The sequence below is a fragment of the Trichosurus vulpecula genome, chromosome 9, assembly GCF_011100635.1.
Source record: "Trichosurus vulpecula isolate mTriVul1 chromosome 9, mTriVul1.pri, whole genome shotgun sequence".
Taxonomy (NCBI): Eukaryota; Metazoa; Chordata; class Mammalia; order Diprotodontia; family Phalangeridae; genus Trichosurus; species Trichosurus vulpecula.
This window is the reverse complement of record NC_050581.1, coordinates 18,133,407-18,205,495: the sequence shown is the minus strand read 5'-3', so window position 1 is coordinate 18,205,495 and position 72,089 is coordinate 18,133,407.

Here is a 72,089-nt window from a genome sequence, read left to right as displayed (position 1 = left end):
GATATCACAAAATTAGAGGAATTGTTGTCTTATATGAGTTGACTAGTTATTTTTGAAGAATCCAGTGTTTTCTGTGTTGTTAGGCACAATGCAAAATGCTGCAGATAAGGAAAGAAGAAGGGAGACAGACTGTGCACATAATCTTTCCATGGCCTAATGGGAAAGAAAATGAATATAAGAAAGTGATGTTTAGGCAAAGGAGTCTTTACTTTAGGAATCCCAGGGATGATGAGTTCTAATATCATATAATTTACTAACAAGCTCTTTCTAGAAGCAATGATACTCTGCATTTTATTGCTTGTCCCAGGGCAGGAAATCGAAAGCCTGAGAGATGGAAGGAAAGATGATGCATGTGTCTGGTTTCAGACAGGTAGAAAAATGGTTTGAATGGATGACTACATAGGATGTGAAGGTGAAGCATGGTCTATGAGACTAGGGTATGAGACTGCCTAGATATGATGGGATAGTTTGTAATCACTTAGTCACCAATCACTGTGATTGGGGCCCAGTCCAGCATTTGCAAAGATGAAAGGATTAACTTCTTCAAGCACTAGAGACATGGACCTGGAAGGTACAGAATAGATAGATGTCCTTTAGGGAAGTTATACACCCAGATGTCATGACTTCTGATTTTCCGTCTAACTTGCTTCTGAGTATCTTATTTTAAAACTTTTATTGTCTTTTGAACCACTGTGCAATATCTTGGCTATACTGTGATCTCTGGGGCAGCTGCCAAATTCTTTTTCATCTGAGATTTTAGCACATCTTCCTTCATACTATAATAGCAGGTTCTGTAATGGATTCTCTGAATTTTTCTCATTCTTCTACGTGTCTTTATGACTCTCTCTGTTGGTTTATCTTCTTAGGAAGTTCATTTTTATTCAGTCATTCTTTCTTGTTTTTCTTTTTTTGGTATTTCAGCCTTTCTCCTGAATTACCAATATCTTATGGCATTTTTTTGATCACTCTTTGGCCCGTTCACCTCTGATGCTTAGACCTATAAAACTACCACCCTCAGTCTCCTTGTTTTGGGGCTTGGCTTCTTAATCTTCCTTCCTTTATATATAGAAGTTGCCTCTCTGTTCTAGTAGACGTAATGCTACCATGTGACCACTCCTTCTCCCCTTACCCATTGGTTCTCTTTTTTTCATGTGGCTGGCCAAGAGTATGCTACTTCTCATGGAGAGTTAATTCTGAGTCATTTCAATGGAAGAACTCAGTTGGTAACTGCAAAATTAATCCCTAATTCAGGAACTTGCAAATTTGAGGTTCCCTCTCACACCAGCACATGAGTGGTCTGGGAGAAGTGATATTGAGGTAACATATTTTAGTCTTCTACTGACCCAGTAATGACATTGGTCCTCCTCAAATTGAAGCATGTACAACAACAGTTATTTGTGAAAGGACAACTGTGTCTTAGAACAAAGTTCTCTCCCACCAGTCTTTCTCCCCAAACAATTACAAAGTGGAGCAAAATCATCCAAGTCAGAAAAAAAATTGAGGAGCACTTCCTCCAAGATAATTCTTAAAAGAAAAACTAACAAACAAATAAGTTCAACTTATCAAATATTAACAACCCTCTCCTGGTATTCCCATATATGATTCCTATAATTTCTGGTAATTTCTCTCCGCCTCAGCTTTTATTGGTTTGAGGTAGTTCCAAAGTCCAAATGGAAGGTGTTATTACCTTGGAATTTGGGGGAAGTAGACAACAATTGTAAGAACAGATAAAAACTCTGTCTCATCTAGCTGCCCCACACTCTCCTCCCCCTCACCTACAAACATTTAGTAAATACTTACTATGTGCCAGGCATTGTGCTACATCTCCAATGGTTCCTGCAGTTTTAGATATGGATTTTTAGATTTGACTTTTTGAGTGGTAGCATAACTTATTTGAGAATATCCTGGCATTTGAGGCAGGAAGACTGGTTGAAATCTTCCTTTTGATATTTACTAGCCATGTGAGTATAGGTAAGCTACTTAAACATGGTGATACTAAATTTCTTCATCTACAGAACCAAAGTTTTGGGCCAGATACTCTAAGCTTCCTTCTAGTTCTCCCCATATATGATATAGTTCACAATATATTATTGTGGAGGGGGTTATTAATTATCAGAACTTGTCGTGAATGATTGATAACCACCCACCTCACAGGCCAAATGATGTCTTCACAGGAAATAAAAAGAACCTGAAAGACAGAAAGAGGGAAGGGGGGGTATATTTTGTTATTCTTGCATAAATGATTAAAAAAGTTTCAATGATTGAATGGAGTTTGGCATGGGGATAGATAGATTTGCCACAAGCCCAATCACAAACCTGACATCTCCATCTCAGTACAATAATAATCCAAATCGTTTTAGGACACATAGAAAATATATAAAGTTTGTGGTGAAAAGAATGGCAATGGGACTGTTTGCCAGAATTGGCACAGGACAGGGAGAGAGGAAGAGAAGGCAGATGTAACCACCTTGATCAGCTAGCACCAACATTCCCAGAACCAAATTTTGATGACTAGGCTTGAAATGTTTTGGAATGGCTGCTGTGTCATTGAACATACTACTCTCTCCCCACCCCATTTCACCACCTGCAGACTGACCACACCACACACACACACACGCACACAGACACACACACACACAGGCACACACTCTTTCTTGGGTAAGCATAGAAGTTGGAGAAAAGTTAGTCTCTAATAGGAGTGAGTAGTTTAGAATTATAATGGCAGCCTATAAAAGTCTCCTCCCATCAGTGCTCCTACTGGTTTTCTCGTTCCTTGATGGGCACAGATATCAAGCTGCCCAGAACTGTAACCAAAAAAAAAAAAAAAAGAAAATGGAGAGCAAGGAAATAGAAAAGAGTACATCAGCACCATTACAATAGATAGGAAAAAAACTGGTAGTAAGAATCACACACAGTAAGAGCACTACAGGAACATCACCAAAAATAATTTATAAAAACAAAAAAAAACTAACTGAACAAGAGAAATGAGTCAACATTTATAGAAAACATCTTTGTAAATGAAAGAATACTTTCCAATGAAGGAACATAAAATAAAGTTAGGGAAGAAAGATGAAAGCATTGTAACAAATTCTCCAAGGACCCTTGAACAGTAATGAATATCTCCAAGGAAGTTTAGAGTGCTTCTGAAGAGCAAATAGTTAAGTGACATTATAAAAGCAAAGAAGATGGAAATTAGATATTGTAGGAAATAAGAAAATATAATTAAACTACACAAGTTAAAACAAAAATAGTGCATAAAGCAGTAGATTTTTATTTTTTAAGTAAGCAACTAAAACTGGAATTCAAAGATGCAGAGTCAGAAGGCAGAATAGAATAATTTCTTTTTAAAAAGATAAGATTTGGGTGAATATATAACAGCTTCACAAAATAAATCTATACTTAAAAACATAGTGACAATGTAAAGGTTGTGACTTTGTAAAAGCTATCATGAAAAAGTCTTGAATACCATACTTCAAATAATTATATAGAAAATTTACACCAAAAATATTGAAAGCAGATAATAGTGTAAAAATGAGAAGAATACACAGAACACTAGCAGAAAGGAACTTCCAGAATAATTTACCAAGCCACATTTTAATCATATTTCAGAAATACATAACTAAGAATAGAAAAAAATGACCAAGCTGATCATATATTCTGTTTCACACAACAATCATTATTTGTCACAAATGCCAAGGAAGATGAAGTTAAAAAAAAAACTGCAACATATACTACAATATTTGTAACAGCATTTTTTTGCAGCAGCAGCAGCAAGGAACTAAAAATAAACTGAGTTCTCATTGATTGTGGTGCTGCTGACAAAACATATATTAAAGTAATAAAACATTGTGTCATAGAAAATAACAAATGTGAAGAATTCAGAGGATTAAGGGCAAAAGTATGTGAATTTATTTAAATGATAACAAATCACAACAATTATCACTATTAATATAAAATACAAATGAAAAAATTACTTACAGAAAATTAAACTTTGAGTAACTAAAAAACATTAAATTACCAGATTAGTAAAAGAATGTAAAAGTATGGATTAAAAGACAGCTAAATTAACTAGAGTTATTTAGACTGCTGTGTTGGTAAGCAAACTGGGCTCTTAGCACTTAGTTCAACCAAGTGCCCTTGAAGAGTTTGGCTTTTGTTTCCTTTGAGTAATTCAGTGTATTTCATTGAGTCTTAGTAGGTGTTAAGCCCCAGGCCCAAACCCCTATTAGGTGCTAAGCCTATGTGGGCTTGAAGCTCCCAGGGTCCTAAGGTGAGGGGCTACAACCAGAGTCAATCACAGGGGCCTAAGTTCTGGTCATTCAGATGGTGTTTGATAATGTCTGAAATGCTTTAAAAAGAGAAGACAGAGGAGGGTTAAGCCAAGATAGCTGCTGGAAAGCAGGGACTTGCATGAGCTCCCTGCCAGGTCCCTCCAAAAACCCATAAAAATGGCTCTGAACAAAGTCTAGAACTGCAGAACCCACAAAATAACAGAGGAAAGCAGGGATCCAGCCCAGGACAGCCTGGATAGTCGCTGGATGAGGTGTATCATGCACGGAGGGAAGGGGAGCTGAGCCCGGAGGGCAGCAGAGCTCAGTGTGGACCACGCAGACCACTCAGACCAGGAGCCAGGTGGACCAGTCCCTAATGCCCTGAATCACTGAGCTCTGGCAGTTGCCAGACTTCTCAACCCACAAAAACCAAAGACAATAGAGAAGAACTACAGAACCCATGAAATAGTGGAGGGAAGCAGGGCTCCAGCACAGGACACCCTGGACAGTTGCTGGGTGAGGTCTATCGTGCATGGAGCTGGGAGCAGAGGGGAGCAGAGCCCAGCGTGGGTGGCGGTAGGACCAACCAGAATGGGAGCTGGGTGAAACAGGCCCTAGTGCCCTGAATCAGTGAGCTGTGGCAGTTACCAGACTTCTCAACCCACAAACACCAAAGACAACACAGAAGGTTAGTGGGAAAAGCTTCCTGGACAGAGTGACAAGAATTCGCTGTTCGGCCACCTCCCCAGGGCAGCGGGAGGAGGTGCATCTAAAGAACTACAGGTGCAGTTGCTTCTGGCCCCAGGTCCACCTGGTGGGAGGAATTAAGTGGCAGATCAGAGCAGGAGTGCAGAGCCTGCTTAAGATTTGTATCAGGTCTGGGTTGGAGGTACTTGGGGAAGGAGGAGTGCTGCTGTGGCAGAGCTGGCTGTATAGAAATAGTTCTGAAATCAACAGTGCATCCCCTCAAGCTTGGAACAAAGTACTCTTTACTCTAAAAGCAGTCATAACCTGATGAAAAATCTCAAGGGCCAGGTAAGTTGGCTGGGAACATGGCCAGGCAGTGAAAACGCACTCAGATTCAGTCTCAGACTTTGGAATATTTCTTTGGTGACAGATAAGACCAAAACATACAGCCAGAAGAAGTCAACAAAGTCAAAGAGCCTACATCAAAACCCTCCAAGAAAAACATGAACCGGTGCCAGGCCATGGAAGAGCTCCAAAAGGATTTGGAAAAGCAAGCTAGAGAAGTAGAAGAAAAATTGGGAAGAGAAATGAGAATGATGCAAGAAAACCATGAAAAACAAATCAATGACTTGCTAAAGGAGACCCAAAAATATACTGAAAAAAATATTGAAGAAAACAACACCTTAAAAAAGACTAACTCAAATGGCAAAAGAGCTCCAAAAAGCCAATGAGGAAAAGAATGCCTTGAAAGGTAGAATTATCCAAAAGGAAAAGGAGGTCCAAAAGACCACTGAAGAAAATACTACCTTAAAAATGAGATTGGAACAAGTGGAAGCTAGTGACTTTGTGAAAAATCAAGATATTATAAAACAGAACCAATGGAATGAAAAAGTGGAAGATAATGTGAAATATCTCATAGGAAAAACAACTGACCCGGAAAATAGATCCAAGAGAGATGATTTAAAAATTATTGGACTACCTGAAAGCCATGATCAAAAAACAAAAGAGCCTAGATATCATCTTTCAAGAAATTATCAAGGAGAACTTCCCTGATATTCTAGAGCCAGAGGGCAAAATAGAATTTGAAAGAATCCACAGATCGCCTCCTCAAAAAGATCCCAAAAAGAAAACTCCTAGGAATATTGTCACCAAATTCCAGAACTCCCAGATCAAGGAGAAAATGCTGCGAGCAGCCAGAAAGAAACAATGTGAGTATTGTGGAAAAAACAATCAGGATAACACAGGATCTATTAGCTTCCACATTAAGGGATCAAACGGCTTGGAATACAATATTCCAGAGGTCAATGGAGCTAGGATTAAAACCAAGAATCACCTACCCAGCAATACTGAGTATCATGCTCCAAGGTAAAATATGGATTTTCAACAAAATAGAGGTCTTTCAAGCTTTCTCAGTGAAAAGACCAGAGCTGAATAGAAAATTTGACTTTCAAATACAAGAATCAAGAGAAGCATGAAAAGGTAAACAGGAAAGATAAATCATAAGGGATTTACTAAAGTGGAATGTTTTGTTTACATTCCTACATGGAAAGATAATGCGTATGATTCATGAGACCTCAGTATCATAGTAGCTGAAAGGAATATGCATATATATGTGTATGTGTGTGTGTGTATATATATATATATATATGTGGGTGTCTAGGTATGTATATATGTAGTTGTATGTGTATGTATATGTATGTAACTCTGTAAAAGATAAGAGAGGAATATATTGAGAGAGGGAGAAAGGGAGAGATAGAATGGGGTAAATTATGTCACATAAAAGTGGCAAGAAAAAGTGGTTCTGTAGGAAGGGAAGAGGGGGCAGGTGAGGAGGAATGAGTAAATCTTGCTCTCATCGGATTTGACCTGAGGAGGGAATATCATACACACTCAATTGGGTATCTTACCCATAGGAAAGAAGGAGGAAGGTAATGAAAATGTGGGGATAATAGAAAGGAGGGCAGAAAGGGGAGGAGGTCATCAAAAATAAACACTTTTGAAAAGGGACAGGGTCAAAGTAGAAAATTCAATAAAGGGGGATTGGTTAGGAAGGAGCAAATCATAGTTAATCTTTCACAACATGAGTATTCTGGAAGGGTTATACATAATGATATGCATGTGGCCTATGTTGAATTGCTTGCCTTCTTAGGGAGGGTGGGTGGGAAAGGAAGAGGGGAGAGAATTTGGAACCCAATGTTTTAAAACAGACATTCAAAAACAACAAAAAAAGTTTTTCACGCAACTAGGAAATAAGATACAGAATACACAGGCAATGGGGCATAGAAATTTATCTTGCCCTACAAGAGAAGAAGGGAAAGGGGATGGTAGGGGAGTGGGGCGACAGAAGGGAGGGCTGATTGGGGAATGGGGCAACCAGCATATATGCCATCTTGGAGTGGGCAGGAGGGTAGAAATGGGGAGAAAATTTGTAATTCAAACTCTTGTGAAAATCAATGTTGGAAATTAAATATATTAAATAAATTAAAAAAAAGAGAAGACAGAGTTATTTGCACAGGGGCTCTCAGTCGTGCTGATGCACTGATGCGGAGACTCTGGGCAGCTGGAGCTAAGAGCCCTCCAGCTCCTAACCCAGATTCTGGGACTTTGTTAAACTCTGGTAACTATGTATTGGGATTTGAATCAGACAAAGTCTGTCTGTCGATGTTTGTACTTTGTTTGTATTTTGCTCTGAAGTTCAGGGTGCTGCTTTTTTCCCCTGAACCAAGCAAATGATATTTGTTTGCTGAATTAAACTAAGCTTGTCAACCCCTTAATGTTGCTTTCCTTACTAAAGCAGATCAAAAGTACCCATGCTTTTGCAGCGTGTTGGTAGCGTTCTTATTGTTGGGCTTGTGTTGGTCTTTCACCCCCACAACAGCTGCTAGCCAGATTGTGTAAACAACTGGAAAAGAGAAGACTTATAGAGGATGTGAGATGATCATTTTCTGCACATATATGATGGGCTGTCATGTAAAAAAGGGATTAGACTTTTGGTGCATTGACTCATAGAAGCAATGAATTAGTTGCAAAGTATTGTCCCAAATTATTATGGGTTGTGTCTGGAAGTGGTAAATTGCTTAGCACTGGAACTCTTCAAAGTGACATTGGATGACCTTTTCTCAGGAGTATTGCATTGAGGATTCCTGTCCAAGTGAGGCTTATATTAAATGATATCTGATATCCTTTTTTTCTCAGTGACTCTATACTTTTATAAATATGGCAAATGAATGAAAGATTAAGCCCTCAAGGGATAAAATGTCACCAAAAATGAGCATACATAAGTATATGTGTATGTATATGTGAGTATATACGGAAGAGACATTCAAAATCTTTTGGCATATGGCATTATCATACGTATGTCATATATATGGGATTTTGTTATATGTATATATATATGTATATGTTATATGTATATATATGTATATATACACACATAAATACATACACAAATATATATATATGTGTGTGTGTATGTATGTGTGTATACATATATATATATATATATATATATAGATATATAGATATATAAAATTTACTTTGCACATAATTCACACCTTCCCCACAACAGCAAAGCAAAAATCCTACAAAGTACATATGCTCCCTCAGTGTAGTTAATTGTTACCAGAAAGGTAAGATGAATACATTAATTTTATTAGTGTGGCATTACTATCACTAGCTGTGTTTCACCAAAGTTCATTTATTTGGTCCATTTTCAGGTTAAGCTCCCAGGATTTAAAAACAATAAGTATAAGAATTTAAATTTAACAACAATTATTATGTTTCCTATGTCATGGATATGCAGGTAAAATAAAACAGTTCTTACCTTTAAGGAGTTTGCATTCTAATAAATAAAATAAATATGTTTAAGTAAAACTGGTTGATTTCATTACCACACAAGTAATTAAAACATTTTTATAATTGTAAGCAATGGTTCTGAGGCAAAGAAAGGTTAAGTGTCATGTCAAGGGTCACACAGCTAGTAAGTGCTTGAAGCTGAATTCAAACTCAGCTCTTGCTGATTCCAGGGTGGGTTCTCAATCCATAGTACCACCTACATACTTTTTTCTAACTGTAAGAAATCATAAAATCTAGTTCAAAATTCAGTGATGTGAATTTTTATATTGGGCATACTTTGTCCACTGATGTAGCACCCTCCTCACCCATTACTAAACTAATACATGGCCTTGCAGTATTTGAAAATGTCCACTACTTTATGGCTGATTATGTGATCAGGGTACTGATTTTTCCTAAATATTGTTAATTTGGTCTTTGAATGGCAAACATTGATTCTGTCAGTGAGTCTCAAATTTAAATCTTTTTCAGCTTGATAGACTCTATCAGAGCTTGAGGTAAGCTGTTTTAACCTATTAGGAGAGTGCCAGTTCCATGCCATAAACAGGTATTGGGGTAAAATGTTAGAGGAAGGTAATAAAGCATAGTGGGGCAGCTAGATAGTTTAATGGATAGAGAGCTGGGTGTTTAATCAAAAAGACTGGAATTCAAAGCCAGCCTCAGACCCTCATAAACTGTATGACCTGAGCAAGTCACTTACCCTCTTTTTGCATTAATCCACTGGCGAAGCAATTGGCAAACCACTCCAATATCTTTGCCCAGCAAGCCTTGTGGACAATATGATCCACAGATCATGAAGAGTTGGACACGACTAACCAACAACAATAGTAAGCACAGTGCCCAAAAATTGATTTTTGTATTTAAGTACACAGGCTTTAAAAACATTTGCAAACAATTTAAAATCGAACCAACTACATCAAATGGAGGTTACTTCAGAATCTTCAACAGCCAATCACCTGTCATCTTTTATAATTCCCATTGTAAAATTGTAATCACAATGTTTCTAGGGTTTCAACCTAGATAAATTTTATACTTCATATTGTCTTTAGGCCCCAGGGCTAGATTGCCTTTATATTTAAATGAAGGTAACCCTCAGAAGAATGTTAGGGAAAGATTAAAATTTTATGGAGATTATTGTAAACATTCTGATGTCTCAATATGCATGTTTTAACACTCAGGAGGGTTTGTTCTTTAAACCACAATCTATCAATGTTACGATTTTAAAACCTAGGTCTTTTTTACAAAAGGAACAATTCCACTGACACTTCAATAGGTTGTAGAGGTGTGATACTGCACTTAAATTCTGTCATTATGTGCCTATATACAAATCTTAAACCAAAGATGACATTTTCTCTATGAGCTACATCAAATACAAATTTGAAGAAATGATAACTAGTAGCCAATAATCCTTTCTTCTTGTGTTTTGCAGTGTGTCAGAACACCTATTAAGGTCATTACACCCATCTATCTATTACCTTGTCCATAAGTATATAAGAGCAGAGATGTGGTTGAATGGATTTTGGTAGCATTTCCCATTAAAAGATCAGATGAAATTCATCAATCAGGCCAACATAAATACACTTTGAACCATCTACAATACCATTCTATATGAAGTGGTGCATTTGGAAGTAAACCATGCACATTCTGTGTGCTTATTTGCAAAATAAAAAATCCTTTTCTATTTGTAAAAAACAAAAATAAAGGGGCAGAGCCAAGATGGCAGCTGGTAAGCAGGGACTAGAGTGAGCTCCCGTACTGAGTCCCTCCAAAAACCTATAAAAAATGACTCTGAATCAATTCTAGAAAGGCAGAACCCACAGAACAGCAGAGGGAAGCAGGGCTCCAGCCCAGGACAGCCTGGATGGTCTCTGGGTGAGGTTTATCCCACATAGAGCTGGGAGCTGGGAGCGGGGAGCTGGGAGCTGGGAAGGGAGTGGAGCAGAGCCACGCCTGAGCGGCGTGGAACAACCAAACTTGGAGTCGGGCAGATGGGGCCTCTAGAGCCCTGAATATGTGAGCTGCGGCAGTTACCTGACCCCTCGACTCACAAACACCAAAGACTGCGGAGAAGGTTAGTGGGAAAAGCTGTGGGAATGGAAGGAGTTTGCGGTTTGGCTTCCAGCCCTGGGGGCAAGGGAGGTGGGGCAGCTACAGTTGCTGCTGCTTCTGGCCCCAGGCCCACTTGGTGGGAGGAATTAAGTGGCAGGTCAGAGCAGGAGTGCACAGATTGTTGAAGATCTAAGCCCAGCCCGGGCTGGGGGTTCTTGGGGAAGGAGCAGTGCTGGTGTGACAGAGCTAGCACCTCCCCCCAAATATGGAACATAGAACTCTCTAGTCTACAAGCACTCATACCCCACTGAAAAACTCAAGGGTCAAGTTAGTTGGTTGGGAATATGGCCAGGCAGCGAAAGCACACCCAGATTCAGTCTCAGACTTTGGATTCTTTATTTGGTGACAAAGAAGACCAAAACATACAGCCTAAAGAAGACAACAAAGTCATAGAGCCTACAACAAAAGCCTCCAAGAAAAACATGAACTGGCCCCAAGCCATAGAAGAGCTCAAAAAGGATTTGGAAAAATAAGTTAGAGAAGTAGAGGAAAAATTGGGAAGAGAAATGAGAAGGATGCGAGAAAACCATGAAAAACAAGTCAATGACTTGCTAAAGGAGACCCAAAAAAATACTGAAAAATACACTGAAGAAAGCAACACCTTAAAAAACAGACTAACTTAAATGGCAAAAGAGCTCCAAAAAGCCAATGAGGAGAAGAATGCCTTGAAAGGCAGAATTAGCCAAATGGAAAAGGAGGTCCAAAAGACTACTGAAGAAAATACTACTTTAAAAATTAGATTGGAGCAAGTGGAAGCTAGTGACTTTATGAGAAATCAGGATATTATAAAACAGAATCAAAGGAATGAAAAAATGGAAGACAATGTGAAATATCTCATTGGAAAAACCACTGACCTGGAAAATAGATCCAGGAGAGATAATTTAAATATTATTGGACTACCTGAAAGCCATGATCAAAAAAAGAGCCTAGATACCATCTTTCAAGAAATTATCAAGGAGAACTGCCCTGATATTCTAGAGCCACAGGGCAAAATAGAAATTGAAAGAATCCATCGATCGCCTCCTCAAATAGATCCCAAAAAGAAATCTCCTAGGAATATTGTTGCCAAATTCCAGAGCTCCCAGATCAAGGAGAAAATACTGCAAGCAGCCAGAAAGAAACAATTTGAGTATTGTGGAAACCCAATCAGAATAACCCAAGATCTGGCAGCTTCTACATTAAGAGATCGAAGGGCTTGGAATGTGATATTCCGGAGGTCAACGGAGCTAGGATTAAAACCTAGAATCACCTACCCAGCAAAACTGAGTATCATGTTCCAAGGCAAAATATGGATTTTCAATAAAATAGAGGACTTTCAAGCTTTCTCAGTGAAAAGACCAGAACTGAATAGAAAATTTGACTTTCAAACACAAGAATCAAGAGAAGCATGAAAAGGTAATCAAGAAACAGAAATTGCAAGGGACCTACTAAAGTTGAATTGTTTTGTTTACATTCCTACATGGAAAGATGATGTGTATGATTCATGAGACCTCAGTATTAGGGTAGTTGAAGGGAATATGCATGTGTATATATATATATATATATATATATATACACACACACACACACATATATATATATATTTATGTATATATAGAAGTGAATGTGTATGTATGTATATCTATGTGTATATGTATGTATGTGTATATATATGTGTGTGTGTGTGTGTGTGTGTGTGTATATATATTTATATATATATATATGTCAAAGAGAGAGAGCAGACACAGGGTGAGTTGAAGATGAAGGGAAGATATCTAAAGGAAATAAAATGAAATTAAGGGATAAGAGAGCAACATACTGAGAGAGGGAGATAGGGAGAGATAGAATGGGGTGGATGATCTTGCATAAAGGTGGCAAGAGGAAGCAGTTCTGTGGGAGGAGGGGAGAGGGCAGGTGAGGGGGGAATGAGTGAAACTTGCTCTCATCAGATTTGGCCTGAGGAGGGAATACCAGACATACTCAGTTGGGTATCTTACCCCACAGGAAAGAAGAGGGAGGAAGATAAAGAAAAAAATAAAAGGGGGGGATGATGGAGGGGAGGGCAGATGGGGGTGGAGGTAATCAAAACAAACACTTTGGAAAGGGGACAGGGTCAAGGGAGAAAATTCAATAAAGCGGGATGGGTTGGGAAGGAGGAAAATGTAGTTAGCCTTTCACAACATGAGTATTGTGGAAGGGTTATACATAATGATACACGTGTGGCCTAGGTTGAATTGCTTGACTTCTTAGGGAGGGTTGGTGGGAAGGGAAGAGGGGAGAGAATTTGGAACTCAAAGTTTTAAAAAGAGATGTTCAAAAAAAAGTTTTTGCATGCAACTAAAAAATAAGATACACAGGCAATAGGGCGTAGAAATTTATCTGGCCTTATAAGAAAGGAAGGGAAAGGGGGATGAGAGGGGAGGGGGGTGATAGAGGGGAGGGCTGACTGGGGAACAGGGCAACCAGAATATATGTCATCTTGGAGTGGGGGGGAGGGTAGAAATGGGGAGAAAATTTGTAATTCAAACTCTCGTGAAAATCAATGCTGAAAACCAAATATGTTAAATAAATAAATTTCAATTAAATTAAAAAAATAAATAATTAAAAAGAAAAAAACACAAAAACAAGAATAAACAAAAAGGAACCCATCCACTTTAAATTAGTAAAAATGAATTCTCTGGGGTAGAAAAATTTAAGATTTAGTAATATGTATGGCAAGTTGGAAATAGTGCTATGTGCCTGAGCAAAGCTGTGCCTTCTGAGGGAGAGGGTGTCTAAATAGCCTATTTATACTGCTGAAATCCCAATTTTTTCAAAGTCTTTGATCCTCTGGTTAATGACTGGAACAGATCAGTAAAAGCGAGATTGTGAGCAGAATCTTCTGCAGATTGGAGTCTGAAAAATAGTGCTCCTACACGAATCTGCAAAATCCAGCTATTTGTAATGCACACTTTTATAATCTAATCTAATCTTCTCTTTGGTATCTAAAAGCAGGTGATATATTAATATCGAGAAGTCACCTAATGACATTAATGACAATAAGTTTTGTTGCTTTTTTCTGTACTGAAATTACAGTTATGAAAACACTCCTCCTCTGAACTAATCCTGCAATTTACTTGCCTTGTCTATCCCAAGAGATGTCATATGTTCAATCTACTCCAGTAGATAGATGCACTTAAAGAAACTGCCAAATAGCTATTGGTTCACATAAATGTGGTCTGTTAAACTTATGTCTTATATTCCCTTAGTCCCTTTTGATTTGATGAGATATTCCCTAGAATTTTCCTTCCTAATTATTTTCTCTAATTTACAAAAAATGACTCATGGATATAGAAGGCTCACGATAATAGAAAAGTGATAATTGTGGGGAAGATTCTACATGCAGAAGCAAACATGTTATCTCCCCAATCTCCAGCTGCTGCTTTTGTTTTCCACTTTTAATGCTCTCCAAAATGTTTAAGGCTCAGCCCCACCAATGATGAATTTGCTAATACAACAGAACGTGCAATGTGGTCAAATGGAAAGAACACTAGACTAAACATCAGAGGATCTGGAATCTAAAATTGACTTCACTGAGCATTTGATCTTAGTCAAGTCATTTATTGTCTTTATTTTTTTTCATTTATAAAATGCACATTATCTTATCTACCCTGCCTGTCTCACAAGATTGCTGTGAGTGTACAATGAGACCATGGATATGAAATTGCTATAGAAATAACTGCAACCACTCTGTAAATCTTAAAAGACCAGCATCTTCATTCTTTTCTGGTTGTGATTCAAGAAGTATGCAGAACCAAAGGCTTTTAAAGCTAAATGCATCAATTACACATAATCCTGTAATACAATCATGCCATGAATACTTAGTCATTCATCTTCCATCCACAGAATGTCATCTGCTTATTTTGATTGGAGAGAGATATATGGATAGACAGGGATAGAAAGAGAGAGAGAGAGAGAGAGAGAGAGAGAGAGAGAGAGAGAGAGAGAGAGAAACAGAGAGAGAGAAACAGAGAGAGAGAGGGAAGGGAGAAAAAAGCATATGTTGGAGTGATATCCAAAGAATGAATGGTCTTTTCATTTGGAAAGTTCCAAGGATGGTGGTTGAAATATTGGATGATCGTTTGGTATGACCTATCCAAAGGGAAAAACAATGTATTAACATGATTACATTTCTCAAAGTAATAATTGTTATGTGGGATGAAAATGGCAATGCTGAAGACGAAGATTCACGGTTATAAAATTCATGGTTCAAAACTTCATGTTTTAGATCATCCATGACATGTATTATGAAGGACTGAATAGGAAAGGAGCCCAAGAAAGGCTAGGGGTGAATATTGTCAACATAAAGATAGGCTCATGGAATTCTGATAAAAGAGAAACGTGACCAAAAATCCAAATAAAAGAAAATGAAGGTGATTTTCAGAATTTCCTTGATAAAAGAAAACATGTCTTTGTTGAAATGTTGGCTTAATGTTACACATACAGTTGTTTCCTTTGTATGATGATTATGCCATTATAATGAAAAGTCCACACATGTTGACTTTACTCCCATTCTTGTTTTCAGTTTTGTTTGGGAATTTATGTTTATGAAGTCATTACTCAACTGAAATATCAGTATCCAGTTACCAATTATCTCTTAACTTCCCAATCTGAATGCCTTTTCTCATTGCTCATCCTTGTTCACCCTTTTGCTTCATTTGATACCCTTCACGATGCACACTCTTGGATACTCTCTTCTCTCTTGGTTTTCATGACACCACTCTTTTGATTCTCTTTCTGTGTATTTGACTATTTTTTCACAGTCTCTTCTGCTGGTGTATACCCCAAGGCTCTGTCTTTAGCTCTCTCCTCTCCCTACATGCTTTTATTTTGTGAGCTCATCAGTAGGGAAGCTAAATGACAGTGATTAGAGCACTGAGACTAGAATAAGGAAGACCAGAGTCCAAATCAGTCTTTGTTGTTTGTTGTTGTTGTTCAGTCATTTCATGACTTCGTGACCCCAGTTGGGGTTTTCTTGGCAAAGATACAGAAGTGGTTTGCCATTTCTTTCTTCAGCTCATTTTATACATGAGGAACTAAGGTAAACAGAGTTAAGTGACCTGCCCAGGGTCACATAGCTAATAATTCCCTGAGGCCAGATTTGAATTTAGGAAGATAAGTCTTCCTATCTTCAAGCCCAACACTCTATCCACTGTGCCTTCTAGCTACACCAAATTAGTCCTTGGATACCTATAAATTATATGATTCTGGACAAGTCACTTAACCTTTGTTTATCTCAATTTCCTCATTATAAAATGGTAATAATAATAGTACCAAACTCCCAGGGTTATTAAGAGGATCAAATGAAAGAATAAAGGACTTCGCGTAGTGCCTGGCACTTAATAAGCACTATATAAATGTTAACTATTATTACTTTCATTAATTATTATTATCATCTCTATGCAGATGACTCTTAGATCTATATATTCAGCCATATTCCCTCTCTTTAGCTCCAGTCATGCATCTTCATATTTGCCTGTGTCATAGATAACTGAAATTCAGCTCCTTTTGTGGTAGGCCTAGACATGAGCCAAATCTAAGTTCTAAGTAATTTCCCTCCCTGGAGATCTTGGGTGGCCGATAAAAGAACAAGAAACAAGGTCAAATAGCTTGACTTTTTTTTTTTCTAAAGGCCCACTTGAATGAAACCTGCAAAGAGTTTATATGCATGTCCAATTGTAAAAAGGAAACAAAAAACAACAACAACTGGCCTGCATAAAGTGTCACTAGAAAGGTAAATAGGCTGAAAAATAAATCCATTCAATAAATCCCCAAATCAAATAAACATACATAGCTTGTTGATTATCATCTATTTTGTATTCTTTGTCACATTGCCTCTCTATTAGCATGAATAATCAAGACCTGGATGAATATTGGATTTACTTCTTCTTGTTGTTGTTAATTGCTTTGTACTGGAAAAATGAATTGGAATATTAAACAAATATCTATAGAACATGGGACAATTATGATCTGTCCATTGTAATGTTTAATTATGCTTTTCCTTGTTTTCTTGGGGTGTGGGTGGTATAAAGGCAGAGGCCTTTGTTCTTACAAAGTATGTATAAGTTCATATGCAAAATGCAATATGTGGCATGCTGCCCACACCCAGCAACCATGAAGGACTGCCACCACTTATTAGTAGCTGTATGAGTCACAGGATAAAGTCAATAGCTATGCCTTTTGTTATCCTTAAAAAAATCATCAAACAGAATGTGACACTCTATACTCAGTGAAACATCGAATTCCCCAGCTGGGGATTTAACTGAGAGAATGACTTGCCCTTCACTGCTCTCAAAATTCAAATATCAGGATCATGAGTATCTATTCTGATCTTTGTTGAAATAAAGAAGAGGGTAGAAAGGAATTCTCGCTGCTAACTGAGATCATGTCTCTGTCTAGCCTCAGAGAGGTAACCACTATAGAGGTTAGAGCACAGCTGTGTTACTTTCATACTAGATAAACACACTGCTACATTCCTCACCAATTGAAATTTATTGATTAAAATAGTTGACAAGGTTATAAAATGCATTGTGGCTAACAGAATAATAATAATAGTAATTCACATTTATATATTTGTATAGTACTTGAAGGTCTGCAAAAGGTTTTCTTTACAATAGTCCTTTAGATAAGTATTGTAATACAAGGAAAATTAGGAACCCCTGAGAAACCCCTAGCTACTGACAAGCACCCCCAGAAAGAATGGACTCAGATATCTTTGGCATTTGGCAAACCCCCTGGGACTCCATGACTCCACCAAGGAATGTCAATAGATAGGACCATCCCACTGAAGGATAAACTGGCTGACCCTTTCTAGCAGATATCCCTGGGGCTCCATGACTCCACCAAGGAATGTAAATGAGATTATCCCACTAGTAGGATAACCTGACTGAATCTTTTGATCAGCCAGGACCTTTGTTCCTGTTCCCCCACATATAAGCCAAGCTGTCCCCCCAACACGAGGCCATTGATTTGCAGTTGCTGTACCCCATTGGCCTCCGGCTAATAAATTCTCCACTTAAAACTTATACTCTGTGGCGTGTCTCACTCGCTTCTGGTATAACAGTATCACAAATAATATTATCTCCATTTTGCAGATGAGAAAACAATAACCTAAGAGTTGAAGTGATTTGCCTAACACTGCAGACTACTTACGTGTCAACATAGCATGGAATAATTGCTTGATGATTGAATTATGAAAAGTGTTGCTTCCAGCATGGTTTTCATCTTTATGGATTTAGTCAGGTCTGTTCACTTAGTCACTATTGCCAACTTCAATTTTTTAAACCCTCCAAGAACTGGAAGTAGAGATTTGAAATGTGGGGGTTTCATTATTGACATAAAGGAAAACAGATCATTAGAAAAACTCAGAGAATTTTGTTTAATTTCATGTCCTTTTTTTGGTTCTCATTCTAGTCTTATCTTTCAGTGTAATTTGAATAATAATGCTTAGCTAAGCCTAATTCCAAGGATTTTTTTTCTTTTAAAAATTTATCCTAAGGAAGGGATGTTGTACTTGATAGGTCAAATGAGGCACTCAAAAATGAAAGTGGAACAAAATAAAAGATATCAATATTTTTAAAGGAAATAATATTTATAATCTTCATGCATGAGTCTTTTGAGTTTATATGCTATCAATTCTATTTATGCAACCCCAGACCTCTGACCATTCTTTACCCTAGTCCATGTTCCTTTCATGCTCTCATATACATATCCCCACCCTGGACCCCCTACCATGTTTTTCACCTATTGTTCTAGGAAGGTGATCAAATCAATGTTACCAGTGCTCCTGGAAAAAGCTTGCCAATTGGTTACCTTAAGGATTCTTTCAGTCCCCTATTACTTCCCAGACAAAAATAGACTTTCTTAGCTATCATGAACTTATTTTCTTTCCAATTCGAAGGTAAGCTCCTTGAAGGCAGGAGCTGATGATCTTTTTTTTTGTATTCCCTGAACTTATCACACTCTCTTTACGCACTTAGCACACATGTTCTTTATAATGTTTTCTTTCACTTCTGAATAGTTAATCATGTCTTATAATTTTCACTATCATCTACTATGCCAACCTCCACAACTGAGAGCATGAGTACAAAGGTAACTTGGAATGGGAAATATTGCCAAGTAACTTTAAAAAAAATCTCTCCACTACTTAATCCTCTTTAGCAGATGTTGCCACATGAACTACAATTATCTTTATCCCATTCTATTTCCTTATACCACAATGAACACTGCTCTATGATTCTAAGCAGAACCAAACCTCATCCCTTTCCTGAATGACCTCCCTTCACATGTTTGCTGCAAAAGTTATATTTCAAGAACTGAAACAAGAAAATCATCAACAACTAGAATCTGAGTACTAGGCAAGAACAAGGTAAGTAACCCGCCCCCACCCACCACCAACAATAACTAAACAACAACAAAACAGAATGCAACATGGCTTAGAAAGAGCAATAACTGGTTCTGTGAAACTTGGACTCAGGGAGGCGGAGCCAAGAAGGTAACTGAAAAGCAGGGACGAGCATGAGATCCCCACTGAGTCCCTCCAAAAACTTATAAAAATGGCTCAGAACCAATTCTAGAACTGCAGAACCCACAAAAGAGCAGAGGGAAGCAGGGCTCCAGCCCAGGACAGCCTGGATGATCTCTGGGTGAGGTCTATCCCTCAGGGATCTGGGAGCAGAGCAGAGCAGAGAGGAGCAGGTGTGGACCAACCAGGTCAGGAGCCGGGTGGAGCATGCCCTAGCACCCTGAATCAGTGAGCTGCAGCAGTTACCAGACTTATCAACCCACAAACACCAAAGACAACAGAGAAGGTTAGTGGGAAAAGTTGAGGGAGTGGAAGGAGTTCGGGGTTTGGCTACTGCCCCAGGGGCAGTGGAGGTGGGGCAGCTACAGAAGTACAGCTGCAGTTGCTTCTGGCCCAAGGCCCACCTGGTAGGAGGAATTAAGTGGCAGATCACAGCAGGAGTGCAGAGCCTGCTGAAGATCTAAGTCCAGTCTGGGTTGGGGGTTCTTGGGGAAGGAGGAGTGCTGGTGTGACACAGCTAGTGCATCCCCCCAAGCTTGGAACATAGAACTCTTTAGTCCACAAACAGTCATACTCCGCTGAAAAACTCAAGGGTCAAGTTAGTTGGTTGGAAATATGGCCAGGCAGTGAAAATGCACCCAGATTCAGTCTCAGACTTTGGAATCTTTCTTTGGTGACAAAGAAGAGCAAAACATACAGCCAGAAGAAGTCAACAAAGGCAAAGAGCCTACAACAAAAGCCTCCAAGAAAAACATGAACTGGTATCAGGCCATAGAAGAGCTCAAAAAGTATATGGAAAAGCAAGTTAGAGAAGTAGAGGAATAATCGGGAAGAGAAATGAGAAGGATGTGAGAAAACCATGAAAAACAAGTCAATGACTTGCTAAAGGAGACCCAAAAAAATGATGAAAAATATACTGAAGAAAACAACACCTTAAAAAATAAATTAACTCAAAAGGCAAAAGAGCTCCAAAAAGCCAATGAGGACAAGAATGCCTTGAACGGCAGAATTAGCCAAATGGAAAAGGAGGTCCAAAAGACCACTGAAGAAAATACTACCTTAAAAATTAGATTGGAGCAAGTGGAAGGTAGTGACTTTATGAGAAATCAGGATATTGTAAAACAGAACCAAAGGAATGAAAAAATGGAAGACAATGTAAAACTGAAAAATCCACTGACCTGGAAAATAGATCCAGGAGAGATAATTTAAAAATTATTGGACTACCTGAAAGCCATGATCGAAAAAAGAGCCTAGGTATCATCTTTCAAGAAATTATCAAGGAGAACTGCCCTGATATTCTAGGACCAGTGGGTTAGGCAGAAATTGAAAGAATCCATCGATCGCCTCCTCAAATAGATTCCAAAAAGAAATCTCCTAGGAATATTGTCACCAAATTCCAGAGCTCCCAGGTCAAGGAGAAAATATTGCAAGCAGCCAGAAAGAACCAACTTGAGTATTGTGGAAATACAGTCAGAATAACCCAAGATCTAGCAGCTTCTACATTAAGAGATCGAATTGCTTGGAATACGATATTCTGGAGGTCAATGGAGCTAGGATTAAAACCAAGAATCACCTACCCAGAAAAACTGAGTATCATGTTCCAAGGCCAAATATGGAATTTCAATAAAATAGAGGACTTTCAAGCTTTCTCAATGAAAAGACCAGAGCCGAATAGAAAATTTGACTTTCAAACACAAGAATCAAGAGAACCAAGAAAAGGTAATCAAGAAAAAGAAATTACAAGGGACTTACTAAAGTTGAACTGTTTGGTTTACATGCCTACATGCAAAGATGATGTGTATGATTTATGAGACCTCAGTATTAGGGTAGCTGAAGGGAATATTCATATGTATATATGTTTATGTATGTATGTATATGTATATGTGAGAGTATATGTATGTATATATATATGTTATATATATATAAAATACACACACATGCACACACACACACACACACACACACACAGAGAGAGAGAGAGAGAGAGAGAGAGAGAGAGAGAGAGAGAGAGGTGAGTTGAAGGTGAAGGGAAGATACCTTAAAGAAATAAAATGAAATTAAGGGATGAGAGAGGAATATATTGAGAGAGGGTGATAAGGAGAGATAGAATGGGGTAAATTATCTGGCATAAAAATGGCAAGAAAAAGCAGTTCTGTAGGAAGGGAAGAGAAGTCAGGTGAGGCGGAATGAGTGAATCTTGCTCTCATCAGATTTGACCTGAGGTGGGAATACCATACATAATCAATTGGGTAACTTACCCCACAAGAAAAAAGGAGGAAGAAGATTAAAAAGGGGAGATGACAGAAGGTAGGGCAGATGGGGGAGGAGGTAATTAAAAACAAACACTTTCAAAAAGGGACAGGGTCAAGGGAGAAAATTCAATAAAGGGGGATAGGTTAGGAAGGAACAAAATATAGCGAGTCTTTCACAACATGAGTATTGTGGAAGGGTTACACATAATGATATGCACGTGGCCTATGTTGAATTGCTTGACTTCTTAGGGAGGATGGGTGGGAAGGGAAGAGGGGATAGAATTTGGAACTCAAATTTTTAAAAACAGATGTTCAAAAACAAAAAAAAAAGTTTTTGCATGCAACTAGAAAATAAGATACACAGGCAATGGGGCGTATAAATTTATCTTGCCCTACAAGAAAGAAAGGGCAAAGAGGATGGGAGGGGAGTGGGGTGACAGAAGGGAGGGCTGACTGGGGAACAGTGCAACCAGAATATATGCCATCTTGGAGTGAGGGGAAGGATAGAAATGGGGAGAAATTTTGTAATTCAAATTCTTGTGAAAATCAATGGTGAAAACTAAATATATTAAATAAAAAAATGTGAAAAAAATAGCAATAACTTTTTACTCAAACAAAATCCAGAAAACAAGTCAGTGCCAAGCCATAAAGGTAACATACAGGACAAAATTTGTGCCAACATAGGAAAAATGATGTTGAATCAATCAGCTCTTTTACTATTTTTAGAACCTATTAGTAGTCTGTGGGTGGGGGAGATGACCACCCACATAGAAGAAAAAAAAGTGGCAAGTCAGTTAGACTTTCACTCCTGGATTAAGGGATCATTTCACCTGAATTTTGATAGTGTGAAGTGTCATATATATGTATATATATATATGCATATATGCATAAATATATCTGTATATGTATATGCATATATATGATAACAATTTCAATATAGTTTCATTTATAATCCTTCATATTTTATTTTATGTACTTAAAAGCATTATCCTAGGAAGTGGTCCTCAGATTTTACCAAAGTGCAAAAAGAGTCTATGATATGAAATCTTTAAAAAATAAAGACTAATTTAAAAAGCTAGGAAGCCCTGAAATAGAAGGCAGCTAGTGGATAGAACACTGGGCCTGCAGTCAGGGACATATGATTCCAAATCTTGCTTCATATATTTACTTGCTCTGAGCAAATCAAACTTCTGTCTCGGTTTCTTCATCTTTAAAATGAAGAAGATAATAGTACCTATCTTCAAAGGTTATTGTGAGCATCAAATAAGATAATATTTGCAAGGCCTTTTGAAAAATTTAAAGCACTATATAAATGTTTATTACTGTTGTTGCTGAACATTAATTTAACAATTATTCACTGAATATATGCTTTATGCTAAGTTAAGTAATGAAGGTGATGCAAAGGAAGTATGTTAGTTCACATGCTTTAAAAGTTCACAATTTACTGATATGTTCAGAGTACTCCACATTTCTCTCTTAAGATAAATTCTTTTTGCTTTTAGAATATATGCCTGGTGGCACTGTCAGTATACTGGGCTGGATAATCCACTGTTCTTGCTCAATATTATAAAGAATGTCTCAGCTTTTAAACATGGGTAAAAAATGGGAAAATACATGTAAATACACATATGTGTATACATACATACACATATGTGTATATATGTATGTATGCACACATACACACACTTTTTATCCTCCTGTACTGTCTTTACATTAATAGGTGGAAGTTATAGTCATAGTAAGGTAATTTTAGCCTTCATATAGAGAAAAACATTGTTAACCAGGTCTTCCTCAGAATGTAGTGTGGATTTCCCATTAAGGAAAGTTTTCAAATGAAGTTTAGAAAATGAGTCAAGGATGTTACAAAGTGGATACCTGGTGTAATGTAGGTTGGGCTAACTGACTATTAAAGACTATTAGATTTTTTTTTTGGATGGCCTCAGATTCATAACCAAAAGAAATAAATTAAAATGATGAGAACCAAGCTTTGGAAGAATGTAAAAAAAATTCTAAATATTTAGAGCTACCCCAAATTCAAATGTGTTCCCTCAGGAGATAAAGGATCCTTTTCTACTTACCACTCTGAGTGATGGTATCACCTCTTTGGTAATGGGTATCCATAGGTACAATTGTAGTAAATGGCTTTGAGATTCCATCTAACTCTGTCCTTCTGTGATAGGTAAGTTAATATAGACCATGACTTTTCCCACCTTGACACACATGAGAGAACTTGGAAGATAGACAGACTATAAAAATTATCAGCTTACTAGAAACTCAGTTTTCCTAGTTGCCAGGCTCTTTTCAAAATTCAAACTGCATAGAAACAACTAAACTCCTGCTGGTCAGGAAGAAATCTCTGTTGAAAGGAGATAGTTTTTGTTCCCAAGCCTGGAAGCAATATTTTCTGAAAACTATTCATAATTAGCTTTGGCATGAAGAAAGAGAATCAGAGTCATTCAAGGGGACAACAGATAGAATTTGGTTTCATTCCTGTAGACTAGAACAATGAAATGATCATATTTTAAAATCATACACTCTATAAGGATTTTTTAATCCCACAGTATTTGTTAGTTGTATGTTATAACTAAATTCAATAAATTTAGATAGATGCAAAATATCTCCCATCCCTTCACTCCACATCACTGAAAATTAATGTACAGTTTTTTCAATGTTCCCTACTCCAGCATTTATTCATAAATATTTCCTTTAGGAATTGGAGTACTTTTAACTCATTTCTAGCTCTCAGATATTTATTTGTAGTATATAATATTGTTTCCTAAAAGAGTCTATTAATGACAGTAAAACATTAAATATTTATAACTCTTCATCTATGAATAATACCACTGACCTATACATGAAAAACAAGGAAGACAGACAGTAAAGGAAAGGGGATGAGCGCCAGGAAAATGAGATCTCAGAGGGGAAAATTTATTTTTCAGGAGTTCAACAGAAGAAAGCATTTAGGAATATAAGATCATGGAACGCATTTTTGTGAAAAAGTGTAATTTCTCAATGAATTAGAATAAAGTATTGATAATTGTATCGACATTTTTATGAAAATGAGGATTGGGGGATAAAGATGAGGTTAAAGGGAATGGAAAATATTTCATTACACTCTCTTCGGTTTCTATTATGCGAGAAGTGGGGATTTTTAGAGGAAATGTCAGGAATATTTTCAAAGAAATGTGTCAGGAACAGGGAATTTTCAGAACAGAAGGGCAAATTTGACAAAATCTTGGAGGAAAACTGAGGTACAAGCACATCTCAGGAAAGGGGAACCAAAATAGTATCCTAATTAAGTGGCAAGGTATGAAGATATGCAAAGGAAAGTCTCCTTGAGAAAAGTAAGGAAACATTTTTCTTGGTAATCAAGAAAACCAAGTTTTAGCTCCAGTTTTGTTGCTATTTATTTATATTATAATAAGGGTGTTAGTTCTTAATGTAAATAAATGGGTATGACTGATTTGTAAAGCCTTTTTCAGTTCCAAAATTCTGTGATATCATGTTTCTAATATTGTGCCAACTGGAGCCAATACTGGAGCCAACAAAAGCATATGAAAATATTTTTAGGTAAAAAGGAAGAAGAAGTCATATTCCTGTAGTAAAAAGATCTGGACTTTTTGATCCAGAGAGTGAGAAATTAAGCAATGGGAAAAGGGCTTCTAAAAGTTGGACATTAATTAGATAAGAGGGGGAAAGAAAAATTTTGATTCAGGCCTTCAGTGCATAGGGAGCTAGCTGTTCTTAAGGGTAGGAAGAGCAGGATTCAAGTCACTTGAATTCTTAGTGTTCTATGCAATGCTCTAAGATTTTCAGTTATAAAAAAAAAAGGCCTTGCCTGCCTTAGTAGAGGGAATTTCCTCACCCAAGGGTTGCCTAAAGCAAAGAAATTAAAAATCTAGTCTATCCAGTTTACCTGGAACATGAATGTCCATTTTGAATTCAATATCCTTAAGGCGAGTGAATATACTATATACTCCTTTTACATTTCCTATTAAAATGTGCCCAAATAAGATTTACTGAAATGAATTGAAATAAAATTATCATAGGTTTTAGGGAAGACAGACTGGTGAAATAGAAACAATCCTCAATTTTAAACTAAAGGACATGGGTTCGAATTATGACTGTCCTACTCTGAGAATATGGGCACCTCAGAGAAAATTATAAGGGTTATGTCATATTAACCATCTAGTCAGAAAATTGGTATTTCATAGTAAAATTTTAATATTTTATTATTACAATGTGTAATTATAATTTCTTATATTATAATTTTAAAATGAAGCATTATAACATAATTAAATTATAATTATACTGTATAATTTTATAATGTATATCATAACTTTTCTTTTTTTTTGGTGAGGGGAAGGCAGGGCAATTAGGGTTGTGACTTGCCCAAGGTCACAGAGCTAGTAAGTATGTCAAGTGTCTGAGGACACATTTGAACTCAGGTCCTCTTGACTCTGGGGCTGGTGCTCTACTCACTGCACCACCTAGCTGCCCCTATATTATAACTTTTAAAAGATGAAGTTAATACAATAGCCTTATTTTATTTAATTCAATAAAAATTTGCTTGTGGTGTTTATCAATTTTTTAACCCTGAATTGACATTTTCTTTTATTTGAGAAAATTTCAGTTGCACCAAATGCATTGTAGTTGAAGAGAAACTTTGGCTTGCTATGGCATTAAACGCTAATCTTTAGTCACAGTGTCTAATTTGGCATTTGGACAAGTATAACCTCAGTCATTATAAGGGGGCAATGACTCCATTATGTCTATTCTGAAAAATATCCATGGAATACTTTTGCCAAAGTATTAAAGGCGTTGCTAGGCAACTGCTAAGAACATACACATGCAATGAAGGGGGGAGGGGGAGGAAATTTAATAAGACTCAGGCACAAAGCCTTGTAAAAGTGAATTAGTTATCTATTTTGCTCAGAAAACCAAATACTATTCCCTAAGCCAATTATATATATATTTATATATAGATATAAAGATAGATGTGTGTGTATGTATGTGTGTGTATGTATATATATATATATGTATATATATATATATATATATATAAAGATTAATAAGTTATTGTGAGATTCAGAAATAATAAAAGTAGAGTGGATTATGAGACTTTATAAAATGACCAATGAAGCATTAAAGCATTGGTTGAGGGTAGCTCCTTTTTCCAAAGGTGTTTTGTTAAACTATTACATCTCAAAGCTTATAAGTTTATTACACTCAAAGAAAACATTCTTTAGCAATTTGCCTTTCGTATGGTGAAGCAAATAAGGAAATCATTCTTTATCTCATATCTTAGTAAGGGAATTGTTCTAGTTCAAAGGTTTTGATAAAACATTAACAAATCCATAAACAACAAAGGGGCTTATAATTATTATTCACGTTAATGACTTTAAAATAATATACCTTAACAATGTAAGTTCTAAAATAGAATGATAAAATTGTAGAAACTCAGAGTTGGAAGGTACCTTGAAAGTCATTTAAGTGCCACCCCTATCTAAGTTATGAATGTCTTGGACAACACACCTGACAAGTGGTCAACCCAACCCCTGTTTAAAGACTTTCAGTGTTGGGGAACTCATCTGGAAAGATTTTTTAAAATTTTTATTCATTTATTTTCAACATTATTTTCTTTTTTTAAAATGTTGAGTTCCGGCCAAGATGGTGGCTGGTAAGCAGGGAATAATGTGAGCTCCATACAGAGACCCTCCAAAAACTTATAAAAAATGGCTCTGAACCAATTATAGAATGGCTGAACCCACAAAACAGCAGAGGGAAGTAGGGCTCCAGCCCAGGACAGCCTGGATGGTCTCTGGGTGAGGTCTATCCCACACGGAGCTGGGAGCTGGGAGCTGGGAGCTGGGAACGGAGTGGAGCAGAGCCCAGCCTGAGCAGCGTGGACCATCCAGACCAGAAGCCAGGCGGAGGGGGCCCTAGCGCCCTGATTCAGTGAGCTGCTGCAGTTATGACACTTCTCAACCCATAAACACCAAAGACTGCTGAGAAGGTTAGTGGGAAAAGCTGCGGGAGTGGAAGGAGTTCGCGGTTCGGCTTCCAGTCCCGGGGGCAGCGGAGGTGGGGCAGCTACAGCTGTTGTTACTTCCGGCTCCAGGCCCACCTGGTGGGAGGAATTAAGTGGCGGATCAGAGCAGGAGTGCACGGCCTGCCGAAGATCTAAGCCCAGTCCGGGCTGGGGGCTGGGGAAGGAGCAGTGCTGGTGCGACAGAGCTGGCACCTCCCCACCAAACATGGAACATAGAACTCTGTAATCTACAAGCAGCTGTACCCCACTGAAAAACTCAAGGGTCAAGTTAGTTGGCTGGGAATATGGCCAGGCAGTGAAAACGCACCGAGATTCAGTCTGAGACTTTGCATTCTTTCTTTGCTGACAAAGAAGACCAAAACATACAGACAGAAGAAATTAATAAAGTCAAAGAGCCTACAACAGAAACCTCCAAGAAAAACATGAACTGGTCCCAGGCTATGGAAGAGCTCAAAAAGGAGTTGGAAAAGCAAGTTAGAGAAGTACAGGAAAAATTGGGAAGAGAAATGAGAAGGATGTGAGAAAACCATGAAAAACAAGTCAATGACTTGCTAAAGGAGACCCAAAAAAATACTGAAAAATACACTGAAGAAAACAACACCTTAAAAAACAGACTAACTCAAATGGCAAAAGAGCTCCAAAAATCCAATGAGGAGAAGAATGCCTTGAAAGGCAGAATTAGCCAAATGGAAAAGGAGGTCAAAAAGACCACTGCAGAAAATAGTACTTTAAAAATTATATTGGAGCAAGTGGAAGCTAGTGACTTTATGAGAAATCAGGATATTATAAAACAGAATCAAAGGAATGAAAAAATGGAAGACAATGTGAAATATCTCATTGGAAAAACCACTGACCTGGAAAATAGATCCAGGAGAGAGAATTTTAAAATTATTGGACTACCTGAAAGCCATGATCAAAAAAAGAGCCTAGATACCATCTTTCAAGAAATTATCAAGGAGAACTGCCCTGATATTCTAGAGCCACAGGGCAAAATAGAAATTGAAAGAATCCATCGATCACCTCCTGAAACAGATCCCAAAAAGAAATCTCCTAGGAATATTGTCGCCAAATTCCAGAGCTCCCAGATTAAGGAGAAAATACTGCAAGCAGCCAGAAAGAAACAATTTGAGTATTGTGGAAACCCAATCAGAATAACCCAAGATCTGGCAGCTTCTACATTAAGAGATCGAAGGGCTTGGAATGCGATATTCCAGAGGTCAATGGAGCTAGGATTAAAACCTAGAATGACCTACCCAGCAAAACTGAGTATCATGTTCCAAGGCAAAATATGGATTTTCAATAAAATAGAGGACTTTCAAGCTTTCTCAGTGAAAAGACCAGAACTGAATAGAAAATTTGACTTTCAAACACAAGAATCAAGAGAAGCATGAAAAGGTAATCAAGAAACGGAAATTGCAAGGGACTTACTTAAGTTGAATTGTTTTGTTTACATTCCTACATGGAAAGATGATGTGTATGATTCATGAGACCTCGGTATTAGGGTAGTTGAAGGGAATATGCATGTATATATGTCTATGTATATATATAAGTGAATGTGTATGTATGTATGTATCTATGTGTATATGTATGCATGTGTATGTAGGTATATATATATAGATATGTGTGCTTTCATATATGTATATACATATATACATACATATATATATATACACACACACACACACACACACACACACATATATATATATATATATATATATATATATATATATATATATATATATATGTAAAAGAGAGAGAACAGACACAGGGTGAGTTGAAGATGAAGGGAAGATATGTAAAAGAAATAAAATGAAATTACTGGATGAGAGAGCAACATATTGAGAGAGGGAGATAGGGAGAGATAGAATGGGGTGGATTATCTCGCATAAAGGTGTCAAGAGGAAGCAGTTCTGTAGGAGGAGGGCAGAGGGCAGGTGAGGGGGGAATGAGTTAACCTTGCTCTCATCAGATTCGGCCTGAGGAGGGAATACCATACATACTCAGTTGGGTATCTTACCCCACAGGAAAGAATAGGGAGGAAGATAAAAAAAATAAAAGGGGGGGGATGATGGAGGGGAGGGCAGATGGGGGTGGAAGTAATCAAAACAAACACTTTGGAAAGGGGACAGGGTCAAGGGAGAAAATTCAATAAAGCGGGATGGGTTGGGAAGGAGCAAAATGTAGTTAGCCTTCCACAACATGAGTATTGTGGAAGGGTTATACAAAGTGATACATGCGTGGCCTAGATTGAAGTGCTCGACTTCTTAGGGAGGGTGGGTGGGAAGGGAAGAGGGGATAGAATTTGGAACTCAAAGTTTTAAAAAGAGATGTTCAAAAACAAAAAAAAAAGTTTTTGCATGCAACTAAAAAATAAGATACACAGGCAATGGGGCGTAGAAATTTATCTTGCCCTACAAGAAAGAAGGGAAAAGGGGATGAGAGGGGAGGAGGGTGATAGAGGGGAGGGCTGACTGGGGAACAGGGCAACCAGAATATATGCCATCTTGGAGTGGGGGGGAGGGTACAAATGGGGAGAAAATTTGTAATTCAAAATGTTGTGAAAATCAATGGTGAAACCAAATATGTTAAACAAATAAATAAAAATGTTGAGTTCCAAATTCTCTCTCTCCCTTCTGACCCTCCTCTAGCCACTGAGAAGACAAGAAATGCCTCTAATTCATGTGAAATCATACAAAACATTTCCATATAAGTTGCATTCCAAAAAAAGAAAAAGAAAGTGAGCAAAATTTATTTCAATTTGCACTCAGAGTCCATAAGTTCTTTCTCTGGAGATGCACAACATTTTTTTTAGTTAGAGGGCCTTTGGAATTGTCTTGGATCACTATATTAATCAGAGTGTCCACGTCTTTCACAGTTAAAAAATTGCTGTTATTGTGCACAATGATCTCCCAGTTCTTCTTACTTCATTTTACATCAGTTCATTTAGGTCTTGCTACTTTTGAAACTACCCCCTTTGTTATTTCTTATAACACAATAGTACTCTACCACAAACATATTCCACAGTTTTTTCAGACATTCCTCAATTGAACAACAGTTCTTTGATTTCCAATTTTTTGCCTCCACAAAAGGAATTGCTATGAGCATTTTTGTAAGTATAGGTACTTTTCTTACAACCATTTGGGGTACAGAACTAGTAGTGGTGCTGCCTAGTAGTATTCCCAGTTTTATAGCCCTCTGGGTATAGTTCCAAAATGTCTTTCAGAATATTGGACCAGTTCACTATTCCACCAATAGTATATTATTGTACCTATTTTTTCCTCATCACCTCAGGATTTTTCATTTCTGATAGGTATGAAACATCACCTTAGAGTTGTTTCTCTAATCAATAATAATATTGAGCATATTTTCATATTAATATAGATAGCTTTGATTTCTTTTTCTGAAAACTGCCTGTTCATAGCATTTGACCAAGAAAAGAAAGTCTTTCTCTTAGTCCCCTACTGGCTTAAAAATCTAGATGGTAGAGATGCATCAATGAAACACATTTGACAATGCAGAACAGTATATGACTTAATGATGAAATTTAAGTGATACAAACCAAAGTACAGTAAATATTGGAAATAAAAGTCTGAACTACATTATTAAGAGAAGTACTCATAAAGAAAAAAAGTGAAATTTCATTTGGATTGAGGTGGATAGTATTTAAATGGGAGAGGAGGCTGGAGAAGACAAGAAAGAGCCTTAAATGGACAATGATGCTTGTATAAATGAAGTAGGAGTTAGAAAACAATGGAGCTTAAAGTTGGATAAGTATTAAAAAATGTGGTTAGTGAGAGCTTTGGATATCAGCTGTAAAAGCTCAGACTTTATCCTGTAGGCCATAGGAAACCTTTGGAAATTTCTCATTAGAGGAGTGACATAATGAAACCAGTAATTAGTTGCCTCAGACCATTTGAATACTGCATTCATGATTACCATTTCAGTCTTATGAGTCAGAAAAAGGTCAAGCAGCAAATAGCATGAGACTGTGCCTAGTTTCCTAGCACTTATTTTGATATAGGCAATAAATCAGCTCTGAGAGGTGGAGAAAGGAAAGCTCATTCCACTATATATACTCTCCTAGTTTAGACTATGAAAAATATTGTTAGATACATTTCAACACACATACACACAGATACATCCATATATAGACACTTGCAAAAGCATGAGAATATAAACAAGAAATTAATTGCTCTCTTCTGCCAAATTCAGCCAGGAAAGAAAACAAAACAAAACCAGTTTTGAAAGATTGCTAGGCCATAGAGTGGGCAGAGAAAACTGCATGCCTACTGGGAAAATTCACTCCATAAGAAACAGTGGGGATCTTGGCTAAGAGAGCTACAATATAGTTATAGTCAATAGTCAATATATCATCATAATAACAGTCACTGCTATATTATTCGCATCTTTCTAGGTAGAGCACCCCACACAAATATATACACACAAAAACAGACAAAATCCAGGGTAAGAGAGAGTCAATTAAACACTCTGTCCAAGGCTTCCTTTCCTTTGATCCTTTCTACTTTTCAAGGCAATGGATTCCAATGCTGCTATAACCATGTCTTGAATGTGTATGAAAACCATTGATATTTTTCTTACGTGAAAATAAAAGTCCATTACTTATATGTCTTTTTGGAAAAAATATAAAATAAATTTGAAAAACAGCATACTAATTACAAAGAAGTTTTACTTTCTCAAAAAGTAAGTTTATAATGTAATCTTCAGACTAGGAATACTTGTCAGACTGAAATAAATTACTTTAGTTCATTAAGTTAAAACCTTCAGGAGCTATACAACACATGTTCAAAGGACCCTCCTCATATGGGAGACAGGAAAAGAGAAAGCAGAATTGAGCTAAAAAATTTTAAAAGCAAAACAAAATCAAAAAGGAAGATGGGTTCCATATCATCTCTTAATACATTGAATTCTCTTCTACTACGGTGTGATGTACAATAGTTCAGTGCTACCAAAGCCTGTTTTACAAAAATGGCCTTTATTTCTAGATTCATACAAATGAGGGGAAATAGATAAAAGATTTAGACAGACATTGTAGTCTTTGACATAGTTTTTAAAATATGCCTGATTTAAAGAACCCAAAAATATACAACCATTCTTTTTCATTTATTTGCCTTCAAAGAATTACAGGGTTTTTTTATTCCTTCATCATACACAATCACCAAGTCTTATTATTTAATTTGGGGAAAAAAACTCATTCCTTACTTTCCCATCATAACACTGGATTTAAAAAAAACATATTACTTGACACTGGGTGTACTGTAATAGCCTCTTAAATATGTTCACTATAGAGTACAGCTACAGATATACTTTTCTTTTCAATCATGCCAACTTCTAAATTTAGCCACACACAAAATATTTGGTGGAATTTTTTACTGATGTGAATCCTGAGATTTCTGAGACAAAGTGAGAAAATTATGGTTATAGTTATAGTTATAATATTGATCTGACCATGGATATATAATGGGACCACTTTACAGTTTCATTTTATTGTAGACTTTGCCCAAACACGAAGTATAAGGTAATTAAACCACATCTTTTCCCAACCCTGACTCTTATCCAGTCAATATTATTTTGGATATCATAATGAAATTGTAGAATGAAATAAAAAATACTTTACCAAAGTAAAGGATTATTCTTGTTATAGGTTCAGTTGTAGAGAAAAACAATAATATCTATCTAAAGCAGAAAATCTATTATTCAGGAAATATGTGTTACAGCATCACAACCATTTTGTCCCATGCCATTCCATTCTTACCTCGATTACTCCAGTTTGGAGATATACAGAAATAGATACTAAGAAGATAAAAGGAAGTAGTGCCAGTCCTTCTTTGTTATATTAAATGCAAATTAAGTTTATTTGGAATTCTGCTGGCTTCTTTAGGAAGTAGTAAGGAAACTAGAAAGAAAATCAGCATGACATTCAAAATTTTTTTTATTTTATTTTTTCTCAGTTACGTGTGAACAAAAATTGTTAATATTTATTTTCTAAATGTTTGAGTTCCATATTCTCTTTCCCCCTCATTGAAAAGGCAAACAAATTGAAACAGATTATACATGTGCAGCCATGCAAGTATTTCCTATTAGCCATGTTATAAAGAAAACACAGACCAAAAAACCCCAGGAATAAGAAAGATGTATGCTTCAGTTTGGATTCAGACTTCATCAATACTCAATCTGGAGGCAGATGACATTTTTACATTAAGTCCTTTAGAATTGTCTTGGATCATTATATTGCTGGGGATAGCTAAGTAATTCACAGCTGATCATTGTAAAGTATTGTTCTGTTACTGTGTACAATGCTCTTCTTTCACTTTGCCTCAGTTCATATAAGTCTTCTCAGGTTTTTCACATCCTGCTCATCATTTCTAATGACACAATAGTATTCCATGACAATCTAATACCACAACATGTTCAGCCATTCCCCAATTGGTGAACATCCCCTCAATTTCCAATTCTTTGTCACCACAAAAAAGTGGCTGTGAATATGTTTGTACATATATGTCTGTGAATTTCCCTTTTCTTTGATCTCTGGGGTACAAACCTAGTAATGGTATTGCTGAGGCAAAGAGTATGCACAGTTTTATAGCCATTTGGGCATGGTTCCAAATTGCTCCCCAGAATGGTTGAATCAGTTCAAAACTCCACAAGAGTATATTAATATCCCAATTTTTTCCACATCCACTCTAATATTGGTCAGTCTAATAGATGTGAGGTGCTGCCTCAGAGCAGCTTTAATTTGCAACTAATCATTAGTGATTTAGAGCATTTTATAAGATTGTAGTCAGCTTTGACTTCTTCTTCTGAAAACTACCTCTTCATATCCTTTGACCATTTATAAAGTGGACAATGACTCATATTCTTTTTTTAATTAGGTTTTTTTTATTTCTAGTTTACAACACTTAGTTTTACATGTTCTTGAGTTTCAGATTTTCTTCCCCTCCCCCCTCCCTGCTCCCCCCTCAAGATGGCATGCAGTCCGATAGAGATTCTACATAAACCTTCACATTAAACTTATTCACATAATAGTCAAGTTGCAAAGAAGAACCACGACCAAAGGAATGAATCACGAGAAAGAAGAAACGAAATCAAAAATAATAAAAACAAAAGAGAAAAAAAAGGAGAGCAAATAGTTTGCCTCAATCTGCATTCAGACTCCATACTTCCTTCTCCGGATGTAGACAACTCTCTCCATTATGAGTCCTCTGGAGCTGTCCCCCAAACCTGTATTGCTGAGAAGAGTGAAGTCTATCAAGATTAGTTATCACAGCATCCATATATCAGTGGTTGTGTATAATGTTCTCCTTTTTCTGATATGCTCACTTAGCATTATATCATGTAAGTTTTTCCAGGTTGTTATGAAGTCTGTATCTTCTCCATTTCTTATAGCACAATAGTATTCTATTAGATTCATAAATCACAACTTGTTCAGCCATTCCCCAATTGATGGGCTTCTCCATGATTTCCAAATCTTTGCTCCCACAAAAAGAGCCGCTATAAATACTTTTGTGCACATTGGTCCTTTTCCTACTTGTGTGATCTCTTTGGGATACAACTATAGGAGTGGCATTGCTGGGTCAATGGGTATGAACACTTTTAGAGTCCTTTGGGCACAGTTCCAAATTGCTCTCCATAGTGGCTGGATCAGTTCACAACTCCACCAGTAGCGTAAAAGTGTTCCAATTTTCCCATATCCTCTCCAGCATTTATCATTTTCCTGTTTTGTCATTTTAGCCAATCTGACAGGAGAGATGTGGTACCTAAGAGGTATTTTGATTTGCATTTCTCTAATCAATAGTGATTTAGAGCATTTTTTCATATGCCTATAGATATCTGTAATTTCTTCCTCTGAAAACTGCCTGTTCATATCCTTTGACCATTTCTCAATTGGGGAATGACTTGTATTCCTATAAATTTGGCTCAGTTTCCTGTATATTTTAGATATGAGGCCTGCATCAGAGACATTGGTTGTAAAGATTTTTCTCCCAATTTTCTGCTTACCTCCTAATCTTTGTTGCATTGGCTTTGTTTATACAAAAAATTTTCAGTTTGGCATAATCAAAATTGTGCATTTTGTATTTTATAGTGCTCTCTCTCTCTTGTTGGGTCATGAATTCTTCCCTTTCCCATATATCTGACAGGTAAACTATCCCTTGCTCTCCCTAATTGTTTAGAATACCAGCCTTTATTCCTAAATCATGTACCCATTTTAATTTTATTTTGGTGTATGGTGTGATATATGGATCTATGCCAATTTCTGCCGTACTGTTTTCCAATTATACCAGCAGTTTTTATGAAATTGTGAATTCTTAACCCAGAAGTTGGATTCTTTGGGTGTATTAAAGAGTAGATTGCTATAGTCGGTGACTTCTGTGTCTTGTGCAACTAAATTATTCCACTGATCTACCAGTAGGTTTCTTAGCCAGTACCAGGTAGTTTTGAGGACTGATTTTTATTCTTCCAGATGAATTTTATTATTTTATCCAACTCTGTAAAATAATTTTTGGTAGTTTGATTGGTATGGTACTGAATAAGTGAATTAATATGGGTAAAATTTTCATTTTTATTGTGTTAGCTTGGCCTAATCACAAGCACCTGATGTTGTACCATTTAATTAGATCTGATTTTATTTGTGAGAGAAGCGTTTTCTATCTGTATTCATATACACCCTGGGTTGGTCTGGGCAAGTAGACTGCCAAATATTTTAAAGTGTCTCCAGTAACTTCAAATGGAATTTCTGTTTCTATTTCTTGCTGTTGGGCTTTGTTAATAATATATAGGAATGCCTAGGATTTATGTGGCTTTATTTTATATCCTGTAACTTGCTAAAGTTGTTTATTAATTCAAGTAGTTTTTAACTTGAATCTCTAGGATTCTCTAAGTAAATCATGATATCATCTGCAAAAAGTCATAATTAATTTCTTCTTTGCCTATTCTAATTCCTTCAATTTCCTTCTTTTCTCTTACTACTAAAACTAACACTTCTAGTACCAAATTGAATAATAGGGGTGATAATAGACATCTTTGTTTCACCCGGGATCTTATCGGGAATGCATCTAGCTTATCCCCATTACATATAATGCTTTCTGATACTATTTATAATTTTAAGGAAGACTCCATTTATTCCTATGCTTTCTAGTATTTTTAATAGGAAGGGGTGTTGCATTTTGTCAAAAGCTTCTTCTGCATCTATTGAGGTAATCATATGGTTTCTACTAGTTTTTTTTATTAATATGATCAATTATGATGATAGTTTTCCTAATATTGAACCAGCCTTGCATTCCTGGCATATATCCTACCTGGTCGTATTGTATTATTCTCCTAATACATTGCTGCAGTCTTTTTGCTAATATTTTATTTAAAATTCTTGCATCAATATTTATCAGGGCAATTGGTCTATAATTTTCTTTCTCTGTTTTGACTCTTCCTGATTTAGGTATTAGTACTAAATTTGTGTCATAAAAAGAATTTGGTAGGACTCCTTCTTCACCTATTTTCCCAAATAGTCAATAAAGTATTGTAATTAATGGTTCTTTAAATATTTGATAGAATTCACATGTAAAACCATCTGGCCCTTGAGATTTTTTCTTAGGGAGTTCATTGATGACTTGCCCAATTGCTTTTCCTGAAATGGGGTTATTTAGGTAATTTACTTCTGCTTCTGTTAACCTAGGCAATTCGCATTTTTGTAAATATTAATCCATTTCCCTGAGGTTATCAAATTTATGGGCATAGAATTGTGCAAAATAATTCCTAATTATTGTTTTCATTTCTTCTTTATTGGAGTTGAATTCACCTTTTTCATTTTTGATACTGGTAAGTTGGTTTTCTTCTTTCTTTATTTTATCAAATTGACAAAGGGTTTATCAATTTTATTATTTTTTTCATAAAACCAGCTCTTAGTTTTATTTGTTAGTTCAATAATTTTCTTGATTTCAATTTTATTAATATCTCCTTTGATTTTCAGTACTTCTAGTTAGGTATCTATTGGGGATTTTCAACTTGTTCTTTTTCTAGTTTTTTTCAGTTGCATGCCCAATTTGTTGAGCTCCTTTTTCTCTATTTTATTCATGTATGCATTTATAGATATAAAAATTCCCCTAAGAACAGCTTTTGCTGCATCCCATAAGTTGTGGTATGTTGTCTCATTACTGTCATTTTCTTGTATGAAGTTATTAATTGTTTCTATGATTTGTTCTTTACCCACTCATTCTTTAGGATTAGATTATTAAGTTTCCAATTTTTTGTTTATCTTTCTATGGTCCTTTATTACAAATAATTTTTATTGCGTCATGATCTGAGAAGGATACATTGACTATTTCACCCTTTTTGTACTAGATTGTGAGGTTTTTATGCCCTATTACATGGTCAATTTTTGAGTGTGAACAATGTACTGCTGAGACAAAAGTGTATTCCTTTTTATTCCCATTCAGTTTTCTCCAGATGTCAATCATATCTGCCTTTTCTAAAATTCTATTTGCCTCCTTAACTTCTTCCTTGTTTATTTTGAGGTTAAATTTATCAAGTTCAGAGAGGTGGAGGTTGAAGTGCCCCATTACTGTGGTTTTGCTGTCTATTTATTCCTGTAACTCCCTTAACTTCTCTTCTAAGAATTTGCATGGTAAACCACTTGGTGCATATATGTTAAACAATGACATTGCTTCATTTTTTTATGGTGCCTTTTAGCAGCATACAGTGTCCTTCTTTACCCTTTTAATTAGATCTTTCCTTGCTTTTGCTTTGTCTGAGATTAGGATTGCTACTCCTTTTTTTTTTACTTTAGCTGAAGCACAATATATTCCACTCCATCCTTTTACTTTTACTCCTTGTGTATCCCTGTGTTTCAGATGTGTTTCTTGTAAACAACATATTGTAGGATTATGGTTTTTTAATCCATTTTGCTATCCACCTCTGTTTTATGTGAGAGTTCATCCCATTCATATTCACAGTTTTAATTACAAGATGTGTCTGTTTCTCCATGCTGTTCCTCTACCTGTTTATACTTTTATTTATCCCTCCCCACTTCAGTTCCTCAAAAGAGTTTTGCTTTTCACCTCTGCCTTTCTCAATTTATCCTCCCTCTTGATTTCCCTCCCTTTAATTACTCTTTTCCCCTTGCTACTTATTCGCTCCCTTCTCACCACCTCACCTTTTTCTTTCCCTCCTCCCTGCCCACTGCCTGTAGGACAAGCTTGATCTCTATACTTCTTGGAGTATATTATTCTCTTCCTGACCGAAATATGATGACATTAAAGCTCATATACTACTCTTCTCCCTTCCATATTTCCCTCTACTACAATGTGTTTTTGTGCCTCTCCACTTGATGCAATTTACCCTGTTCTAATACCTCCTCATCTCTTCTCCCAGAACATTCCCGCTACATCTCCCAATCATTTTTTATCCTTATATCAGTTATTTTATACTGACACTCACAGTCTATTTGTATCCCTTTCAATTCTCATAATAACTGTACTATTCTTAAGATTGGCATATATGGCAGAGCCAAGATGGCGGCTGGTAAGCACGGACTAGAGTGAGCTCCGTACCCGAGTTCCAAGGCAAAATATGGAGTTTCAATAAAATAGAGGACTTTCAAGCTTTCTCAGTGAAAAGACCAGAACTGAATAGAAAATTTGACTTTCAAACACAAGAATCAAGAGAAGCATGAAAAGGTAATCAAGAAACGGAAATTGCAAGGGACTTACTAAAGTTGAACTGTTTTGTTTACATTCCTACATGGAAAGATGATGAGTATGATTCATGAGACCTCAGTATGAGGGTAGTTGAAGGGAATATGCATATATATATATATGTATATATATATGTATATGTTTAGGTATATATATAAGTGAATGTGTATGTATGTATATATCTATGTGTATATGTATGTATGTGTATGTATGTGTATATATATGTGTTTATATATATATATATATGTAAAAGAGAGAGAGCAGACACAGGGTGAGTTGAAGATGAAGGGAAGATATCTAAAAGAAATAAAATGAAATTAAGGGATGAGAGAGTAACATACTGAGAGAGGGAGATAGGGAGAGATAGAATGGGGTGGATTATCTCGCATAAAGGTGGCAAGAGGAAGCAGTTCTATGGGAGGAGGGGAGAGGGCAGGTGAGGGGGGAATGAGTGAACCTTGCTCTCATCAGATTTGGCCTGAGGGGGAATACCATACATACTCAGTTGGGTATCTTACCCCACAGGAAAGAAGAGGGAGGAAGATAAAAAAAAATAAAAGGAGGGGGGATGATGGAGGGGAGGGCAGATGGGGGTGGAGGTAATCAAAACAAACACTTTGGAAAGGGGACAGGGTCAAGGGAGAAAATTCAATAAAGCGGGATGGGTTGGGAAGGAGCAAAATGTAGTTAGGCTTTCACAACATGAGTATTGTGGAAGGGTTATACATAATGATACACGTGTGGCCTAGGTTGAATTGCTTGACTTCTTAGGGAGGGTTGGTGGGAAGGGAAGAGGGGAGAGAATTTGGAACTCAAAGTTTTAAAAAGAGATGTTCAAAAAAAAAGTTTTTGCATGCAACTAAAAAATAAGATACACAGGCAATGGGGCGTAGAAATTTATCTTGCCCTACAAGAAAGGAAGGGAAAAGGGGATGAGAAGGGAGAGGGGTGATAGAGGGGAGGGCTGACTGGGGAACAGGGCAACCAGAATATAAGCCATCTTGGAGTGGGGGGGAGGGTAGAAATGGGGAGAAAATTTGTAATTCAAAATGTTGCGAAAATCAATGCTGAAAACCAAATATGTTAAATAAATAAATTGCATTAAAAAAAAAAGGTTGGCATATATGTGTGTGTATATATAATATATATACCTATATGCATGTGTGTATGTATATAAAACATATATAAAACAATGTAATCCTATATAAAGATGTAAACAATTTTGCCTTATTGATTAACAAGGTTTGTTGGTATTTTTACCACTGTTTAACTTTTTATGTCTCTCTTGAGTGTTGTATTTGAAGATCAAATTTTCCATTGAGCTCTGGCCTTTTTTTTTTGTTTTTTTTTTCTATTTTTTCTGGCAGGGCAATTGGTGTTAAGTGACATGCCCAAGGTCACACAGCTAGTATGTGTGTGTCAAGTGTCTGGGGCCGGATTTGAACTCAGGTCCTTCTGACTTCAGGGCCAGTGCTCTACTCACTGCACCAGCTAGCTGCCCTGATTCCTGGCCTTTTCATCATGAATGTCTATAATTCCCTTATTTCACTGAATGTCCATCTCCTCGCCTGAAAAATTATGCTCAATTTTGCTGGATCCTTGGTTGTAGTCCAAGTTCCTTTGCCCTTTGGACTATCATTTTCCAAGTTCTCCTGTCATTTAATGTAGAAGCTGGAAGATCCTGTGTGATCCTGACTATACTTCCATGATATTTGAATTGTTTATTTTTGGCTGCTTGCAGTATTTTCTCCTTGAATTTGTAATTCTGAAATTTAGCTATAATATTTCTTGGAGTTTTGAATTTAGGATCTCTTTCAGGGGATAATCGGTGGATTCTTTCAATGATTATTTTCCCCTTTGGTTCTAGGACTTCTGGGCAGTTATCTTTGATAATTTCTTCGAAGATACTGTCCAGGCTCTTTTTTCATTCCAATAAATCTTAAATTGTCTCTTCTGGATCTATTTTCCAGGTCAGTTGTATTTCTAAGAAGATATTTCATGTTTTTTTTTCTCTTTTTTTCATTCTTTACATTTTGTTTGACTACTTCTTGATGCCCCATGCAGTCATTAGCTTCTACTTGCTCAATTCTAGTTTTTAATTTGCTGCTGTCTTCATTTTGCTCTTAAGTGTCCTTTTCCAATTGGATGATTGTACCTTTTAGGGTGACATTTTCTCTATTTAGATTCTGAATCTCCTTAGCCATTTAGCCATTTTTTTCATTTTTTTCTTTTATCTCCCTAATTTGGTTTTTAAGATCCTCCTATAGCTCTTCCAGGAATGCTTTTTGGGCTTGAGAACAGTTCACATTCCCTTTTGAGGTATCAGATGTGGGTATAGTGTCAATGCTGTACTCTTCTGATTGGTATTTTGATCTTCCATGTCTCCATAGAAAGAATCAATGGTCCTTGGCTTTTTTCGTGTTCTTCTTCATATTGGTTATATTTTTCCTGGCTTTACAGTGGATATCTGCGATTGGGGCTCAGGGATCTCTGTCCTATGTTTCTTGTTCTGGGAATTGTGGGCCTAGTTGCTGGCTACATGTATTATGGCCTTCTGTTTCCTGAGGTGTGGGGGAGGTGTTGTCTGGGTGACAGAAGTCTCTTCTTCCCCTGGGGATCATTTCCAGTCCCAGTGGTCTCAGCTGTTGTCTGTGCTGGTGTCTGCCACTTCCCCTGTCTGTGCAAAGGCACATCTCATTTCCTGGTGTTGACCCGTACTGGCTTCACACCTCTGGGACTCAGGAGTTCCCTTTGTGTGGCTACTGAAGCCCCACTTCTGTCTCCTCTATTCAAGCTTTTACCCCCCACCCCAGAAGAATTGTCTGGGTCAGTGTGGGAGGGAGGGAGGGTTGAGAGTCATTTACCTGGCCATTATATCTCCTGGAAATTCAAGAAGGAGGGTTTGCAACATTTGGGCTGCAAGCTTCAGGAGAAGATGTCTCACAACTGCAGGCATTGTGTTGCTGCTGACTCCTGTTACTTTGACAGATTCTCATCCTGTGCTGGGAAGCCTGGGGATCTCCCCTGGTTTCAGGTGCCCAGCTTTCTCCCAGCCTGGATTGCTGGCTCGTTTCCGCAGCTGCTTCCCCTTTAGTGCTGTCTGGTGCAGCTCCACATGCTGGCTGCTTTCCCAGCCTACAGAGCCATCCTGTCGACCTTTTGGACTCCCCTGGCTTGGAAATTTGCCCCACTCAGACTACTAGTGGCTTCTAACTCTCTCAAATCTGTTCAGATTCACTTTTCTAGAGGTATCTGACAGAACTTGTGAGAGAGCTCTGGTAAGATGCTGTTTTCACGCAGTCATCTTGGCTCCCCACCATGATTCATATTCTTATAAATTTGGCTCAGTTGTCTACATATTTGAGAAAATATGCTGTAAATCCCCCCCTATCCATTTTCATGTTTCCCTTCTAATCTTGTTGTGCAAACCCTTTTTAATTTGATGTAATCAAAATTATCCATTTTATATCACATAATGCTTTCTTTTTCTTGTTTGGTCGTATTTTCCCCCTTATCTATGGATAAGCTTGGAAGGTTAAATATTCCATACTTCCCTAATTTGCTTATGATATCACCCCTTATGTCTAAATCATGTATCCATTTTGACCTTATCTTGGTATACAGTGTGAGATGTTGGTCTGATTTCCAGTTTTCCCAACAATGGTGTTTTTTTGTTCCCAAATCTTGGATCTTTTGGTTTGTCAAATACCATATTACTACCATAATTTACTACCATTTCTCTTGTACCCAATTCATTCTACTGAGAACCAGATTGTTTTGATGATTACCACTTTGTAATATAATTTGAGATGATTTGCTAAGCCCACCTTTATTTACATTTTTCCCCCATAGATTCTTCTGATCTTGACCTTATGGTTTTCCAGATCAATTTTATTATTTTCTTATAAATCTATAACACCATTTTTGGTAGTTTGGGAAATAAGTTAGGCAGAATTGTCATTTTATTATATTGGCTCAGCCTACACATCAACAATTAATATTTCTCCATTTTTCATACTTGACTTTATGTGTGTGAAAAGTGTTTTATGTTTGTATTCATTCACTGGGTTTGTGTTGGGATGTAGACTCCCAAATATTTTATATTGTCTGCAATTATTTTAAGTGGAATTTCTATATCTCTTACTGTTGGATTTCATTCATAATATATAGAAATGCTGGCTTACATAGAATTAATATATGTTATATAAATTAATATGTATAGAAATATATTAATATATAGAATTGAACATAGAAATTAATATAAATACATAGAAATATATTAATGTGTAGAAATGTGGGTTTCTTTTGTATCCTTTGACTTTGATGAAGTTGCTAATTATTTCAACTAGTTTTTCTAAATTGATTCTCTAGCATTCTCTAAGCATATCAACATATCACCTGCAAAGAGAGAGAATTTTTTTTCTCTCATTGTCTGCACTAATTCCTTCCATTTCTTTTTGTTGTAGTTTTGTTATAGCTAGAATTTGTAGAACAATATTCAATAATATTAGTTATAGTGGGCATCCCTGACACAGCAGTGTTGTTATTGGGAAGGCTTACAACTTATCCCTGTTACAGATAAAACTTGCTGATAGTTTTAGGTAGGTACTACTTATCATTTAAGAAAAAGTTCCCCTCGATATCCAATTCTTTGCCACAACAAAAAGAGCTGCTATAAATATTTTTGTACATAGGGGTCTTTTTCCCACTTTTATGATCTCTTTGGGATACAGCCCTAGGAGTGATATTGCTGGGTCCATGGGTATGCACATTTTGTAGCCCTTTGGGCACAGTTCCAAATTGCTCTCCAGAATGGTTGGATCAGTTCACTTGGGGAATGGCTAAACAAGTTGTGGTATATGGATGTAATGGAGTACTATCATGCCATAAGAAATGATGAGGAGATGGACTTCATAATAACCAGGAAAGACTTATATGATCTGATGCTGAGTGAGGGGAGCAGAACCAGGAGAACATTGTACACGATTACAGACTCACGTTATCTGTGATGACTAACTTTGGTAGACTTGGAGTTCTGAGACAGTTCCAAAGACTCATGATTGAGAAAGCTATCCATATCCAGAGAATGAAGTATGGAATCTTAATGCAGATTATAGCAAATTATTTGCTGTCTCTCTCCCCCCTCCCCCGCTCTCTCTCTCTCTCTCTCTCTCTCTCTCTCTCTCTCTCTCTCTCTCTCTCTCTCTCTCTCTCCTTTCTTCTTTCTCATTGTTCATTCCATTGGTTACAATTCTTCTTTACAACTTGACTATTGTGAAAATAAGTTTAATGTGAAGTTATATGTAGAACCTATATTGGATTGCGTGCTGTCTTAGGGGAGTAGGGAGGAAGAAAAGGAGGGGAGAAAATTTGGAACTCAAAAACTGGTGGAAGTGAGTGTTGTAAACTAAAAATAAATTTTAAAAAGAAAAGTTCTTTATTCTTACCCTTTCCAGTGTCTTTAGTAGGAATTAGTGTTGTATTTTGTCAAAAGCTTTTTCCCCCAGCTGCAGAAATAATCATTTTTCTTGTTGTTGTTGTTGAATTGTCAATTATGCTAATATGCTTCCTAATATTATTTTAGCTATGCATTACTAGAATAAATCATCCCGAATATAGTATATAATCTTTGTTATATCTCATTGCTAGTATCTTATTTGAAACTTTATGGACCAATACTCATTAGGTGAATTGATCTATAGTTTTCTTTCTCTGTTTTTGCTCTTCCTGGTTTAGGCAACAACACTGTATGTGTGTTATAAAAGGAATTTGGTAGCACTCCTTGTTTGCCTATTTTTCCAAATAGTTTATAAAGTATTAGAATTATTTTTCCTTAAATGTTTTGTTGTAAATCCATTTGGCACTGTGAATTTTTTCTTGGGGAGCTCATTGGTGGATTATCAAATTTCTTATGGTAAGACAGGTTATTTTAAGTATTCTATATGCTCTTCTGTTAATCTGGACAACTTCTGTAAATATTCATCTGTATCACTTAGGCTGTCAGATTTATTGGCATATAACTGAGCAAAATTGCTCCTAATAATTATTTTAATTTCATCTTCATTGGTGGTGAATTCACTATTTTTTAAATTTTTGATACTGATGACTTGATTTACTTATTTTTCTTTTTTAAAATCAAATTAACAAACGATTTATTTGTTTTGTTTTTTTTTTTTAATAAAATCAACTCCTAGATTTACTTATCAGCTCAGTGATTTGGTTTCAAATTGTATTATTCTCTCCATTGATTTTCAAGATTTCCAATTTGGTGTTTAACATGGGATTTTAAATTTTTCCTTTTTCTTATTTTCTAATTACAAGCCCAATTCAGTGATGTTCTCTTTCTCTGTTTTATTGATGCATGAGTTTAGAAAAATATATTTTCCCCCTAGGTATAGTTTTGGTTGCATCAGACAAATTAGGAATGTTTTCTTATGGTAATTTTCTTTCATGAAAGTATTACTTTCATGATTTGTTTTCTTTCATACAGTCATTATTTGGGATTAGATTGTTTAATTTCCAATTACTTTTTAAACTGCTTCCATGGCCTTTCACTGAATATAATTTTTGTTGCATTGTAGTCTGAAAAGGATGAATTTGATATTTCTGCTTTTCTGCATTTGGCTCTGAGGTTTTTATGCCCTACTCCATAATCAGTTTTTGTATTGGTTCCATTTAATGTTGACCAAAAAAGGGGATATTGCTTTCTATTCCCACTCAACTTTCTCCAGAGGTCTAACATATCTAAGTTTTCTAAAATCCTATTCATCTCCTTAACTTCTTTATTTGTTTTATGGTTTGACTTATCTTATTCTGAGAGGGGAAAATTTAGGTCCCTCACTACTATAGTTTTACTACCCCCCCCCATAACTCATTTAACTCTTCTTTTTAGAATTTGGGTCTTATACCATTTGGTAAATATGTTTAATATTTAAATTATTTCATTGTCTTTGGTAATTTTTAACAAAATGTGGGTTCCCTGCTTATCTCTTTTGATTAGTTCTATTTTGGCTTTTTCTTTTATCTAAAGTAATGATTGCTCCATCTTCTTTTTTTTTTACTTCATCTGAAGAATAATAGATTCTATTCAAGCTCTTTATTTTTACTCTTTGTGTCATGCTTCTTGTAAACAACATATTGTTGGATTCTTTTTTAAGACACTGCTGTCCTCTACAGTTTTATGGGTAAGATCATCTTTTTCATGTTCACAGTTATGATTATTAATTTTGTATTTTTCTCCATCATATTTTCTACCATTTATCCTTATCTCTATCTTTTTTTAAACTTTCCCTCCTCAAAAGTCCTTTTTGTTCCTGACCACTTCTTCCCTTAGTCTGTCTTACCTTCTGTCGCCTTCCCTCCCTCCTCTTATGCCCTTCCCCTTCTACTTTGCTATAAGGTAAGATAGAATTTTGAACACAAATGAATGCACATTTTATTCCTTCTTTGAGCCAACTTCAATGAGAGTAAGTTTTAAGCACTGCCCACCAACTCCAATAATCCTCTCCATTGTAAAAGCTGTTTCTTGTGTGCCTCATTTATATGAGAAAATTCTCCTCATTCTTATTCTCCCTTCCTCATTCTCCAATTACATACCCTTCTCACCCCTTAATTTTATTTCTTTTTGAAAGCATCCAATCATAATCAACCCACACTGGTCTTTCTAACTCCCTCATAATGATAAGATTTTTAAGTTACAAGAATCATTTTCCCATGTAGGAATGTAAACAGTTTAACCTTATTGGAGCCCTTATAATCTCTCTTTCCTGTTTACCATTTTATGCTTCTCTTGAGTCTTATGTTTGAAAGTCAAATTTTCTATTCAGCTTTGTTCTTTTCATCAAGATTCCTTGACAGTCCTCTAGCTTATTAGATATCATTTTTTCTCCTTTATTTTTCTCCTCCATTTTTCTGGGTGGGTTGTCATCCTAGCTGCTTTGCTCTACAGAATATCATATTCCAAGACCTTTGATCCTTTAATGTGAAAGCTCCTAAAATTTGTATAATCTTGACTGTAGCTTCACAATATTTGAATTGTTTCTTTCTGGCTGCTTGTAATATTTTCTCTTTGACCTTAGAGCTCTGGAATTTGGCTATAGTATTCCTGGGAGTTTTCATTTTGGAATTTCCTTCAGGAGGTGATTGATGGATACTTTAAATTTCTGTTTTACATTCTGGTTCTAGGATATTAGGGTACTTTTCTCCTTGATAATTTCTTAAAAGTAATGTCTAGGTTTGTTTATTTTTCTTTTCATCATGGCTTTCAGGTAGTCTGATAATTCTCCTGGATCTGTTTTACAGGTCAGTTGTTTTTCCAATGAGATATTTCATATTTTCTTTTTTCCCTTATCATTTGATTTTGTTTATTTCTTGGTGTTTTCTGGATTCATTAACTTCCATTTGTACAATTCTAGTTTTCAAGGCATTATTTTGTTCATTGAGCTTTTGTGCCTCTTTTTTCTATTTGAACAATTCTATTTTTTAAGGCGTTCTTTTTTTCTGTTAACTTTTGTACCTTTTTCCATTTGGCCAATTCTACCTTTCAGGAGTTCTCTTCAAAGAATTTTTGTGCTTCTTTTATCACTTGGCTTATTCTTTTTTTCAATGTATTTCTTCAGCATTTTTTGTGCTTTAGGGGGAGGTGTGGTCACTGCTCTCTTAGCTTATGTTCCAGACTCTTTCCAGGAAGGGACCTTGTTCTCCTCTAGCCAACAATAATAGCACTCCTCCTGGCCCTGGAACTATGACCATGTCAGTCACCCTTGCAACCACAATTGCTAGTGGTCCACTATGTCTTTGAATTGAGACCAGGTTCTCTACTCCCTTTTGAGTGACCACAAGCACTCCATTCCACCCTGGAACAGTGACCATGGCCCCTGCATGCTGCAAGTGCTATCACACATTTTGGCCCTGGGATTGTCACCTGGAAGTGCATATGGGCATTAGACAGGGTATCAGACACAGGGCTAGCAAAGGGTCCCCTATAATTTCCTTTGGACCAGTTGTCCAGCCCCTCTACCATCCATGCACTGAGAGCTCCCAAAGCTGCTGCTGCATCCAATGCAGCTGCCTCCAAGGCCCAATTCTGGTGTTGCATGCTCCCAACAAATATGCTAATGAGAGAGATCTTTTATGCCAATCTCATAAGTTGTCTTGGGCTGGCAAATTGTTTCACCTAACTTTTTGTTGTTTCTGCCACTTTGGAATTTGATTTGAAGTGTTATTTTAGAGTTCTTGGTAGGAGAATTTAGGAGAGCTCACATAAGTCCTTCTCTACTACACTCTGCCTCTCTTCAATAAAGCTTTCATAATAAATATTGCCTTTCATATCCAAGGCCAAAGAAAAAGTTCATATAGGTTTAATGAGAGTTAAGAAATACTGGGGCTAAATCAAATATATTGTTTTTGATTAACCTTTCATTCTTATTTTATTTTACTTTAGTCACAATTAAATAGGATGTGAGAGACTTTAGATGAGTAGTCTTAAAAAAAGATGCCTAATACATTAGGTTATTTATCCTAATAAAATGGAAATCAGCGGAAGAAGTTCAGTATGATTGCAAACTTTTTTTTTCCTTTATGATATATTATTTTTATTTAGTTAATATATTTAGTTTTCAGCATTGATTTTCACAAGAGTTTGAATCACAAATTTTCTCCCCATTTCTACCCCCACTCCAAGATGGCATATATTGTAGTTACTCTGTTCCCCAGTCAGCCCTCCCTTCTGTCACTCCACTCCCCACCCATCCCTTTTTCCCTTCCTTTCTTCTCGGGCAATATAAATTTCTACACCCCATTGCCTGTGTATATTATCTTCTAGTTGCATGCAAAAATTTTTTTTGAACATCTGTTTTTAGAACTTTGAGTTCCAAATTCTCTCCCCTCTTCCCTTCCCACCCACCCTCCCTAAGAAGTCAAGCAATTCAACATAGGCCACATATGTATCATTATGCATAACCCTTCCACAATGCTCATGTTGTGAAAGACTAACCATATTTTGCTCCTTCCTAACCTATCCCCCTTTATTGAATTTTCTCCCTTGACTTTGTCCCCTTTCAAAAGTGTTTGTTTTTTATTACCTCTGCTCCTCATCTGCCCTCCCTTCTATCTTCCTTTTTCTTTCTTGTGCGGTAAGATACCCAATTGAGTATGTATGGTATTCCCTCCTCAGGTCAAATCTGATGAGAGCAAGATTCACTCATTCCCCCCTCACCTGTCTTCTCTTCCCTTCCTAGAAAACTGCCTTTCTTGCCACTTTTATGTGAGATAATATACCCCATTCTATCTCTCCCTATCTCTCTCTCTCTCAATATATTCCTCCCTCATCCCTTAATTTGATTTTATTTCTTTTTGATATCTTCCCTTCATCTTCAACTCACCCTGTGCCTGCTCTCTATCTCTCTCTCTCTCTCTCTGTCTGTCTCTCTCTCTCTCTCTCTCTCTCTCTCTCTCCATATATATATATATATATATATATATATATATATATGCATGTATGTATGTATATACACATACATACACATTCACTTATACATATATATATATATATACATAAACATATATATATATATGCATATTCCCTTCAGCTACCCTAATTCTGAGGTCTCATGAATCTACACATCATCTGCCATGTAGGAATGTAAACAAAACAGTTCAACATTAGTAAGTCCCTTGCAATTTCTTTTTCATGTTCTTTTTCTTGATTACCTTTTCATGCTTCTCTTGATTCTTGTGTTTGAAAGTCAAATTTTCTATTCAGTTCTGGTCTTTTCACTGAGAAAGCTTGAAAGTCCTCTATTTTATTGAAAATCCATATTTTGCCTTGGAGCATGACACTCAGTTTTGCTGGGTAGGTGATTCTGGGATTTAATCCTAGCTCCATTGACCTCCGGAATACTGTATTCCAAGCTCTTCGATCTCTTAATGTAGAGGCTGCCAGATCTTGGGTTATTCTGATTGGGTTTCCACAATACTCAAATTGTTTCTTTCTGGCTGCTTGCAGTATTTTCTCCTTGATCTGGGAGCTCTGGAATTTGGCGACAATATTCCTGGGAGATTTCTTTTTGGGATCTATTTGAGGAGGCGATCGATGGATTCTTTCAATTTCTATTTTGCCCTGTGGCTCTAGAATATCAGGGCAGTTCTCCTTGATAATTTCTTGAAATATGATGTCTAGGCTCTTTTTTTATCATGACTTTCAGGTAGTCCAATAATTTTTAAATTATCTCTCCTGGATCTATTTTCCAGGTCAGTGGTTTTTTTCCAATGAGATATTTTACATTGTCTTCCACTTTTTCATTCCTTTGGCTCTGTTTTATAATATCTTGATTTCTCATCAAGTCACTAGCTTCCACTTGCTTCAATCTAATATTTAAGGTAGTATTCTCTTCAGTGGTCTTTTTGACCTCCTTTTCCATTTGGCTAATTCTGCCTTTCAAGGTATTCTTATTCTCATTGGCTTTTTGGAACTCTTTTGCCATTTGAGTTAGTCCAATTTTAAGGTGTTATTTTCTTCAATATATTTTTCAGTATTTTTTTGGTTTTCCTTTAGCAAGTAATTAACTTGTTTTCATGGTTTTCTTGCATCATTCTCATATCTCTCCCCAATTTTTCTTCTACTTCTCTTACTTGCTTTTCCAAATCCTTTTTGAGCTCTTCCATGGCCTGGGACAAGTTCATGTTTTTCTTGGAGGCTTTTGCTGTAGGCTCTTTGACTTTGTTAAGTTCTTCTGTCAGTATGTTTTGGTCTTCTTTGTCACCAAAGAAAGAATCCAAAGTCTGCGACTGAATCTGGGTGTGTTTTCGCTGCCTGGCCATATTCCCAGCCAACTAACTTGACCCTTGAGTTTTTAAGTGGGGTATGACTGCTTTTAGAGTTTAGAGAACTATGTTCCAAGCTTGGGTGGACGCACTGCCACACCAGCACTCCTCCTTCCCCAAGAACCCCCAACCCGGACTGGATGTTGATCTTCAGCAGGCTCTGCACTCCTGCTCTGATCTGCCACTTAATTCCTCCCACCAGGTGGGCCTGGTGCTGGAAGCAACCACAGCTGTACTTCTTTAGCTGCCCCACCTCCACTGCCCCTGGGGCAGTAGCCGAACCACGAACTCCTTCCACTCCCACAGCTTTTCCCACTAACCTTCTTTGTTGTCTTTGATGTTTGTGAGTTGAGAAGTCTGGTAACTGCTGCAGCTCACTGATTCAGGGCACTAGAGTACACTCCGCTTGGCTCCTGGTCTGGTTGGTCCGCGCTGCTCAAGCTAGGCTCCACTCCACTCTGCTCCCAGCTCCATGCAGGATAGACCTTACCCACAGACCATCCAGGCTGTCCTGGGCTGGAGCCCTGCTTCCCTCTGCTGTTTTGTGGATTCTGCAGTTCTAGAATTGGTTCAGAGCCATTTTTTATAGGTTTTCGGAGGGACTCAGCTGGGAGCTCATGCTAGTCCCTGCTTTCCAGCTGCCATCTTGGCTCCGCCCCCCCCCCCCAGTTTCCTTTAAAGCTCAATTTGAACCCCTGACTGCAAACTTTTATTAAGTTCTATCCTGAGGTCCAAAAGTGAAGTTCACAAATATAGGATAAGAGAAAGTGTGGCTAATAATTTGTGTGAAAAAATCTGGTATATAATTGGACTTTGAATTTAATCTGAGTAAATAATGAAAGAAGAAAACCCCAAAGCTAATGTGATTTTAGTTTTATGGATTATGCTAAGTGGAATATTCATCATGAAGTACAGTCCTCTGATTTCTGGCCCAAATATACAACATCCATAATACTGTGTTCACTTCAACCTTGCAGCTGAAGAAAATGATACAAATGATTTTCCAACAGCAGTTCTGTTTGGTTTAGACTCCACAAAATATCATGGCCCAGTGCTTAGACTCTCCTCACCCTTTCTTGCCCCAATTCCTTTTGTGTGTTATCTTCTCCCCTTAAACTGTAAGCTACTTGCATGAAGGGGATATGTTCCTTTTTCTTGTTTGTGTCCCCAGCACTTCACACAGTACCCAAAACAAACTTAGTGCTTATTAAATGTCGGTTGTATTGTATTGTATTGTGTTGTATTACACTTTATTGTTTGTGAAGAGGTAATGAAGGGCATAATACATTCAGACAAGCAGCACACATTATGAAAGAATGAATATGGAAAGTGTGAAAGGCAATAAATTCAGTCTGTACTGAGTTAATGAAGGAAATACTTTTTTTTTAAATTGGAAAGCTGAACATATGCTATGATACATGGTATGTGATAGTTACCTTTGTGTGTTTACCTTGTGCTTCCATCCAAATAAAATGACACTAGAAATATATTTTTCAACAAGAATACAAAGTTAAGAACTCAGTGCCATATTCCATCATGAAACAAAATCTAGTCTAGAAGAAATTTGCTGACTATATATCTATATCTATGATATTTAAATGTTCACATATTACCAGTATTACATGTATATGAACCACTCATATAACATATATTTATGCAAGTTTAACACTAACAAATTTACATGGGGTTAAAATAGTATAGCTCAATTTTTGTCCATCATTTGTTTCATCTTAATACTTTCTACATTTTGTCCTTGATCATATGTAATTTCAGAAGTCATTGCTTATTGAACAAAAAAAATCTTTTTAGTAAGTTACTTTCAATTTAACTCTGAATAAAAATTAAAACAGTTGGAGATGTCAAGGTATAAAAGGAAAACCTGTTCTTATTAGCATTTCCTTTCACATTTATCTTTCAAAGTTCTGACATAATGAAAACAAATGCATTGTATATCTCTCTTGAGCTTCACTGTGAACACAGTTTTCTTAGTGAGAGTTTTAGAATTTGTACATCATTATAATATCATGTATTGAGGATTTGTTTCATTATTAAAATGCAAATATGAGAAATGTGTTAAATGATTGAGTATAATTGCCCATTTGAGTTGATAATGGATCTCTCAGAAATGATAACAAGCAATATTTCATGGCATAGATTTTTTTATACCTTATACATAGGAGATGCAAAGTATTTTCCTTCAGAAGGATCATGGTATCAGAAAAAATACAATAAATTTGTCATCAGGGGACCTGGTTTCAAATCTTGGCTCTTCTATTTAATACCTGTGTGATCTGTGATAAGTCATCTTCCCTGGGTTACTTTTGCATCATCTGGAAGATGAGTGGGTTGAACTAGATGACAAAGTAAGATTTCCTCGTCCACTAAATCCACCAATGATCTTGTGATTTTTCAAGAGAGCGAGAACAATCTCTTTCCTTAGCCCATGCAACAAAGCCATTGGCTCAAACATGTTGATGAAAAAAATACTTTGAACACCTATATATTTGATTACCACAAATATATATCAAATATATGTCAAAATTAAATTTTGGATTCATTTAAGCATGGGAAAAGCTTTAGTAAGGAGGTGGAGTCAAAATGGCAGAGTCATGGCAGGGCCTCACTTGAGCTCTCCCCTAAACCCCTCCAAATACCTGTAAATAATGACTCAACAAATTCTAGAGTGGCAGAACCCAGACAAAGACAGTGAAACAAATGACAGACCTGTATGTTAGGTTCTTTTTGGAGCAATCTCAGAGCATTTTGGAACAGAATTAATAGAAAAAGAAATATTAAATTCACTTAACAAATAAAGTCTTGGTTAAACCCACAATATGAAAACCCAAGATGATATAATTTGGTCCATCAGTTTTACACAAGAGTATCTGTATATTTTTAAAAGAGAAAGAGGCAGAGCCAAGATGGCAGCGTAAAGGCAGAGACTCACCTGAGGTATCTCCTAATTCCATTCTACATACCTTTAAAAATAAATAAACAAATTCTAGAGTAGTAGAACCCACAAAAACATGGAATGAAACAAATTTCCAACCATGACAACTTAGAAAGTTGGCAGAAAGGGTCTGCTGTACCATGGTGAGAGAACAGTGTAGTCCAGCACAGGCTGTACCAGTGCAGACCAGGCCCTAGCAAAGCAGGAGCAGGCCTCAAGGTGAGTGAAACACAGGCAGTGGTGTAGGTTCCCAGATGTCTCAGGACACAGATGCCAAAGAAAACTTAGAAAGTCACAGGGAGTGGCAGCAATGGTAGCAGTTGCTTCCAGAGTTCCAGGGCCACAATTGGTGGGGGTGGATAAAGCTGCTGATGAGAGTTGGATTGCAAGGATCTCTTTGCTCATGCTGAGGCAGGATTCTCTTGTTTTATCCTGCTTGGATGTGGGTTACAGTCCTGGGTGGTGGTCCTGGGGTGAGGAGGAGAACTGGCATGGCAGAGCTTATGGTGGCTGTGGAGAGGGATTCCTACTCACAGTTTCTAGGCAGAAAAGAGTGCTTGAGGTGGCTCACACACCAGGGCACAGACAAGGAGAGGTGTTTACCTCACACCACCTCAGCAGAACTGGAAGTTTACAGGGGCCTAGAAATAGCTCTCAACAAAGCTGCACAAAAACCCTGAAGCTTGGGACAGAGGACTCTCCACTCTGGAGGCAGAGTCATACCTTGACAAAGAGATCAAAAGTCAAGTAATTGGCTGGGAAAATGAGCAGACAGCATACAAAACACAGACTATAGAATCTTACTTTGTTGACAAAGATCAAAACATTCAACCAGAAGAACACAACAAAGTTAAAGATCATGCGTCAATATCTTCCAAGAAGAATATGAATTGGTCGCAGACCATAGAAGAACTCAAAAGATTTTGAAAATCAAGTAAGGGAAGTAGAGGAAAAGTTCAGAAAAGAAATGAGTGTTGCAAGAAAATCATAATAAATGAGTCAACAGTTTGCTAAAGGAAACCCAAAAAATACTGAAGAAGAAAAAAACCTTAAAAAATAGACTCAACCAAACAGAATAATGCAAAAAGGCAAGGAGGAGAATAATGCCTTAAAAACAGGACTGGGAAAATGGAAAAGGAAGTTCCAAAGCTCACTGAAGAAAAGAATTCCTTAAAAATTAGAATGGAGAAATGGAAACTAATGACTTTATGAGAAATCAAGAAATCATATAGCAAAACTAAAGGAATGAAAATTGTAGAAGACAATGTGAAATATTTCATTCAAAAAAACACTGCCCTGGAAAACAGATGCAGGAGAGATAATTTAAAAATTATTGGACTACCTGAAAGCCATGATCAAAAAAAGAGCCTAGACATCATCTTTCAAGAAATTATCAAGGAAAAACTGCCCTGATATTATAGAACCAGAGGGTAAAATAGAAAAGAAAGAATCCAGCTAATGCCTCTTGAAAAAGATCACAAAAAGAAAACTCCTAGGAATATTGTAGTCAAATTCCAGAGTTCTCAGGTGAAGGAGAAAATATTTCAAGCAGCCAGTAAGAAACAACTCAAGTATTATGGAAACATAATCAGGATAACACAAGATCTAGCACTTCAGAGGGCTTGGGATATGATATTCTGGAGGTAAAAGGACCTAGGATTAAAACTAAGAATCATCTGCCCAGCACAATTGAGTATAATACTTCAGGGTAAAAAATAGACATTCAAGGTAACAGAGGACTTTTAAGTATTCTTGATGAAAATAAGAGAGCTGAATAGAAAACTTAACTTTCAAATACAGGAATAAAGAGAAGCATGAAAAGGCAAACAGGAAAGAGAAATCATTATATATATATATATATATATATATATATATATATATATATACACGACAAATATATACATATACACATATACACAGACATACACACAGACATTCAGCCATACACAAACCTACACGTATGTATACATGTATGAATATGTATATATCGAGACCAAAGGCACAGGGTGAGTTAAATAAGAAGGGATAATATTTAAAAAATAAAATTAAGGGCTGAGAGGCAAATATATTTGGAGAAGGAGAAAGGGAGAGATAGAATGGGGGTAAATTATCTCCCATAAAAGAGGCAAGAAAAAGCTGTTACAATGGAGAGGAAGAGGGGGGAGGTGAATGGGAATGAGTGAATCTTACTCTCATCAGAATTAGCTTAAGGAGGGAATAACACGCACTCAATTGGATACCCTACAGGAAAGTAGTGGGGAAGGAGATAAGAGGGAGGGTGATGATAGAAGGGAGGGAAGATTGGGGGAGGGGGTAGTTAGAAGCAAACACTTTTGAAAAGGGGCATGGTCCAAAGAGAAAATAAAATAAATGGGAGGTGGGTAGGGTGGAGGGAAATAAAGTTAGTCTTTCACAAAAAAGTCAGCAGGAATGGTCTGTCTTGCCTGAGTCAGAGTGGAACACAGCCTAGTGCAGGTCATGCCAGCATAACCCCAGCAAACCAGGAGCAGGGCTTGGGAGCCACTGAATCAGCACCAGCAGCAGCTGCTTTCAGAGCTCTCAGCCCACAGAGAGTAAGGCGGTCAGAAGGAGATTACAGAGGTCTCTGCTGCAACTGAGGCAGAATTATGTTGTTTTCCCCATACTTGGATCTTAGTCACATTCCTAGCTAGTAGTCCAAGGGTGAGAAGGAGCACTAGCATATCAGAGTTTCTGGCCACAGTGGAGGATGGACCTTTGTCACAGTTCCATGCAGACAGGAGTGCTTGTGGTCACTCACAGACCAGACCACAGGCCAGGAGAATAGTAAACACCTCTCCTTAGATCATACCACCTTGGAAGAACAGAAAACTTATAGGTCCCTAGAGTATCTCTGAAAATATTCATACAAAACCCTTGAAGCATGGGACAATGCACCCTCCATTCTGGAATCAGAATCCCATTTTAACAAACAGTTAAAAGTCAAGCCAAAAGAAAATGAAAAAAGAACAGAAAAAAATTCTTAGCATAGAGTTTCTATGGTGACAAGGAAAATCAAAACACACACTCAGAAGAAGACAACAAAGTCAAAGTTCCGAAATCCAAAGTGTCCAAGAAAAATATGAATTGGCCTCAGGTCATGGAAGATCTCAAAAGGGATTTTGAAAATCAAGTAACAGAGATAGATGAAAATAGGGAAGAGAAATCAGGGTGATGCAAGAAAATCATGAAACACAAGTCAATAGCTTGGTAAAGAAGACAAAAAAATTTGAAAATAACAACTTAAAAAACAGACTAGGCAAAATGGTAAAAGAGGCACAAAAAGCCAGTGAGGAGGAGAATGCCTTAAAAAGCAAAACTTGCCAAACACAAAAATAGGCACAAAAATTAACTGAAGAAATTCTCCCTAAAAAGTAGAACTAGCCAAATGGAAAAGGAGATACAAAAGCTCACTGAAGAAAACAATTTGTTAAAAATTCGAGTTAAGAAAAAGGAAGCCAACGACTTTAAGAGAAATCAAGAAGCAAAGAAACAAATTAAAAAAGGATGAAAAATAGAAGGCGATGTGCAATGTCACATTGGAAAAACAATTGACATGTAAAAGAGATCCAAGAGAAATATTAAATATATATATATATATATATATATGTATATATATATGTGTGTATATATATATATGTGTGTGTGTGTGTGTGTGTGTGTGTGTGTGTGTGTATTGTATTACCTAAAAATGATGATCAAAAAAGAGCCTGGACATCCTCTTTCAAGAAATTATCAAGGAAAACTGGTCTGATATTTTAGAACCAGAAGGTAAAATAGAAGTTGAAAGAATCCACTTGTCACCTCTTGAAAGAGATCCCCAAATGAAAACTCCCAAAATATAATAGCCAAATTCCAGATTTCTCAGGTCATGGAGAAAATGTTGCAAGCAGCCACAGAGAAACTATTCAGTTATCATGGAGCCAAAGTCAGGATAACACAATATTTAGCAGCTTATACATCAAAGGATCAGAGGGCTTGGAATATGATATTATGGAGTGCAAAGCAGGTAGGATTACAAGAAAGAATCACTTACCCAGCAAAACTGAGCATAATTATTCAGGGGAAAAATGGATATTCAACAAAATAGAGGATTTTCAGGTATTCTTGATGAAAAGACCAGAGCTTAATGGAAAAGTAAATTTTCAAATACAAGACTCAAGGGAAGTATAAAAAGGTATACAGGAAAGGGAAATCATAAGGGACTTAATATGGTTAAATTAATTATATTCTTACATGGGAAGATGATACTTGTAACTCATAAGACCTTTCTCATTATTAGAGTAGTTGGAAGGAGTATGAATAGACAGAGGGCATGGATGTGAGTTGAATATAAAGGGATGATATCTAAAAAATAGGAGAGGTGGAATAGGGTAAATTGTCTCAAGAAAGAGGCAAGAAAAAAGCTTTTATAGTAGAAGGAATGACAGGAGAGGTGATGGGGAGTGAGTGAACCTTGCTCTCATCAAAACTGGCTCAAAGAGGGAATAACATACACACACAATTGGAATAGAAATTTATCTAACCCTACAGGAAAGTGGGAGGTGAAGTGGATAAGAAAAGTGGAAGTGATGGAAGGGAGGGGCATGTTGGGGGAGGAGTTAGTCAGAAACAAAACAGTTTAGGGGAAGGAAAGGGAGAAAAGATAGAGTGGAATACATGTGGGGATAGGATACAGGGAAATACAGTTAAGAATAGTAAATGTGAATAAAAAATCAAAGCAAGTTTCTCTGACAAAGCCCTCATCTCTCAAATATATGGAGAACTGAGTCAAACTTAGAAAAATAAGAGCCATTCCCCAATTGATAATTGATTAAAAGATATGAACAATTATCTGATGAAGTAATCAATGCTCTTTATAGCCATATGAAAAAGTGCTCTAATTCACTACTTATTAGAGAAAGGCAAATTAAAACCATTCTGAGTTACTACCCCATACCTATGAGATTGGCTAATAGGACAGAAAAAGAAAATGGCCATTGCTGGATGGGATGTGAGAAAAATGAGACATCAATGCACTATTGGTGGAGTTAGGAACTAATTTATCCATTCTGTAGAGCAAACAGGAACTATGCACAAAGGGCTATAAAAAACATGTATATTGTTTTACCTAACAATACCATTCCTAGGTCTGTTTCCCAAAAGACCAAAAAGTAAAAACCAAAAGGAAAAGGACATTGTTGCAGCAGTATGGGTAGCAGCTGCTGTGAGGGGTGAAAAATGAACACAAGCCCAACAACAAGAATGTTGCCAGCACAGGATCTTTTGATCTGTTTTACTAAGGAAAGTAACATTAGGGGGTTGACAATCTTATTTCAATCCAACATACAAATATAATTCACTTAGTTCAGGGGAAAAAACCAGCACTCTGAAGTTCAGAGCAAAAACAAACAAATTATGAACATACATTACAAACAGACCAAATACAATTCATAGTTACCAAGAAGGCATCACCATCTGGGTTCACAAGCTGGAGGGTTCTTAACTACAACTACCCAGAGTCTCCACATCAGCACTCCTCCAAGAGTGAGAGCCCTTAGCAAATCTCACTACATAGTTACCAGGGTTTAACAAAGTCCCAACATCTGTATTTACAAGCTGGAGGGCTCTTAACTATAGCTGCACAGAGTCTCCACGTCAACACACCTCCAAGAGTGAGAGCCCCAAGAAAATATCTCTGTTCTCTCTTTTTATACACTCTTTAGCTGTCATCAAATGTTATCTGAGCTATCAGAACTCAGGCCCCCACTTTTGGCTCTGGTCTTAGCAACTCCCCTTAGGACCCTGAGGGCTTCATGCCCACATAGGCTTAGCACCTAGTGGATAGTTTTGGCCTGGGGCTTTGCACCTAGTAAGGCTCAACCAAAGAGACTTAATGAATTTATCATTCTAAAACAGTAAAAGTCTCAACTTAATTGATATTACAGACATATATGTACAAAAATATTTATAGCAGCTCTTTTGTGGTGGCAAAGAATTGGAAATTTAAGATATGTCCATCAAATGGAGAATGGCTGAACAAATTGTGGAATGTGATCATGATGGAATACTATTGTGTTATTAGAAATGGTGAGCAAGATGCTCTTAGGAAAACCTGGAAGGACTTACATGAGCTGATACAAGGTGAAATGTACTTTGTAAAAAGTAACAATATAATTTGGTTATCAGCTATGAATGACAGCTATTCTCAGCAATACAATGATCCAAGACAACCCTGAAGGGCTTATGAAAAATGTCCTCCATCCCCAGAGGTCTGCATACAGAATGAAACATACTTATTTTACTTTCTTCATTTTTCTTGAGGGTTTTTTTTGTCTGTTTTCTTTTGCAGTATGATTATTATGGAAATTTTTTTGCATGACTACACATGTATAAAAGGTTAAATTGTTTGCCTTCTCAGTGAGGGGGGTGGAAAAGAAGGAAGAGAGAAATTTGGAACCCAAAGTCTTAAAAATAAATGTTAAAAACTATTTTTACATGTAATAGAGAAAAAATACTAAATAAAAGAAAAAGAAAAAAAGCTATAGTAGTAACTACCACTACTTCATGGGGTTCCAAGTTAGGTTTAAAACCTAGGAGAGGGCTCTGAAACTAAAAATGTTAGTTATGATGGCTTAAAGGGGCTTTAGTTTGTGTCACCCCAATTCTTTGGTAAAGTTTGCTCCCATTGAGAATAAGTTCCAGTCACTGACAAATCAGGTAACATTGAAAAGTGTAACAGGTTGAAATAAGAAACGACATTCATCAAACAAGAATTTGTCTCATACTGCCACAAATTTCAGTTTCAATGAAAATATTTAAATATCTTTGCCACTAGACCATAGATTTCACACTTTGATGTATTTTTTTCAAATGTACAAAATGTTGGTGATGGTGTGTTGACAAAGTTGATATTTTTCCCATAGTGCTCAGAATATAGCATGGGAAGAGGCATGAAAATGAAGGAAACAATTCAGACTTTTTTTTCTACATGATCAGTAGAGTCACTAACTAGAAACAACAGAAATAGAACTCCAAACAAGAGAGTTTTAAAAATAATCATACCACATGTTTGATATTATCAGCACATTTTACCTTTATTTCTCATAGGGGAATATTGACAAAGATTTAGTTACTATGGTAAACATTTATGTCAAGTGTGAGTGAAATAACAAGAAGGTTTAAATGCTTGCTTTGCAGCAATGAGGATATTTTTAGAATGATGCAAAAGACTCTGTATGTTGAAAATTCAATTTTACTTCCCAGTGGAAATGTGTTAACCAGAATCGATGCCTAGAACTATAAGTCACGGATAATAAAAATTATTTTAAATGCTCTGGAAAATTATGCAAAGACTACTGTATTAATAAGCCACACTTGGAATTGCTGAAGCTAGTCAAAGGGCAACTACTTAATTGAGAATAATTCTTGAAATTTTTATTCTGTGACCACCACGGAGGTTTTCTTTTCTACTCTGAACTGCCCACACCAACATTGTTTCCCTCCTCATCTTTCCTCCTGCAGCTGCTCCCACACCCAGGTACTATTTAATGGGTTGGTTGGAATTGCTCAGGGGACAAGGAAGGGGGAGGGTGTTACTCATCTCATCACTCAGATTATGTAAGGGTGACAAATTCCCTTGTTTTGTTCTTTCCTAAACACTAATTGAAAAGAGGTAACAAAAGCAGGGATTCTAGATAGATATTAAAACTGATAATATTTTTTAAGCTACTGCAGCATCTAAAAAGGAAGTTTCTTTTTCTGATAGAAGAAAATAAATTGAGTTTTTCTGGAAGTGTTATGTCTAGTGGTGATAGGATTCCACTACTCACAAGCCTGGATACATTCTTTCTATTGCTCTAGGGCCTACTTCAATTCTTACTGAAGCCATGATCTTTTTATTTTTTTCTCTCTTTATTTTAACCTCACATTCATCTGTCCTTTGAAACATTTTTGTGGTCTTCTCTTTTGCCTTCCTCGCCATGGGGAATGAGGCTCACTAATATAATTGTTTCCATGATTTAAAAAAGCAAACAAACCAAAACTTGTACTTTCAAATGAATCAGCTATACAAGAATAGTAGAGTACCATTTAGCAGTAGGGGAAAAAACAGTTTTCTGAATGCTATCATATTGTTCAGGGAAAGTTAATACATTGTAATGGTTTACTCCCAATCAATGAATCTGTTGTTATAGGCTAAAATTCACATTTGAGGCAAAAATGTACATGTTACCACAACAAATATAAAGTTATTTTTAACTATAGGATCACATTTAAAAAATATGATTGTTTAAAAAAACATACAAATAATCCGCATAAAATTTATCAATTACTTATTATGTGCCAGAGTCTGTGCTAAAGCATTGGCTATACAAAGAAAGGCAAAAATAGCTACTAACATTAATTACCTTACATTCTAGTGGAAGAGAAAACATGAAAATAAATAGGTACATACATGATAAATGCAGAATAAATGGAAGGTGACCCCACAGAGGAATGATGTATAGACTAGGATGACCAAGAAAAGCCTCTTAAAGAATGTGATGTTTTATCTGGATTTTACAGAAATCTGGGAATTCTTAGTGGCAGTAGTGAGAAAGTAAGGAAGAAAAGCATTTCAGGTATGGAGTAGAGGCATATTGATAAGAAAGGAAATATTGTATGTAAGAAGAGCAAATATGTACTAGGATTGAGTGGCAGAGAATTTGGAAAGGAAGAAAGTATGAAAAGAATGGAAAAGTATGAAGGGGTCAGGTTGAGAAGAGCTCTAAATGTCAAATCAAGGACTTTATACCTGATCCTTAACTTAATGGGGTACCACTGGAGTTTATTGATTATAGGTATTTTCCTGTATCTTGTATATTGTTCACTTTGTTACATTAAAATACATAACAATAACATTTATATAGTGATTTAAGGTTTGTGAAGTACTTTACAAACATTATGACCTTCAATCCTCTCCATAATCCTAAAAGCTAGGCTTTTTTAAAAAAAATATTATCTCCTTTTTATAGATGAAGACACTGAGGCAGACAAAAGTTAAGCAACCTACCCAAGGCCATATAACGTGTCTGAAGCTGTATTTGAACTCAGGTAAAGTGAAGGTGGCTTAGCTGTACCAGATCTAAAATTTTATTATAAAGTGGCAATCATAAAAACTATTTTGTACTGGCCAAGAAATAGAGCAGTGGATCAGTGGAATAGGTCAGGTACATAAGACACAGTAGTCAAAGACTATAGTAATCTACTATTTGATAAACCCAAAGACTCCGGCTTCTGGAACAAGAACTCAATAGCTGAAAAAACTGCTGGGAAAACTGGAAAATAGTATGGAAGAAACTGCACATTGATCAACATCTTACACCATATACAAAGATGAGGTCAAAATGGGTAGGGGATTTAGACATAAAGGGTGATACCATAAGCAAACTAGGGGAGCAAGGAAGAAGTGACCTGTCAGATCTATTGAGAAGGGAAGAATTTATGACCAAACAAAAGACAGAGATCATTATGAAACACAAAATGGATAATTTTTATTAAATTAAATTGAAAAGGTTTTGCACAAACAAAACCAACACAGCCAACATTAGAAGGAAAGCAGAAAGCTGGGAAAAAAATTTTACAGCCAGTGTCTCTGACAAAGTCCTCATTTCTAAAATATATAGAGAATGGAATCAAATTAATAAGAATACAAGTCATTCTCCAATTGATAAATGGTCAAAGGATTTGAACAGGTAGTTTTGAGATGAATAATTCAAAGCTATGTATAGTCATACAGAAAAATTCTCTAAATCACTATTGATTAGAAAATTGCACATTAGAACAGTTCTGATGTACCACCTCACCCCAGACTGGCCAATATGACAGGAAAAGGGAAATGATAAATGTTGGAGAAGATGTGCAAAACTGGAACACTAATACATTGATGGTGGAATTGTGAACTGATCCAAATATTCTGGAGAGTAATCTCAAGCTATGCCCAAAGTGCTATAAAATTGTGCATATCCTTTGATCCAGAAATACCACCACTAGCTCTGCATCCCAAAGAGATCACAAAAAAGAGAAAAGGACCACAGGTACATAAATATTTATAACAGCTCTTTTTGTGGTGTCAAGGATTTGGAAATGAAGCGATGCCCATCAATTGGAGAAAAGCTGAACAAGTTGTGGTGTATGAATGTAATTGAATACTATTGTGCAGTGAGATTCAGAGAAACCTTGAAGGACTTCAATGAACTGATGTTGAATGAAGTGAACAGAGTCAGGAGAGCATTGTAGCTCTCAGAGCTAACAGTGTTGCGCAATAATCAACTTTGATGGACTTGGCTCTTCTCAGCAATACAATGATCTTAAACAAGTCAAGGAGTCCTGTGATTGAAGATGCTGTCCACAGCCAGAGAAAGAACTATGGAATATGAGTAAAAATTGAGTTATGCCATTTTCACTTTTTTAATACTTTGTTTTTTCTTTCTTTCTCATGGTTTTTACCCTTTGTTCTGATTCTTCTTTCACAGCATGACTAATCTGGAAATATATTTGTATGATTGTGCATATATAGGCTATATCAAATTGCTTGCCATCTCGGGGAAAGAGGAGGGAAGCAAGGGAGGGAGAAAAAAATTGGAACTAAAAATCTAAAAAAAGTGAATGTTGGGGGCTGTATTTTCATGTAATTGGAAAAATAGAATACTATTAAGTGAAAATAAATAAATAAATGAATAAAAATTCAGTGATATCTTGAATATACCATGCTATCTCCATAATCAGGTGTTCAATGAAAAATCTTTGGAGAATGGCATTTCTGTGTCTCTTTTCCAAGAAGCTAGAAGGCAGGAAGATCTACTTGAAGCAGTGAGAATTGGAACGTCTTTCTTTATTGAAATGCAAAATATTCATTTTTAACCCCGTAAGAATATTCTCCAATCATATGTTCTACTTTTTCAAAAATATGGTGTCAATATATTGTGATATTAGAAGAGGGTGAGGATTCTTTGGCTGAATCATTCTAACATATTCTCCATGATTCCCAAAATAATTATTTGTATCACTTAAAAAGTACATCCACTCCTACTGACTTAGGAGAGCTCATTGTTTGCATTTCAATGTGAGGCTCAGAAATCAGTAAGTGCTTCAAAGGAAGACTTGATTTATTATTTTCTTATTTGTCTAGACCTAACATAGTGATGGAGATGTTAATAATGCAGATGAAATTTGAAAGTATATCATGGGGGCAAATATATATGTATACATACACACAGACACACTCACAAGCGTGTGTGTATGTGTAAATCTGGAAGATATCTGTTAAACATTTTCTAGCATACTCTTGGCTGGGATGATGAATTATGTATTATAGAATCATAGATAGGGAGATGCATGGAACATAAGAGGCCATCTTGAGCAACCCTCTCATTTTACATATGAGGAAAATGAGTCCAATGAGGTCAAGTTATATGCACATGTTCAAACAGATATTGAGCAATAGAGAAAGGATTTGTATCCAGGTCCTTTGACTCCACAGCCACTGTTCTTTGCACAATAACAAGCTCTTAAGGCAGCAGCCAGGCAATGAAAAAATGGGATTTTTGCAGTCTATGTTTCCATCTAATCCACTTGAGTATAGGGATTAAGGAACGTACATTTCACCTACTGAATGAAGAGAAAAATTTGTCTCCTACCTTCCTGTATATCATAGAAAGAATTTGTATGCTGTCTTACAGAGGGAAGAGAGACTAATGAATCTTTATCATCTTTCTTGAATACCTGCAAAGGGGATGGTGTAAAGTGTAATTGCTGGAAGTAATAGACTTGAAACTTGAAGAAAGCAAATCTGTTCTAGGAATTAAGCATGGAAAGTTAATTTTCAGAGGGCAAAAGTAACATTGAAGTGAGTATTCCAAATCATCTATTAGGTGTTATGAGAAATTTTTCTATTACATGCTAAGAATATTCATGAATAATGCCTAAGAATACTCTTTATAATAGCCATGTCTTTATTCCTTTGCCAATTCAGTATCCAGCATTCTCTAGGGAAGCCTTGCAACATCACAAATTAATAAGAAAGTGTGTCCTTAATTGTGACCTAGTAGGAATTATAATCCTAAAACCTGGGGGGGGGGAATCTACTTCTGAATACATTATCCAAACATCCTCCTAAGTCTAAATATTCCATTTAGCTTTGTAATTTTACTCTGAGAGAAGTTAAGAAATGATTAGGGAGAATCTGTAATATTAGTGTATTATTTACTCAGCATTTTTAATGTAATTTCCCCCAGAGATATGACATTTAGGAACAGGAAATTAATATTTTACTAGGTTGCTAATGAGAAGCAATAGTTGATTTTTAAAAAAGAAATAGAATACATTATATCTTCAAATTAAGCTGTCATAGTTAATGATGGAAGTAGGGTGTACTCTGATTAAGGCTATTGTACTAGAGCTACTAAAATCATATGAAAACATTCAGCAAAGAAATATATTCTGTATCTTAAAATAAGAAATCAGACAATTGTCACAAATGTTCAATGCTCAGAAAATATTTCATTTTTTATTATTTAGGAGGATGAAAAGTTAAAAAAAACATTGTTTTCAACTGTTTCACTTGTAGTTTTGTGTTTCCACATGGGTACATAAACTTCTGCGGGGGTAGGAGGGTGGGGAAAATATGGAGGAGTGACTTTCTTGAGATCTCCCCCAAACACATTCAAATACCTGTAAAAAGGACTCAAAATGAATTTGAAAGCTGCAGAACCCACAAAATGAAAGAGTGAAACAAATCTATGAAACAATGTTTTTAGAGAAAGAAAATTACTGAAGGAAAAATAAAACTTCTTAAGCAGATTCAAAAGCTCACTGAAGAAAAGAATTCCTTGAAAATAAGAATGGAAGGGCAGAGCCAAGATTTTGGCTGGAAACCAGGGACTTGCATAGGGCTCTCCACCAGGACCCTCCAAACACTGACAAAAATGGCTCTGAACAAATTCTAGAACTGCAGAACACACAAAATAGCAGAGGGAAGCAGGGTTACAGCCCAGGACAGCATGGATGGTCACTGGGTAAGGTCAACCATGCAAGAAGCAGAGAGCAGTGTGGACCAGAGCCCAGCATGGGGTGCGCCTGGACCAACCACACTGGGAGCCAGGCAGAACAGGCCCTAGAGCCCTGAATCAATGAGCTGTGGCAGTTACCAGACTTCTCAACCCAAAAATACTAAAAACAACAGAGAAGGTTAGTGGGAAAAGCTGTGGGGAGAGAGTGAAAGGAGTTCATGGTTCAGCCACCACCCCAGGAACAGCAGAGGTGGTGCAGCTACAGAACCCCAGCTGCAGTTGTTATGGCCCCAGGGCCACCTGGTGGGAGGAATTAAGTGGTGGATCAGAAGGGGAATGCAGAACCTGATTAAGATCTGAGTCTGGTCCAGGTTGGCCGTTCTTGGGAGAGGAGGAGTGCTTTTGTGGCAGAGCTGGCTGTATAGAAATAGCTCTGAAAGCAACAGCACAGACCCTCAAGCTTGGAACAAAGTACTCTCTACTCTACAAGCAGTCATACCCCTACGAAAAACTCAAGGGTAAAGTAGTTGGCTGGGAACATAAGCAGGAAGCAAAAATAGACTCAGATGCAGACTCAAAATTTGTTTGTAGAGTAGAGAGTACTTTGTTCCAAGCTTGAGGGTCTGTGCCATTGTTTTCAGAGCTATTTCTATACACCCAGTTCTGCCACCCCAGAGCTCCTTCTCCCCCAAGAACCACCAACCCAGACTGGACTCAGATCTTAAGCAGGCTCTGCACTCCTGCTCTGATCCACCACTTAATTCCTCCCACCAGGTGGGCCTGGGGTCAAAAGCAACTGCAATTGCAGTTCTGTAACTGCACCTCCCCTGCTGCTCCCAGTGCAGTTGCAAAACTGAGAACTCCTTTCAATCTGTCCACCACTTTTGCCACTAACTTTCTCTGTTGTCTTTGGTGTTTGTGGGTTGAGAAGTCTGGTAGCTACCACAGCTCCGTCATTCAGGGCTCTAGGGCCTGTTTCCCCTGGCTCCCGGTCTGGTTGGTCCTGCTGCCACCCACACTGGGCTCTTCTCTGTTATGCTCCCAAGTCTGTGCACTATAGGCCTTACCCAGCGACCATCCAGGCTGTCCTGGGCTGGAGCCCTGCCTCTTTCTGCTATTTTGTGGGTTCTGCAGTTCTAAAATTTGTTCAGAGACTTTTTTATAGGTTTTCTGTGGGGGAGCTCATGCAAGTCCCTGCTTTCCAGCTGCCATCTTGGCTCTGCCCACCCACTCCACCCCTACTTTTTTTTTTTAATTTAGCTGAAGCATAATATACTCTACTCAGTATTTTACCTTTACCCTGTGTGTATCTCCCTGTTTCAGATGTGTTTCTTGTGAACAACATATTGTAAGATTATGGTTTTTAATCGATTCTACTACCATTTTATATGAGAGTTCATCCCATTCACATTCACAGTTATAATTACTATCTGTGTCTTTTTCTCCATCCTATTTCTCTCCATTTATGCCTTCATTTCTCCATTCTCTCTTCCACTCTTCGAAACAGTGTTGCTTTTGACAACTGTCTTCCTCAATTTTCCCTCCCTTATCCTACCCTTTTCCCTTGCTACTTCTTCCCTCCCTTCTATCCACTTCCCTTTTCTTTCCCCTTTCCCCTCCTACTGCCTGTAGGACAAATTTGATTTCTATACTTATAATAGTATATTATTCCCTACTTGAAGTAACGCTTAAACGCTGCTTTTCCCCTCCCTTCTTTCCCTCTATGTTTTTGTGCCTGTTTATGTGGCATAACTTACCCTTTTCTGCTTCCTCCTTACCTCTTCTCCCAGAACAATCCCTTTGCACCCCTTAATTATGTTTTTATCAACACAGCAGTTACTTTATGCTGACACCCTCAGTTTATGTATATCCCTTTCAATTGTCGTAATTACTGTACCATTCTCAAGATTGAAATATATGTGTATATGTACATATATACATATATAAATTAATGTAATCCTATATAAGGATGTAAACAATTTGCCCTTATTGAATCACATTTTTTTCTTCCTGTTTACCTTTTTATGTCTCTTGACTTTTGTATTTGAGGATCGAATTTTCCATTGAGCTATGGCCTTTTCATCAGGAAGGTCTGTAATTCCCTTATTTCATTGAATATCCATCTCCTTGCCTGGAGATTTATGCTCAGTTTTTCTGGGTAGTTGATTCTTGGTTGTAGTCCAAGCTCCCTTGCCTTTTGGAATATCATATTCCAATTCCTCCTTTCTTTTATTCTAGAAGTTGCAAGACCCTGAATGATCCTAACTGTAATTTCACAATATTTGAATTGTTTCTTTCTGGCTGCTTGCAGGATTTTCTCCTTGACCTGATAATTCTGGAATTTGGCTACAATATTCCTTGGATTTTGTAATTTGGGATCTCTTTCAGGGGGTGGTTGGTGGATTCTTTTGATGACTACTTTACTCCCTGGCTCATGGATCTCAGAGCAGTTTTCCTTGAAAATTTCTTGGAAGATTCTGTCCAGGCTCTTTTTTCATTATATCTTTCAGCTAAACTGATATTCCTTAGATTATCTCTCTGGATCTGTTTTCCAGGTCATTTGTTTTTCCAGTCAGATATTTCATGTTTTCTTCAATTTTTTCATTCTTTAGATTTTGTTTTACTGATTCTTGATGTCTCATAGAGTCATTAGCTTGTTTGACCACTTCTAATTTTTAATATATTGTTTTCTTCATTTAGCTCCTGGATCTCCTTTTTCATTTGGTTAATTTTACTTTTCAATGAGACATTCTCTACATTTATATTCTGAACCTCCTTCATCATTTCACCAATTTTACTTTTTAAATATTTGTTCTCATCAGTGAATTTTTCTCCCATTCTATCCATTTTTTTCTTTTATGTCTCTAATTTGGTTTTTAAAGCCCTCTTTGAGTTCTTCTAGGATGGCTTTTTGGGCTAGAGACCAGTTCACATTTCCTTTTGAGATTGCAGATGTGGGTATAGTGTCAATGCTATCCTTTCCTGAATTTGTATTTTGATCTTCCCTGTCTCCATAACAGGAATCAACAGGCTTTGGTTTTCTGGTCTGTTTTTTCATGGTGTTTTTCCCCTGGCTTCTAAAGTGGATCTCTGCTTCTGAGGCTAAGGGGCTTCTGTCCCAAGCTTCTTGTGCTGGGAACTGTGGGCCTGCTCACTAGCTTCATGTGCTGTGGCCTCTGGTTTTATGAGGTGTGGGTGAGGGGTGGCCTGGCTGCTGGAAGTCTCTTCTTTCCCTAGGGCTTCTTTAAAGTATGGGTGGTCTCAGTTGTTGTCTGTGCTTGTGTCTGCCACTTCCCCTGGTTGTGGGAAGGCACATCTGTGGTCCTAGTATTGATGTTTGCTAGCTCCACACCCAGGATTTCAAGAACTCCCACTGTCCTGCTGAAGTGCAGCCTGCTGGGACACCTCTCTTCTTGCACTAGTCTTCTTCTGCCACCACAAGAAGAGCCCTCTCCCCAACTTCTTAAGCTAAAAGGTTACTGAAGTCCCACTTCTGGCTCCTCTATTACAGGGTTTCTCCCAAGGGAGTATTATGTGGGTGAGGGAGGGAGGGATTAGAGCCATTTTATCTGATCATCATGGCTCCTGGAAGTTCAAGAATGGGAGTCTCGAACCTTTAGGCCTTGGGCTGGAGGCCTCAGGTGTAGGTATTCCTGTGGCCACAGGCTCTGCACAGATGCTTGCCATCACTCCAACAGAATCCTGTCCTGGGCTGAGAAGCCTGGGGATCAACACCCTAGCTGGTGATTCCACCCTATGTCTGCTCCTGCTCTGGAGTTTCATGAGAGTCTCCCAGACTGACACACTGGCTGGGTTCTGCTGCTGCTCCCATTTTGTGTGGTCTTGTGCTGCTCAGCATGCTGTGCACTGCTGCCACACTCAATCTACTAGTGGCTTCTAACTGTCACAAATCTGTTCAAATTCATTTTTAGAGGTAACTGACAAAATTTGTGAGAGAGCTCCAGTAGTTCCCTCCTTTCACAGCTCCATCTTGGCTCTGCCTCCTGCTGACATAAATGCTATCCTTAGAGTTATTTTTACAGATATTTGGATGGCTTTGGGGGAGAATGCCAGTAAGTCCCTGCTTTTACTCTGCCATCTTGGCTCCATGCCTCACAAAACAATTCTTAAGAAGTGTCTTAATGTACCTGATTAGACACTGAGGAAATATTTAACAAAACGATTCTTATTCTTACATAGGCAAATAATTAGAAAATTCCCTTTATGCCTGTAATATTTGGCTACAATGATCTCCCTTTTGGAGCCAATTGTCATTTCACTCTCTTAATACTGTGGTATCAGATAACAAAGCAGCGCAGTTTGGAAACCAGAGACCAGAAAATGGGGTCAGAAAACCCAGATTCTATTCTAGGTTCCCCTAAGGATTTGTCTTGACATCTTTGATGACATATAACCTTAATGTTTCTTACCACACAATGTCTCAGAAAGAATTTACCCCAATTCTCAAAACTCTTAAAGTATCTGAGACTATTTTCATGTTCTTTTGTATAACAGGTTATGTGTGACAGCCATTTTATGACCAGAACTCCTGCCCTAAACCCCTCCTGTCCTTATTCCTTGAATTTTGAGTTGTTTACAAGTGTCTAGACTCTGAGTTAGATCACACTTAATTTCTTGGATTGCTCAAAACATGTAATCCTTGTAATCCTGAGCTCTTTCAAGTAAGAAATACATAACCAAATCAACACTGTGATTGCTTTTATAAAGGGGTCATGTGTCTACCCATGACTCCCCTGCCCCTGCCACCATTGCTCACCTGCTCATCATTTCTCTGTG